We start from the raw sequence: 72,089 nt of genomic DNA on the forward strand, positions 1-72,089 counted from the left end.
AGTAGCAGAACAGATGGGGTCCCAGTAGTCAAAAGTAAGCACGTTATGATTATTGGCAGCTATTAAACTTCTGCTAATAAATGACATTATGAAGTAATATGTTGTGCCTAACATTGTAAAAGTTTGTGATGATAGTTTACAAGGAAAAAATATTGAAAAATCATAACATGAGGAGCAGCAAAAAGGAAAAGAATGATGTAACATTTTGGCCAAAGAAATTCCGAGTCTTTTTTAAAATTAGAAAGTTATCATTTAGTCTTGCTTGAAAAAATACTCAGCATAAGCCAAAGGACACTCTTTTGAATATCTCAGCCATTTTATACTGGAGTGCACCAAGTGCCTTGATAGCTTAAAAACAAACCAGTTATCAAACAGACAAACCCAGGCAGTTTAACTTGACTTTCTGCTTCAATTTACTTCCCCAGTCCTTTGCTTCCTTTATTTAATAGTAACTGCAGGTGTGTGACTCACACAGGTTCAAGCTGACCATGCCAGGTGATTCAGCTCTGCTCCTTTGGCCCAGGCCCTCATACTCAGCCACAGAGCTGATTGGAGATATGCGATTTGTTCAACCTGATCCAAGCTTTATCAAACATTAGAGATTTTTCTTCCTTTCCTGTAGCAGCTTTTTCAAATAAATATTTATGCCTTTTTTTTGCTGAATAGTCAGGGGTCAGTGCTTATGGTTTAGGTGTTTGTACAATATTTTTATTACTATTTAGTTATTGTTTTGGTCTTAATCAAAGACCAAAACCGGTTAGTTTTCACTATGGGTTTTACAGATCCTTTGTGCTGTTCAGAAGAGCCTACACTGGCATGAACAAAACCAACCCAAGACCACACAGAGCATGGAAAACCTATCGCCTCTGCTGGTGCCAGCCCAGCTCTCTGCGTCCCCGTGTCTCCCCATGCCCAGGGTGCCAGGGGCTGGCCTGTGTGTTATCCTCCAGGATCACCTGCGGGCCAGCCTGAGCTCAGCCAGAGCTCCCAGACAGGAATGGGACAGGACATCTCCTATATTACACTATCAAATCCTGTGGGCAGCCTAAAAAGATGCAGCTTGGTGTTGATTTGAAGAGGAACCAGCGCCTTTCCCTGCTCTTGGCCGAACACAGCTGGAGCTGGAGGTACAGAGCACCATTCCTGCAGGCAGCTTTGGGAACACAGGCACCAATCACTGCTGATGCAGGGCCTCAAAATGCTTGGGCCAGGCCCAGCTCAGCTGGGCACGTTCCTTCAGTGGAACGCTGCCCACCAGGGCTCAGCAATGGGCACTGCCAGGGCTCGCCAGCGTGGCACTCGCTAATGACTGCCAGGGTCAAGGGGAGCACAGGCCACGGGCAGGGGACCTGGACTTCATTAAGGCTCCCAGTCAATCTTAAAGAATACTCCAGAGGGTCTTCTGCAGCCTCCTGGAGCCACTGTTCAAACAGGTCACTAAATCAGGCTGTCAGCTGGAGACCCTTTGGAGCAAGCCCTGCTTTTCAAAAGGAATGATACAGCAATTTCTCAATGGCAATTCACTCCTGCTTTTACCTCTGCTGCAAGAAGACAAGCCGTGAACAAAATTAGTTAATTGAAATAATGGAAGGTTGATATAATTTTGCAATATTTCTATCTCTATGGAAAACACCTTGTAAGAAATCATATCCCATATTTTCCTCTTCCTTCCCACTTACCGGTAAGAATGATAAATAATCTGGAAATATAAGAACTCCAAACAGTAGGGTGAGTGATCCCAGACCCAGGTTTCAGAGTTTGGTGTAGTCTAAACCATGCTGCATCAAATATCATCTAGAAAATGTGGAATAAGTCCCAGAAACTCTAGATAATGGTTGAAATTCTGTTTGCAGTAGCACTGGAATATTTTACTCTATGTCGTGAAGTAAACAAGAACACACCAAAAAAATACAAGCAACAAGTCTAGTTTAAATAACAAGTGATTGTTTTTATTCTTGCTTATACAAAGGAAAGTAACACCATACAGACAGACATTTGTCCTTAAATCAAGCATTTTGCTCCTGTGCTATCCATAACCCTGGAGAATGTCACTGTCAGACACACAAGACACTTCAAGGAGAAGACAAGGATGAGGCTGATGAGTCTTAATGATCAATATATTGAAAATGAAGTAAATCCTTCCCATGAAGACAAATGGAATGCAAGGGAACAAATGGAAATATTGTGGTTTAAGACTTGAAATCCAAAAGTGAGCCCAAGTAGCATCAGACAATCTCACAGGAATAAGGAATTAATTCCCACACCCTCTATAGACTGAATCAGGGCCTGATTTACATCTATGCTAAACCCATGGTTTTCTCTAGCATGCTACAGGATTCATTTCAGACTGCATTTCTCCTGGTAAAATACTTCTTGGCATTGTGTGAGCACAGATAACACTCTTTATATGCCCTTAATATATAAAATACCCTTCTCCTCAGTCTACATGCCCACTTATAAATTTGATCTTTTATGTTCCTCGCGAAAGGCTGCCTCTTCCCAGGGCAGCCCAGCTGAGCTGCAGCTTACAAGTGTATTTATTGAAAGGAGTACAGCAATAACAACTGTTCTTTTGTCTCTGTGAGAAAAGGCTGCCTAGAGCCAATTATCGTTTATCACTCCAGATACACATTTTATGATCTTTGTGCTAAACCAGAAAATAGTGTAAGAAGAAGGAGCCAATTTAGTGTCTTCAAGTTCAATCACATCAGAAGGGATCCCTTAACTTGCCTTGTATGTTGTTCAGTGTAATTGTCAGATGTTATTAATTTTGCATGCTAAGCTGGAAACATTAGGCACAGGTTTCTTCTTGGTAGAGCAGCAAAGCTAAAAACAGCACAGGCACCAGAGGAAACTGTGTTTATAATTGCTCTGTTTCCTGGTTGGACTTTGTCAGCTCGACTTGGGTGGCAGCATGACATGGAGAGAAAAAGCTCACTTTGATTTGGAAAAGGTTGTTTGCAGGTGTCAAAACAAAGTCTACCAGGAAACCAAGGGAAAAATTAAATGCTGTGAGCCATTATTGCAGGTGTGCTTCAGTGAAAATTATCATCCTCTTGTTTTTGCCTCAGTAAATACATTGTGCAGTCGAGGCCAAACGTAGCTTGGAAGGAATTTAAAATACTGTAAGCTTACAGTTAAGCTCAAATTAATATTTCTTGGTCCAAATACACAGATTAGAAATTATTCATCCTGTTGGTATTCACTGAAGACAGGAACAAAATGCAGGCTGGTAATGAGCAGGCAGTGAGGACTAGACATGCAAGAAGAGGCATTTCTGCCACTGCAGGGATGTCACACAGCCTGTGTGTCCCCAGGAGGGGACAGCACTGCTGCCACGCTGGGAGGGCACTGCCAGGGCTGCACCTGCCCCACGGCAGCAGCCACCAGGCTCAGCAGGGCTCAGCAGGGCTCAGCAGGGCTCAGCAGGGCTCAGAGCCCCTTGGGGTCACCCAAAGCCAGGGAGCAGCCCCAGCCCCACGGGAGCTCTCTCCAGGGCCACTGAATGTCTGGGCGTGGCTCTGGGACAGAACGACTCTGGCACTGCTTTGGCCCAGGAGCACACTGCCTGGAACATGGCAAACAGCTGCTGCCAGGGATTTCAGGGCATTGCTCCTGCCACCCCACAGCCAGGCTTGGGGCTAGGACAGAGACTGCCTGTCCAGAAGGGCACACTCTTGTGTTTACACTTTTGACAGCAGCACATATTTTACCTGGGGACAAAGAAAGATCTCCAGAAGCTCTTCCAGGTGTGTAATCCAGCCTGAACCAGCAGGCTCTGCAACATCGTGGCTCTGGGATTTGGAGTGTTTCATGCAATCACATTTGTACTAGTACCAACATCACTAAATGGTGAATGATGAAATGCCTTCCCTTCTCCCTCAGAGCCTGACTTTTTGGTAAATGTGCCCATCCAGCAGAGCTTTGGAGTCACCAGAGGAGGGAGGTGAAGTCCTCACAGTTAAGGTGACAACATGAGAAGTTTAAGATAATAAGATAACACCACCAGTCAACTGGATACTGAGTTAAGTAGTTTGGGGCAAACAAAACCAATCCAACAACTACTGGAATTGTCTTTAGAGAAGAATATAACCAGAAATGAGGAGAAACAGTAAAGAAGGATCAAAGGACATGGCATGAGCATCCTTGGTATGACCAAGTATGGGTGTCAATGTTGCTGTAGCAGAGACATCCTGGAACTGGGGCTCTCAGCAGAACAGAGATTCACTACTCTCTTGGTGCTGGAAGCCATTAATTCTCAAGGGAAATCTGGGAGCATCCAGGATTTTAATGGGAAATGACTGGGTCCTCTACAATGTCTTGGCTCTCTGAGGTGCCTGTGGAATCTGGAGGAAAAGATGAATTCTACCAAACAAGGCTGACTGAGAAAATGTCCTTCACACAAGGCAGATTAAAAATCAAAACCACTGAGCCTGTTTACTCTACACTGCTGTAAAGAGAAGGGAACAGGCTGGAAGGAGCTGAATGTGCCAAGGAAATATTGTGAACAAGTTTCCTGTTTCCAGTGTGTGTCTGTAACCCCGAGTCAATCAGGGCAATATGTGTTCTCTCGGAAACAGAAATTACTGCTTCCTCTGGAGTGTTATGCTTTGTTTTTTACACATTTCTAAGAAGTGGTCCAAATGTCATAATATTAAAAACTGTTAATTTAATTCTTTCTCTCGTGGAAGGTTGGCTGTGCCATGGTTAGAACATGTTTTGCCCCAGCAAAGCTCAGGAATCACAAGGATTTTTATGCTGAGTTGGCTTCCATGACATCTGACTGTGGGTTAGAATTAAAACACACACAGAGGCTTCTGTGCATGAAAACCAGGAGAAAGAAATACTGAACACACTGTGCAATCCTTTCCAACAAATATTAAACACAAACACACCTCATGAAATGAAGCAGGAGACCCGAGTATACAGGTTCAGAGCTGAATTAAGTTTTAAGTCAGAATTGTCTCCCTGTGTTTGCTTAGCTCAGGGTATTTAATTCAGCACAGCACACAGTGACTCTCCTGAGGAATTCATAACAGCAAATTACTTGAGTTGTCTGTAATGCTGGAACTGGAGCTGGTGTGTCACAGTGTCCCAAACCCTGTCCATGGATCCCCCAGGACTGGAATCCCACACTCCTGTCTGTGCCACAGCCACTGTGCTGGCCCTGCTCCAGCAAGCCTGGACTGCAGCTTCGACTCACAGAACATTTCGTAACCTTATTTATAGTAAGGAAAGACAATAGTAAAAGCAAAAGAAAACTTCAATTTTGCAACACATCCGTTTCTCAAACCAAAAGAAAATCAGAGCAATCAAAGCACATTAAATGTTCATGCTTTTCTGACCCAGAACACCCAGGTGTGTACATTAACTAAACCCATACAGAACCATACCACAGAATTATAAAGGCACAGGGTAATTTCTGCATATTTTTATTAAAAATTTTACCTGCTTTTGATAGAGCAAAAATCCAGGTATTCTTCATTATAGCCAGAGATATTTACTTCAAAACAACTTCATACTTTTAAATACACTATTTCCTTATTTAGCTGGCAGTTTTACATCTTATTTTCTACATATCTGCTAAAGGTTTCCTGCTTTCCTAACAGAGTGATCATTTATCTGTTGGTGGGTGGTCTTTAATTCCTACCTTAGAAAACCCCTAAAACTGTTAATATTGTAGCTGGAAACTCCTATAATACCACCTCAATGTGGTACTAGGGTGGCCAACATCACCACCACAGTTAATTATTACTCTTATCCTACCAATGATCTCAGATCTGAGATCATTGGTAGGATAAGTGGCAAGTTTAGTCCAGAAACATAACATTTCTGGGGTGGAGTGATACCCCGTCACTCCACTATTAAAACCTTTTGTTTTGTTTTTGTGACACATGGATCAGAAACATCCATTGTACCCCGCTATGGAGAGACCCAGAGGTGCCATTTGCCCAGAAAGGTTTTCCTACTCTGGGAACAGCTTTTTGTCATGCAGCACAGCAGAGAAAATGATCTACAACCATCAAACCCCAGCTACAACAAGTGGACAACCTGTGGCATGTTAAAAAGTGTCAATGAAATAGCTTTAAAATTTATAGCTTAATTATAAAAACACAATTTAAAGCTCACGTGAGGGAAGCAGAGGCAGGCCCTTGGAATGTGCTTTCAGTTCAGCAAAATTTACTGCAATTAAGATTGCAGGAATAAGCTATAAAGAAAGTTCAGTAGTGCTTTGAGGTCTACGTTTATGTCCCCTACCTGTATATATATTTTTAGTCCTGGCACTGCCATGAAGCTGTAACATCTGTCTCAGCCTCATCAGCACTGGGCAGTCACTGCTTCCCAGAGTGGGAGGAAGGTGCCTCCAGCTGGGGTTCACTGGTCCCCAGACACTGGAGCTGTGACTCATGACCCACATTTAGAAGACTCAGAATTAAAAAAAGGTTAACCCTTATGCTTTAGGGTTTTATACCAAAGTCTCCATTAAACACACCAAAAAAAGTAATCATTTTTTGAATATCCATGCAACTGCATGGTGGAAGCACGAGAGCAGCCAACATCACCCCACAAGACCTTTTGCTGTCACCAGAAAACTGTTCTGAAAACAGAACAGGCCTTGAGTTTTGGGCCCTGCACATCCCCATCTTCCTACACTGCTCAGGCACATTAACAGCTGCATAAAACTGGATTTCAAATGGCCTCACCAGCAGAAAACAACAGAAGTGAAATATCAATAACATTTTCTCAAAGCAATTTATGCCTTGGTTTATGAAGTAGAACCTGGTCATTAGTTAGAAAATTCTCTCTTCACTGAGCATGGACTTTATGGGAGTTCAGATGAAATCCAAGATAATCTCAGTTGTTTTGGTCCTGAGGCTTCCTCAGCAGAATTTCAGGACACCAGTTTTGGTGGAACTGCTTAGAACCACCTTGAAAGGGGCTGGGCAGTAAAAATGATGGGGAGATGCAGGAACTGAGGCAGGTGAGTCTGCAGGCAAGGGCTGTACAGAGAGCTAAACTTTGATTGCGGGGAAGAAGAAGAGGGTAAAAAGCTCCTTATTGTGTTATCTGGTTGTTTCTTTTTTGTTAAGGTTTTGTTGTTGTTGTTGCAATTTCAAAAATATAATTAGGAGTCCCCAGGCAAAAGTGAAGAGGTGGAATACTAATGGAAATGTTAATCTTCAGCATAAGAAACCAAAAACATTTGAATAGTCTACATACACATACATCCATTATTTAACACTGGAGACTAATTCAAATGGAATATTTTCTTACCACCCAGAACTCCGTTGCTTTCCACCTCTAAATCTTTTGAGCAATTCCATTTCTGTGCCCACCTGTCCCTGTGAGAGACATTATATTGGTAAGTTCCGTGTTTGGAGAGGTAAGAACAGCAATCTAAAAGCTCTGGGGTTGGTCTGTGATAAGTATTGGGCAAGTGGGATGTTTCTGTCCTCAGTTCATTTATTTAGGTTATGGCCCTTGCAAGCAAAGTAAAACAGGCCTGGGATGCTCACACAGAAGCTCCTGCTCCCTCAGAGTTATTTCACTTGCCCTCTTTCTTTCTTTCTTTCCAAGGACTGCTCCAGGATTACTAAAACACCTCAGTGCTTTCAGGCTGTGGTTGGTCTTGACTGGAACAGATATTTTTCAAAACCACTGCTCAATATTCTGTGATTTGGTGATTCTCTGACCAAACCAGTGACTCAGAGAGAAGGATTAATTCATGCTATTGACTGGACTCCAGTCACAGGTTTGGTTTTGGATGACACCCTGATATTACATAACAGTTCCTAGATAAAAAGAGAGCTCTCCTCTTTAAAAGTCACAGCTTGTGGTGTGATTTGGTCGGAATATACAAACACATACATTTGTATGTTTACTTCATCTATAAGCCAGAGACATTTAAACTGATCATCCAATAGAAAAGTCATCAGTTCCAGCCAGGGTAATTCCCCTTGGAATGCTGAGGAAGTGCACTGACCATTTATCCTTTATTTCAGGTTTAAGAGAAGTGTCAGGGCTGACACTGACACCCATCATAGCAGGGAGGGAAGGAGAGGCAGAGAAGATTAAAAAAGAAAAAAGGAAAGAAAAATGAAATGGGAAAAACGAAGAAGGATAAAAATAGAATAAAGAAAAGAAATGGAAAGTATAACAACTTCACTGCAGGTGTGAATTGCTGTTCCTTGGAGTTACATCTCAGTAAACAGAATAAATGCTTGGTGGTGTGTGACTGCTTTCCAATCAGCCAGAGCAACGTGCTGTGACTGGCAATGGATCATCCCTCAGAGCTCCTTTCCATGGGGAGAACAATGGCAGTGATTCTGGCAGTGCTGGACCGAGCAGGAGGGCTGCTCCTCGTGTGGGTCAGAACCCTCTGCTCTCAGGAGCCAGACCATCCCTGCAGGTTAGGCTGGGTTTCACACGTGCCTTGGTGTGTTTGTACACAACACTCCAGCCATTCATTAACCTCTCTCACCCCCTTCCGAGGGAGAAGCTCTGCCCTCAGCGTTCCCCACAGCCTCACTCTGTTGTCACTGCCACCTTAATCAACTCTTTGAGCAGAGTGTTCCCTGACAAAGGCAGGCTGCAGAGCCACAGCTGCTGGTGTCTGCAGGTGCTCTGTACTCTCCGTACATGATTCTGAAGAAAAACAGATGAAACTTGCACAAGCACTGACATGATCAAAACAGCATAATATGCACTAACAGTATAAACCAGCAGCTGCAGTAACAGAGATATTGCAGAGGGCTGGATTGTGTGGCCCTGTCCACCACAGATGGGTTTTCCTGACACTATTCTTTTATTTCTGGTAGTGGCAAATTTACATTTCCTAGTGGAAGGCCACTTCTTTTACTGTGAAGATCTTCATCATGGCCTACAATGGTTAATGCCAGCTCAGGGTGCCAAAAGGTGACAGGAATTTACAAAAAAATAGAAATCAGTTTGTGTATTTGATTCCTGCAGAATTCAGACATCGTAACAGGGATCAAAGGAGACAGATGTAAGTTTTACCTGAATATTAAACAGTTTATGAGCTGGGACAACCCTCGCCGTGTCTGCCCTGCTCAAAAAGTCCTCACCTCCATTTTTAAACCACTAAAGGCAGCAGTTTAATTTCCTCTCTTACAGAAAGAAATTCCAGTTACTGCAGAGTTGAGTGATATTGAATCAATGTCAAGTGCTCAAGTTCTTTCTCATACATCAGCGTGACAATTGAAAGAAATGGAAATTTCCTTCTTGTGATCTCACCAAATCCTGATCTTGTTTGAGGGCTGCAAGAGCCAATTTTATGATTTTACTGTTGACTTTTAAGTCTTTCCTAGAGACAATACAGCAGAGCCATTGCCCTAATCCTACAGAAAACTTGGCAGTCAGAGATCTGCTGGGGTAGCAGGGTACTCTCACCTGGTGACCAATATTGCCCTGCTCTCCTTTTATGGCTGTTTTGTTTCCCTGTGTCTGTAAGTCAGACCCAGACATGGGAGAGCAAATGCTTTTTTTCTATCATGGCAAGTTACTGCCTCAGGTTGCCACCTTAGAAAGTGAAACTGGATGTAAATAATGTCACTTAATGTACCAAATAACATTTATATGCCATAAAATCCTCCCCTCAGATAGTAACTGCCTACTCTCTTTTATAGGCTAACACTCTGCAATTAAGGCACTGAACATCTGGGCTTCCAATCGCTCAGTAATCATTTAAATCAAAGGGAAGATCCCCTGAAAGCCTCCATGGGTCAAAGTGGGGAAGAGAAGCCCAAAGCAAAATATCTGTGGCACATACAGAAGGGCACACTCTGGAAACAGCTGATGCCTCTTATTCAACATTTACTAAAGCAGGGGAGGAAGCTGAGCATCCTGATGATTCATGTGGATAAATAATCCGGTGTGATGCAAAGGTTTGCACATCTTTATTACAATAAAACAGCACCTGGTGCCCTTTTGTTGCCATCTGCATGTTCAAAATAATTTGGTCAGCGTTATTGGCTTGGAAGAGAGCCAGGGAGTCAAATTATCCTCTGGGTGGGGTTGCAGGCAGAAATTGCAAGCAGGTTTTTGAAATCTGCAAATGAAACTTTCCCACGTGTTGTCCCAGCTGAGAGCTCCCAGGGAAGGTGCGGGAAGGTGCGGGAAGGTGCGGGAAGGTGCGGGAAGGTGCGGGAAGGTGCGGGAAGGGAAGGTGCGGGAAGGGAAGGTGCGGGAAGGGAAGGGAAGGGAAGGGAAGGGAAGGGAAGGGAAGGGAAGGGAAGGGAAGGGAAGGGAAGGGAAGGGAAGGGAAGGGAAGGGAAGGGAAGGGAAGGGAAGGGAAGGGAAGGGAAGGGAAGGGAAGGGAAGGGAAGGGAAGGGAAGGGAAGGGAAGGGAAGGGAAGGGAAGGGAAGGGAAGGCTCCATTTACCTGTGTAGTTTCCTTAAAACTGCTCCCACCTCTCCTACCCAGACTGCCCACAGAAGACAGAGGATGCTGCAGTCATCCTTTGTCCCTTACAGCTCCATCCTCTGGAGTGTGCCACGTCTGCTGGGTGGCAGCACATCCATCCCAAAAACTCTGCATGTCCACCCTTCAGATTCCAAGTCATTTCATGAAGAAATAAATAACATATACTAATTAAAGCAATATTTTTTCTGATATTTTGCTAAACTTCTATCCACAGGCCTTTACCATGAAGAGGTATTTAAAAGGAAGATAAAGAAACAGCAGCAGATTGAGTGGAGGACAAGCACTACTCCAAATGCTCATGGAAAGTTCTCCAACACTTTTATGCTGGGGGCAAGCTGGGTAGAACTGAGGGAATTAAATTTCACACCAAGGAATTGCTCGTACTAAACAATTTTTCCTCAAGAATTGTGAAAGACAAACTTCCTTCTTCTAAATGATTTTCAGTCACTTGTTTTTTCAGGCACTGGTGTTAATCTAATATAGAGGCTCTTTGGCACCTGGAATTCCACCTGTATCGACAGGACATGTGGAATTCAGGCACTTCTGTTCCTCTCCAGCTGTCAGAAGCTGTGAGCATTCAGAGACAGACCTCAGAATGCACCGCCGATGGGTGGTGGGACTGCTCTGCCCCTCTCCTGTGTGATGGCTGTTCCAGGGAATGCACCTTCCAGCAGCTTACAGGATTTTAGTCAAGGGCTAAATGGTGGGAAGAGCCCATGAAATGTTGTTAAAACCAAGATATTTGATTGGATTTACAAATATTTGATCTATTAGATGGAGGAAGAACCAGGAAATGCACAGAGGAGGGGTGTCGTGTCTGGGATCTGGCAGCTGTGGTGTTGGCCCCTTTTCCCTATAAATAAATTAGACAGCTGTGGAGCAACTCTGATCCCTTCCCCTTTCCAGTGCGAGTCAGACATTTATAGACACTACAGTGTCTGTAAAATTGACTTACCTTTTCTTTCCTAAACACTATTTTTCATGAATTACTGCTCCATCTGCTTCAAAATGCATTGACCTGAAACACAGAATACAAGTGAGGAGCCCAGAAGCAATGTTTCATGTTAATGTAAAAAAACAGTTGAGTAAGGCTATTTTGGAATATAGAAAACCAAAAATCATAATTTGGGTTTCCTTCCAGTGCTCTCCTAGCAATCACTTCATAATAAGAGGTGCATTTTTATATTCCAAATCTAGTTCTGTAGTTCAAAACTTGGTGCTGCCTTATCCCCTGAAGTACTTGAACATAAAAGAGATCTAATATGAATATTAGCCTCTGTGAATAAAATATAAACAGCATTAGATTTTTTTTAAAATTGCTGAAAATCCTATTGAAAAGGAAAGAATATTTAAGTAGCTGCCTCTCATAACACAATGTAATTCTAGAAATTCGGGGGAATCAGAAATAAGCTTCTAGTGAATGTTTCCCCTAACTGTGAGCCTTCCTTTATTAATGCAAAAGGTTATTTACAGCAAATGTAAACAGAAACAGAAGAAGACATAACAATGGAATTCTTGGATATCCTGGGGATAGTTTGCTTACACTGAATTATTTTAATGCTCCAACAGGAAGCAAGAAAGGAAGGAAGAAAAAGAGAAATGCTTCTTTATTATGAAAGCATGGGTCCACTGCCCAGATGGAGGATGCAAGTGAGCAAACCCACAGCCAGCATCAGTGTGAGCAGGCTTATTTATTCCAGCTGAGGACTGGGATAATAAATAATGCATGGAAAAGCCTTGGATACTGGTGGACTATTCAAATTCGATTGATTTTTTTTTTTCTTTAGAGTTCTAAAAAATACAGAGTGGAAACAAAAGGCCCACAGTCTTTGTTGCCATCCTGTTCTGCACAGGAAACTTGTCTCTCTTCCAGCAGCTCCACAGGAACTACATGGAAAGATGCTCAGATCTCTGCTCTCCCTTGTGTGTTTCCATGAGCACAGACAATGTTGGGGAAATTTGCCAAAGATGGAGTTAAATTTCCTCTTTTTCTTTTGTTTTTTTTTTCCCTTCTGAAATGAGGGACAGTCTCAGGCAATGCTCCCTGACCAGCCAGGTAAATCCCACTGCCAACCCCACTGTGTGCAAGTCTCCAGGTGCTTGGAAATTAAATTCTCTGATGCAGATTAAGGTAAATTTACAAAGTGGGATTCCCACACCACCAAAGTACATGCTTTAGACAACTCGAGTCTCTAGACAATCACAAACTCTAAGGTGAAATAAGTGCACCAAGGCAACATTCTGGAAGTGAAGCAAGTTCAGAATTGCCAGAGGCACCAGTGAGGTTCAGTGGTTGTACCTTGGCCATTCAGGTGCAGAACACAGCCCAGGCTGGTTCACCTGGGTGGAGTGGAATGTCTGGACTCAAGCTTTAGATTAGCAAAACAAAAAGTGAGATTGACTTTGAAACTGGAAGGATGAATTTATAAATCTGTCTCAAATTTCCCCATTAATTTGTCACATAGCAGGTTTTGTGCCGTAGATATTCTTCAAGGTCTTTTGTTTGTTGGCTATGTACTGTGTTTTTCAAAGTAACCATTGGAAAATCAAAGTGGTTTTATGTTTTCAGATGAACAACAGTGAAATTTGCTGCTATTTTTTTTTCCTGTGGTCTCTGACACCTGAAGGTTAACGTCACCAAATTTTGTCACTCAGTTTATTGACAGGTCTGGCATGACAGAATTAAGAGCTTGGATGATTCACTGATGTTGAACATTATCAGAAGCAGCCCTGTGTAATAGCAGGCAGCACTTTTTATTCCCACAACCATGACCATGACAACTGCCTGTAGGACGAAGCTGAAGGGAGAATATGAATGAAGACTTTCAAATATGGTTGTATATGAAAATGTGTTTGTGTCTTGAAAGCATAAGGCATGTCAAATGACACAGGAAGTGATGTCTAAAGATTTTTATCTTTTTATGTGTTTTTCCTATATTTGTAACTTTGTGGACTGTTAATACATGGTTATAACTCGTAACACTTTTCCTGCCCTCTCCCATAGTTTAACAAACCCTTACTAATACATTCTTGAAATTCTGTTTGGCCTTGCCTTCAGTCTAGCAAGGACACTTTGTTTTGCACCATACATTGTAGAGACAATAAAATAGGTAAGGGGTAAAAGGGGGTAAAAGATCAGGGGTAGGGCTCCAATGGGGCAGAACCCAGGAGGAAATCACCTAAGCAACTGCTCTTCTAACTGGGCAATATTTGAGAGATAACTAATCGAGTAACCTTCTAAAAATTGCAGAAATACTGTGTCACGTGCATATCACCATATTATTCACCATGAAGGCCTTCAGCTAAAAACCTGCTTTTATATTATCATTTGAACAGTGTTTGGAAAGCTTTTGTTCTTTATTCCAGGCAACAGAAGCAGTTCCAAAACCTCACTATACCTAGTGCTGGCTCTAGGAACCAAATTAACATTTCCAGACCACATTGCACTGATTCTCTGAGCAATCAGCAGGGTCTCTGGCTCCAATAAGAATTGGTATGGGGGATTTTGATAGAACAGGCCCAGGGATCAACAGAGAGTGATCTGCTCCTGCAAGTAAGGATAAATATCATCAGCACCCACCACCCACTCCCAAAGAGCAGCACCACCAGGGGCTTTGCCACTTCCAGCTGATAATACAGTTAATAAACACAAGACTTAGATTAGAGAACAATGAATCTCTGCTGTCGTGCTAATTAAAAAGCCAGTATTACATTACTTCCTCAAGGGCTCATTTTATAATTTTTAGGATTATAGTGCATTGATTAATTTATACAAGTTTTTAATCCCCTAGTATTTAATGATGTCTAGGAACTTGAGAAAATGTGCATAATTCAGATTTGTATAATTTTATTACATGGCAGAAAAGTTAAACTGGTCATGTGCTACTTCATGTAGAAAAGTGTCGGAGCTCACCAGTTCAACCATCATCCTATTAACCATTTGCAACAAAAACATTTGAGCTTAAATTAATTCTGGGGTTATTAGATTATTTTTCAGCTTGCTAAGGACTCCAACAAGCATTGCTTGTCTTATGTGCATGTCAACTGCCTTTTAATTAGCTGCTGTGGAACAACTGAGCACAGTGGGGAACTAATATCTGCTTGAGTTATCTTCCACGGCATTTAGAGTGCCTTGGAAACGACGTTGTCATTACCCTGCACAGCCTCAGAATTCCCCATCCCGGGAGTTAAACATGCCTGGCTGTAAGGACAGCTTCAAAAATGCATTGCAAATAAACACCATAGCAAAATTAACTGTTGAGGAGGAAATATCCTGCAAAGATAAAATGCTGAATTGTATTTTAGGCTGGTTTCTGGTTCATTTTCACAGCCTCAAAATGCAGCTCAATCACTTGTTAGACTCACCCACAAATCATAGCCTAAAAACCAAAGGATTTTCTTTTAAGTCTTCACTGTAAATATCTCAAAAGTTACAGTTTCAGGAAATATAATCCTGGGTATAAACTTATACTTCACAGAGGGGGGAACAAAACAAGCAAACCCAAAAGAAAACACAGGCACTGAATTTTGAAGTTGTGTTTAACCAGACCTTATTGCAGGTCAGGGACAGAGCCAACTCTGGGCATTAATCAAAAGAAGCAGAAAAATGTTGGATGCTTAGGGCTTGTTTCCTGGTTGAGTGATGGCTAAAGAGAAACATCCCTGAAGCCCCAGCTCTCTGCAAAGTGTAGATACAAAGGAAGGAGATGGATTATTCAGAGCACTGAAGATTATTACAGAGGTGGGGGCACAGTTCTATTTAACAGCACTTCCAGAGCCTGCAAATATTGCACTTGGGATGCTCCAAGTTGTGAGGCATTTAAAAAACAAGGAAAAAAAAGGAAACTTGCACAGTCCCAAGTACAAGCTGAGCCTGACCAGCGAACCTGCTTAAAGACAAGATTTATGAACAGTCCTTTAATGACATACTGTACAAAACATTTCCTTTGTCATTTGTTGGTTTTACAGACCAACTTTTCAATTTTCTCCTTCTCTTTAATTTTGATTTACCAGATTAAGATGATAATAAGGAGTTAAAAAAAAAAAAAAAAAAAAAAAAAAAAAAAAAAAAAGAAAAAAAAAAAAGATGCATGTTGTTGAAGTAACAGCTAGAACTGACAGTTACATTGGTCTGTACTCTGAGAGTCTGGGATTTGCATTCTGCATCACATCGCTTTTCTTTGGCAGCACTGACCCCTCCCTTCCCAGGGCTGTACCCACCTGAACATGGCATTGCCCAGGTGGGCACAGGCAAAGACATTTGCTGGAGCATTTATGTTTTCCAAACACGGAAAGCAGCAGGATAGAAACCCCTCCTTGCCCCTTGCAGAGCCCCAGTTCCACAGTGCTGTTACTCAGCAGAGAACCTGCAGGGAGAGAGGAACAGCTCCTGTGTTGGTAAGTCTGGTAAGGTGTCACTACTGGGTGATAAAAGCTGCTCCAAAACCGAATAACTAATTGGAGGTAACAGACTATTTAAAGACAATTCTTTTTTTCCTCCATTTTAGAAAGATCTAACACTGACAGCAATACTAAAAATTATACTTTGGTGCTAAAAAATACTCAGCCATAAAATATTTATCACCTCTCCAGAGGAAACACCTCAAGATGATGAAATATCTGGGTTTATTCCAATGCATAGTGCAGTGCTGGGCAGGAGGTGATTACCCAGCAGGTGGAAGCGTCTCTGGGAAGGCTGTGGGAAGAAAAGGCCTTTATTTATTTCAGCTCCCCACAATTATATTCACTTTCTAAATGTTTCTGAAACTTGCACTGGGTTGTCACATTTCCACCTCAGATAGCAGAGGATGATTAGGGGTATGAGCAAGATCCATGTTTTTGGTTGACAGTGAGTCATGTTTTTTATTTGCTCAGTGTAGAGACAATGATAATTTTGAGCTCAATGACTTGAGGAGCCCTAGACACAGCACAGGTAACAAGACTTCCCTAGAACAGCTTTTAATTGCTTTTTGGTCCTTTAAATTCACAATATCTATAGGGTTAAAAGTAAATCCTCTGTAATTTTCTCTCATTCTGCATTTTCCAAATGCAAACTTAAATGAAAATAATTATTTCTCAAAATAATTCTTTGAAAGACAGAATAAACAGCAATGAGGCCTGAGCAATGACCTAAAGCCTTTCAGCACCCACCCACACTCACGGGAAGGAATCTCCTGACAGGAGGGGACAGCTGGGGGGTTTGGGCTCTGCTCCCAGGAACAGGGACAGGAGGAGAGGGAATGGCCTCAGCCCAGGCCAGGGGAGGCTCAGGGTGGAACCAGCAGGAATTTCCTCATGGAAAGGGAGCTCAGGTCTTGGCAGGGGCTGCCCAGGGAGGTTTGGAGTCCCCATCCCTGGAGGTGTCCAAGGAAAGGCTGGAGGTAGCACTGAGTGCTCTGGGCTGGGGACAGGGTGGGGATGGGAACAGCTGGGACTGCCTGGGCTGGGAGGATTTTCCATCCTCAGTCATTCTGTGATTCTGTTTCTAGGGTGCAACTTACCAAATCAAACAAGAGTATCTCCTTGTAGACTGCACAAGCTCTCTCTCATTAGAAGATTATTCAGTATCACTCTTTAGTTTCCCATTAAAAAAAACAAAAACCAGAGATGCTTTTGTAGTGCTGCTTCCGTGGCACCTTGAGCGTCCCCAGAACTTGTGTTGTCACTGATTATCCCCTTTTGCTTCTCCTTGCTGTCCCAGTTCAGCCCAGATGCTGAGCACAGGCTCTCCTCCCTGGGAGGCTGTGCAGGTCCCTCCTGTGGGACCCCATGGGGAGGGGAGCAGCTCCAGCCACCCTGCAGCAGCCAGGGCCCCCTCCCACCCTGACCAGCTGGGCCAGGGGAGTCCTTCCCCGAGCACAGGGACACCACAGCAGCTGCCAGTGCCCTGGCTTTAGCCTTCCCTGGACTAAAACACCATTTCAAGGCAGTGACCCTGGCTCTGATGTGCAGCCAACACTCCCTGCCACAAGACTCTGCCTTGGCTGCTTCTAGGTTTCTCCACTTTAATTGCTCTGAATGACATTTTCCATTTCAGGCTGATGTCTGCCTCAGGCTTCTCTTAAATTTCAGCAAAAAAATATTCAGCTCTTTTTAGAGAACAGTTTATGTGGGAAATACACTGTTCCCACCATGGCAAATTTTGCCATTTTATCGAGGCTGGTACCCTCTGCTTCACAGTAGCAGCCTGATGTTTTACATAAGTTAATTTATGGAGAAGCTGGAAATGTTATCCAAATGTAGACAACTTTGGAGTTTGTGGAGGATCACAGATAAGATGCTTCAAGAAGAGGGAATTGCTAATGCTGCAAATTGAAGCATTCAGAAGTCAGGAGTGGCAGAACTAAGGATAAGCAGCAGCTTTCCCCTGCACATAGACATTGTGATTGCACATCATCCACCCTTGTATTTCATAATTCAGAAGCCCAGGTGTCTGAATTAAGGTTGTATATCTTGCATTTCCCAAGTTCCCAGGCTTTTGTGTTAGTTGTTTTTTGGCAAACTACCTCACTCTTTTAAACACTGGTTGATTTTGTTTTGTAATTTGCAATAAAAATAGAGCAGAATGCCACCTTTACCTACTTCAGAACACAAAACTAGGATTCTCTGCCTAAACTCTGTTGAAAACACATGAAGGTTTCATGCTGAAAAAAACCCTAAAGCAGACTCTTGATCAAACAAGGCATTGTTGGGGTGGATTGCCTGGGAGGGCTTGTACAGCTGAGTTTAGTAACATCAGGGATCCTGTCTGAGAGCTGTGTTCAGCAGGAGGATCTCTAAATGATTTATGAACAGCTGAATCAATAAGCAACCACTGGTGTTGAAAATGTCTTTTGAAGTGAGGTATCCCTCACTTTTTAGTCTGCTTTTATAGTGTCTGCCTGGAGTCCAAAATAAGGAAACAGGTTGAAGATTAACATCTCAAAAGGCTCTGGAGGAGCAGGATTTCCTAAGGAAATCTTTCCTAGTCATTTAACCACTATTGCCCCTCAGAAAAAGGTTCTGTTGCAAGAAAATTGAAGTGTCATGATAAAGCCATGGGATTTTGGTAGCTCTGCAATGCAGGAGTTTCCAGTCTGCAGCTGAGAAGTGCTGGTTATGCTGGCACAAATAAAATAATGGAATCACAGAATGGTTTTGGTTGGAGGGACCTTAAAGCCCATCCCACCCCTGCCATGGTCAGGGACACCTTCCACTCTCCCAGGCTGCCCCAAGCCCCAGCCTGGCCTTGGACACTGCCAGGTATGGAAAACCTGTGCCAGGGCCTCCCCACCCTCACAAGGGAGAATTTCTTCCCAATATCTAACCTAAATTTCCCCTAAATTTCCAGTTGGCACCCAGATGCAAATAGGATTATTGTCAAGAGGAAATGCCAGCATTTTGAAATGCTGAGATTTTACATCATGCATATTTTTTTGCTTGGATTATTGATATAGAATGTCCAACAAAAGCCCCACTAAAAATATTAGGACACCAAGAAAACTTCCTTTGCTGGTTCCCATTTAGAAATGCCACAGATGCTGGCAGGGAACTCCAGGGGCTCTTTGGCTGTCCCTGAGATACAGGAGCAGGCTGAGAACATTGTCCCCAGAGGCAAGGACTCCCCACACACACAGTGGTGCAACAAGTCTGAGTGAACTGGGAGAAGCCCAAGGCTTTGGGCTTGTTGGTGAAGGGAAGAAATCTGATGTTTCCAGCTTCAGTGAGGGGTCCAAGAGTTGCTGAGTTCACTGTCACAAACAAGAAGAAAAGGCTCTTCACCTTGCAAGATTGTTAATGAAAGCTGGAGTCAGACTTCCAGGCTTCCGGGCTACCAACCTGAGGAATAAGAGCCTCTGGCAAATGTTACCACAGTTTTATCCCTTGGCTGTAAGTTCTGAGAAAGGAAACAGCAAGATCTACCAATGCACACCTCTATCCAGAGCAACCAGAGTCAGAAATCTGGAGTCTTGGTGTTCTGCTAAGAACACATAAAAGTTGCTACCAGAAGTTGTATCACTCCACCATCAAGAGTGACAGGAGAGCAGCCTCACAGAACTAGCAAATCTGTCGTGTAGTCATGGGTTTAACCAATAAACTGTGACAGACATCCTCTGAACCATTTTATGAGTGAAAAACTTGTGAGTGAAACAGCCTGACCCCACCATGATAATTCTGTTCAAAGCCACAAGAAGTGCCAGGTATGGGAATGGACTGAACTTCGCTGACTATCAGCTTCACAGATTAAAGATTCCCTGAATTCTTTTTTCGAGAGGGAGATAACACCAGACATCTGGCTGAATTTTAACATTTCTTAGGAGAGGCTTGACGAGACAACAGATTCACAGTTAATGAATTCAAAGCTCCATGAATATAGAACAGCTCCAGCTCTGCAAGGATGAGCGTTACCTCCAGAGAGCTCAGCTACAGAGCAGGGAGGCTTTATTCTGTCAGGAAAGCTACCCAGCTATGTCACCAGAAAGAATCAGGTGATTTCCTTTGGGATCACCAGTGGTTCAGAAAAGCTCTGCCTAGTTAGGATAAAACACACCAAAAACATAAGCAAGCAACATAAGGCTGATTATCTTCCCTTTCAATGAAGTTTCCAATTCCTTGTGACATGTCAGTGATGGATGCAGAGTTTTTAAAAGACCCTGTAGCAAGAATGAAAGCACTCAGAGGATAAGAGAAAAGGAAAAGCTCATCATAGCTTGCAGAGAGAAAAAAGCTGGCACCTAAAGAAGGGTCTTTGACTCGATGTCTGATCAAACAATTCCAAATGGCAGATGGATCCCTGAAAACAGGAGCTCTGTGCTGCCAGCAAAGTGCTTTTGCACTAGGACCTGGAAACAACAGAAAATAAACCAGGAGAACTCAAAATGTCATGGATAATGTAGGCACATGTTATAATTAGGCTGCATGAACGTTACCATAAATATTCCCTCTGGTCTTTAAAGCCATTTGCTCTGGCCACACTGGCTCACCTTGCCATGAGCACTCTGCAGACTAGCAGAAATATTTGAGGGAAGCAATTTAGAGCCACGGAAACAAAACCCCATCTGCCTGGGTGTGTTCCCACATTGTCCCCAGAGTCAGGCATGTAAAGGACCAGTGCAACCATGCCCAGTGTGACACAGGCATCTCCTCCTGGGCCTCTACCACGGGCACAGAGGGCACAGCCCAGCCACTGCCCGTGTCCAGGCAAGCCCCAGAGCCTGCTGGGCATTGCTATCACAAAATATCCCTGGACAACTAACTTGGAACAAGTGCAGAAAATTAATTGATGTGGCAAAGAGGGATTTCAGTGATTTTTTGACAAATATGACAACAGCATTCATAGCATGGCAGAGTTTGGGACACCATCTAGAGCAGCATTCTCCATCCCTCCTTTCAGAACAGGGAAAATGGCAAGGGGAGCACCTGAAAATGTCGTCCCTTCAGCTGTGAAGGCACAGACTTCCACCCTGTCCTGTCTCTTGGACAGCAATGGGTTACACAGGGAGTGAAGGGAGAACCAGGTAGAGCTGTCCTGTCCCCAAAGGTTTCAGCTTCTCTGTGTGCACACATCCTCACAATGAAAAAAAATAAAGCAGGAGCTGTCAACAAGATTATTTTAGAGGAAATCAGATAGCAAAGCATGAGTAATTACTTCAGTAAATCAAGTAATCTCTTTAATCTTGAAAGGAAATTTCAAACCTGCCTTTCAGCAAGCTTTATTTCTGTTTCCATACTCAATTTAGGTGTAAAAAGTGTTGGGTTTTATTTTTAAGAAATGCATAGAAGAACTGAACTCTGAAGACCGTGTCTTGTTGAGTGTGAAGAAATTATTTACGACAAATTATAGTGCTGTCACACTCATACCTCATAGCTTAAAATAAATCTTGTCATCTAATTATACAAGAGCTTGAGTTTGTTTAACAAATTTCTCAGAGGTATTTGTGTGGCACTCCATCTCCCTTCACCTCTGATTATAGCCTATCATTTCAGTCTTTGCCTCCTGCAGCTCTCAGTGTCTCATTGTGGTGTTTAACAGGTTGCATTTATCACATCTCCTCAGCTGGGCTGAAGCAGATAAAACCATGAAGTCTCAGCACAGCCGTTAGCAAATCATAGCTAAAGAATTGTTTAAAAACAAAGGCATCCCAAAATGGGATTTCTGCTCCCACACTAACAACTTTCACAGCAGGAAGCTGGGACTCTGGGAACAGTTTTGATGTCCCACCCACAGGTCTACTGAGAAAACTAAGAGAAAAGGAAAATTCTCTTGTGTTTTAATTCCCATAGTATCAACATGTCATGGCAAACTTGACTAGAATCAGCCAAGTCATGATAATTATTCCAAAAAAATATAGTCTGCAAAAGACTGTCTCTTCCCTTCTTGCTTGTCAATGAAGTCAAATCAATTGTGAATTGTTCAAGAGAGTCCCCACTGAGGCAGAAAGAGGGGCAAGGAATTGTCATCAGATAAAAATGAAGTTAAGCACAGCTCCCTAGGAAGTGCGTAAGCAGCTTATTGCTACAGTGTTGGAGGGACTTCATTGACCAAAGCATTAAAGGCAAATGTAAGTAATACAATACCCAGCCTCCAGAGGGAATGTGAAGCCCTCCAGGAGGCTGGCAAGGCTCTGAGTGACTGGGCCTGACTTTGGGAGATGACATCTCACAGGTGGTTTTTTACTGTAAGCCAAGAACAACATTTCTGACTTAACAACCTGATCACTATAATCTGGTTTCTTAGTGCCTCCTGACTGTGAACATCTGCTCACACACCCAGAGCTGGGAGGCTGCAAAGGCCTCTGAAAACAGGTCCAGGGGTGTTCTCCCATCCAGGCATTGATAATTCAGGTCCTTTCCAGCTCTCTGACCAATCTCCTGACATCCAGCTCTGCCCACTGGTGCTGCAGGAGATGCTGTGCCCTAGCTTGGCTCACGTGCTCACTGACTGGGCACCTTCCCTTTGTGTTAAGCCATGGTTGAGATTAAGAAGCTGCTAAATTCCATTTTGATGCCATTTTGAGGCCTCCACTCAAAACTCAAATGCAAATGTGCCCATTTCATTAACTAGTTAGGAGCATTTTGGCTCATATGGAGGGGACCAGCAAATTTTAAAAGTCTATTATATTTGCCTAAATTTGTTCCTCTGTATTTCTGGCTGCCTCTTTCCCTTCAGTGGAAGAGCTGCAGCTGCTTCATCACTTCCTTCAGACAGCTGTGACACATTCCTATTATTGGACACATTCTGCAGGTATCTCACTCATGATACTTTGCCTGATTGCATTCAAGAATATCACTGTTGAATTCTGTAGTTCATTTCATCAGGAATAAACTGAACTCTAGTTTTAGTTCTTTGCTATTGGGTTTCCAGCACTGAAATTTAACCCAAAACTTGAAAAAGAAGGGGAGCTATCACAGCCCCACCTGTTTAGCTTACAGCTTAATATTTCCAACAATATCAGATTTTGATGCACATATTCATCATTTTTATTATACAATATAATTCAAGATCTTTTAAAACATCCCATTTATTCCAACACTATCCCAGAATAAGAAGTAACTGGGAACTTTATTTATCAAAGTAATTATCAGTTCTTAGCATCAAAAAAGAGTAAATAAAATTCACAAGCAGCAAGCCATTCCATACTATTTCAGGAATTTTGAACAAAAATGATAACTAAAAACAAAACCTGAAGAGAATCTGTGTTTTTTCAAGGATCAATTATTCCTCAGTAAATTTCTTTAGTTTTCAAAGGAGAATTTCGACCAAAGTTCATCTCCATCTTTGGAAGGAGTGAAAGCCCTTTCAGAACAAGAAAGATTGCCCTTTCCCCTCTCTGTTCCCTGCCCCTCCAAGAGACATTCTTGTTGTTGGCAGTGATGAAAGAAGCTATTTGCTTGTGACAAGAACAAGAAAACCTTACTGATGAAAAGCGAAGCAGCTTTTCTGTTTGTTTCTCGATAAAATCAATAAAACCCAAAGTATGTCAGTCTCACTTTCCATTTTGAAGTGCGTTGGACATCCCCTAAGGCAGAGTGTTATTCCCTCATTATTCTCTGTACTAGTCTTCCAATAATGCTGTTTGGGATCAAGGGTCCCCTCAGACATGCTAATATAGCCCAGTCTGTTTCCATAATTGTTCCGTGTGGTCTCAGGTTGAGACAGATTCACGACTCAAGTCACCCATGAGCATGGGACAAAGAGCAAAGGCTTTTTATGGGGTTCAAATTTCAAACTTCCCAGGCTTGGACAACTGATTGGGATTTCTGCACCACCCAGCTCCCTGACCAGCGACATGTCTGCATTCAGGGCTGAATGGGAATGGCTGAGGTCCCCTGTTCAGGTTTGAATCCACCCTATTCTTGTGTCTTGGTTTGGAAAGACAGGTATCTGTCAGGGGAAACTGGAGTTTCCCTTATAATAGAGAATGTAAAAACCCCCTCCCTCCAAATTATTACAATTTTGCAATTAGGAGCTTTCAGGCAAAAATATGGGAATAGGAATAACTAAAAATACAAATGCAGTAGTACAAAAAAACAAACAAACAAACAAACAAGAGTCCTAGAAAATCTTGACGGAGTCAGAGATATGACCTGACACTCTGTTGTCAGGGTGTTGGAACCAGTCCAAATAAGTCCTCCCAGAGTAACAGATGGGGTTCTGTGAAGTACAGATGATCTTGTAGAAAAAAGGGTCCAGCGCTGGCAAGATAGGTCCGGTCTTCCTCTGAGAATTCAGTAGAAAACAGGCTCCCTTGGTGTTTGGGATTGCAGGTTTTATCCTGGTGGAAAGGCTTTGGCTCCTCCCGCTGGGTGGAGCATCTCCCAATGGGATGAGGTGATGTTATCAGTCATGTGAGAGGCCTTAAATGGCCCATTCACAGGTGATGTCCCTCGGAGGAGGATGGGTGGAGGAAGAGATAAGGAGGCACTGCCTTATCTGGTGTTATGAGGTGTCCCATTAACAGAGGGCATCCACCCTCTTTCCACCCCTAGAGTTACAAGAGATAAAGAACAATATCTCCCAATCAACTTCAACAGATGAAAATAGAATACACATTTTTGGTTACATTTTTCAAACCAAGACACCTTGCCTTATCCAGGGACTTGTTTTACTTCTAGACTGGTCAAGTTTGGTGTCTGATAGGGCCAAATTTATCTTAGCAGCTACAGACCAGCTGAGCTATGACACATAATAACGTAAGTAGTAATATATGTAATATATAGTAATATAGTGCACTAAGTAGCATGCTGCTACTTAGTGCACTATAAATGGCTGTATAAATAAATTACAGATTCTTACAGTGGATGTGTGCATTGCAATTTGTCTTTACAGAGTTACTACTGCCAGATCAAGTTTTTATCTAGTCTTAATTTAAAGTATTTAATTACATTAGTATTCACAATATAAAACATACAAAGAGGTCTCAATTATCAATGCCCTTCATGAAATGAATTAATTTAAGTCATAAACCCACTCTCCTGTAGAAAAGAACATTCGAGAAATCACTGTTTAGCTCATGGACTGTCAGGTGTTTTCTTCCTGTCTAAATGAAATATCCTCACCGTAACCTGACTGGAGTGCACAAAATGCCCATTTATCATTGTGCTTCTCATCAACTTTTGAGTCAGAGGAGTGACTCTTCATCTACTACTTCATTTAAATGTCACTGAAGCTTTTGGGGGAGGATTCTGCCCCATCAGAAATGGTACACATCCTGAAAATGAAACCTGTAAGAGCAACTCTGGCCTTCATGTCTTATGGAATTACCCTTTAAAAATCACCTTTTCTCAAATTATTATCCTCTGTGTTTCAGCACATTTCACTTCCAGAAGCTGTACTCATAATGGGAAAAAACCCAAAGGAACCTCATTCTGCATCAGCCCAGCAGATGCTGAATTTTCTAAGGGGGTTGATGAATTATGTCTAAATTGAGGAGGGGATAAAAAGAAACTTCCTTGCCTCGTGCAAGAAAGGAGAACAGAGATGAGTTTCTAATGGTCAGACGGAAAGCTGTGCAAGACCAAGCAGAACTGAATGGGTGCAGGAGGGGATCAGGGAGTGCAAAGGCCAGAACCTGGAGCTGAGGCTCACACACCGGCAGGGAAGCCAAGAAACAACACTGGCAGTGAGAGACTGAGGAAGGGAAGAGGATAGAAAATGATTAATAATTCAAAGCTGGCTTGCAGTGGCTTAGTTTCCATGCTCCACACACGGATAGGAGCAGTGAACAGGGGTGGCTGAAATGCCATCGCTGTGCCAGGCACAGAGAGCACCTGTCATGGACCACAGGCTGAGGTGATTCCCTCTGCCTTGGGCAGCTCAGGGAGAGGATTATCCAGGGAACAGAAACATTTGGTCACCAGCAGAGTCTGCACCACAGACACCCAGCTCATCCTCCTCCAGGGAGAGCACAACTGTCCCCACCCAGCTCAGAATCCCCTTTGGATGGTGCTGCACAGTGAGAGGCTCAGGCAGGGCAGCCCCACAGGAGATGTGTGGCAGCTTTTCTCCTTGGCAGGAGCGAGAAAATAATGTTAAGCCAACTCTCTGCTCACTGTACCTGAGATGTTTTCTCTTAGTACCACGGGGTTAACCCAGGTTACTCCACATGAAATGTATCTCAGGGAAGCTTCCACTGCTGTCCGCACAGAGAACACCCCATTTTAAAGCACACCCATCCCACTTCTTAGAAAAGCCCTCGAGGCAGCTGTTTGGCCTCTGCCTGACTGAGCTTGCCTGACGTTGAGCTGAAGTTACACCTATCTTACATAGTCCATAAAGAGAGAATGATGTGAGCCTGATTTGTATTCTGTATTTGTATTCAGAGCCAAATTCACATTCTGCTGGCCAAAGGATTCACTCTCTGTCTGGTGACTACTGGGGATGCATAACAAAACAAGACTCCTGCAAGTGTCCCAGGTGATAACAATCTCCAACCTCAGCACCAAAATCACTTGGAAGTTTCAGAGGTAGTTGCTGAATTGCTACAGAAGTCATTATAATCACAGCTTTGCTGTTAGCCTTCCAGAATTTCCAACTTTAGCAAACAAGAAATTCAAAGAAAAATAGCAAAACAAGCTCACAAATAAAGCAGCTGAGAAGTATGTCTCAAATTATCTAATTTTTTAACTGTGCTATGTCATTTCCTCATTTCCCATTGTTCACATGCCCTAGCCAGCCATAAGAATGACATAAAAAAAGAATCTTCTAGCTATAAACTCCTTCCACAGTTAAGTTCTGAAAAGAAAATATGTATACTAATTATCTCATCATTAAGTTACTAATTATATTGAAAAAGAACTGCAACACATTGATTTCCTTTTTTTTCCTTTGCCCTTGGGTAAAAAGTTTGTATATAATTATCAGTTTCCCTAACTCTTTGCTTGCCCTTTTGTTTTCGTAATGAAAGAAACTCTTTCATCTGTCTGCAGAATTGTATGGCAATGATGCAGGCTGGAGGAAATCTGAAACCCAGTGATGGCTCAGGGCTCTGGAGAAAACAAGCAATATCCATCCCTAACCTCCTCCTGACCTATCCCTGGCCTTAGACAAACAAGTTAAACATTCAATTAGCAGAAAAGAAATGAATGTGCTGTTTATTAATTTGGAGGAGGCAATGCAATGCTCTGCATATTAATTGACCTAATGTGCCATGAAGCATCTGAACTCCTCCTGGATAATTCCCATCCCAGACACTCCGTCCTAAGAGGCACCATGATGGCAAAATGTCTTGCACACAGGTCTGTGCACATTTGCATTGCATGGAGGAAATGTGGAATTAATGATTTCTCCATTTCAGTATGCCCTGAACCCTGTTTATTGATCATAGATTGAAGCTCTCCAACTCCTGGATATCCATTCCTTGTAGCTTGTTTTCCATGCTGCCTTCCCATTCTCCCTCACTCCCTGCTCTTTGCTTTGGTCTTTGACTTCCATTTCCCTTCTGATTTGCACCTGTATTTACAACCCCTCTGCTCCAGCCTCATCCCAGCAGTGCCTCCCGAGCCCCCTGCCCCAGAGCTGCCCCTCAGTGTCCACCAGGACAGGGCTGCTGGGGACAAACACCCCCAGGGCTGCCCCTGTCCCTGCTCCCTTGGGCAGGCTGGTGTCCCCAGGGTGTGGCACAGACAGGTGGAACTCAGTGGCTGGGACACCCGGGTCAGAGCAGTGAGGCACAGCTGGCACGTCAGCCCTGGAATTCCTGTCTGCTCCTGATTCCCTGGTCTGATCCTGTTGAGCATCGTCCCCTAGAGTGTGGGGCAGAGCACAGCCAGCACCAGCCTGGGGCAGAGGTGGTGGGGACAGGGCTGCTGGGCTGAGGGACTTCAGCAAGGGCGCTGGGAAAGACCTTGGGGAGTTCAACATTGGCCCTCTTCTCTCCACTGCAACACTGGAAATACAATCCTAGTGCATTCTGTTAAAAATAAATAAATAAATAAAATTACATTTAAAAAACCCAACCACAAAAGCACAAAAATTTTCACTCCAAAGAACAGAACAAACTAAAACTTTGGTAACTGCCATGTAAGCACCTTGGCATTCTAGCAGCAGTGTTCCGGGACTGCTCAATAAAATATGGATATTCCTGATTTGTTATTCCAATGCCTGACCTTGAGAACATGTGATCACCACCCCTCCCCACAGTCTGCACAGAAATCCTCTTCCAATCTGTTGTGCACTGTTGAAGCTAAGAAGTTGAAGCTTGGACTGGTTAATTAGATGGATGAAAGGAAGGGACACAGAAATCTAAACTCAATAGAATTCATTTCTGGAGACAAAGAGGTCAAGTGTGTATTAAAATCAAGAGCTTACACAGCTTTCGTGGGTATTTGTTCAGAACTGAGGCTTCAGTGGGCAGGCAGCAACATCCCATTTCAGTGATATCCTAGGAAATGCAGGTACTTCTGGAATTCCACCACAATTTACATTGGACAAGACAGTTTTAACACAAACAGCTCCATCACATGGTTGGAATTCCAAGTATCTGTCAGCATGAAAGAGAAACCAAATGAACAATATACATTCCTTCCTTTGGCCTGCAATTAGAATTGAAAACTAATCTTGTCCATTTGGTAACTGGCATTTGAACCAACCACTTGTTTTCACACAGACAAGATGTACTACAAGCAGACTGGGCTTGGAGGCCCATTTCATTGCTTCTTCTCAGTTTTAGATTCAAAAAGAGCCCAGGAGCTCTATCTAAAAAAGTGAGAATTCTGTTAGGTTTTGGAAGAAACCCATTTCCCCATTTCTTCAGGAAAGTGAGGAAGAACACAAATCTGACTCCAAGAAGTTAAATACATTCATGTATTGACATGAATAGCTTTCACAGCAAACACGGGATCTTCTTACTGTGACAGACAAATAATAAAATTGTGTGTGTTCTTTGCTGCTGTCCCTAGGTGTTCTCTGTGTGTTCTCAGGCCAGGTTTCACTGCATCACCTGCTAGGAACACTGGGCTCTTTTGGCAGAGATGTTCCTGCTCCTCTGAGCCATATATTGTTGTAACACCCAAGCTTTTTTCTGATGTTTCAGCTGCAGAACAGCATCATTCCAGACCCCCAGCTGCATGTTTCCCTGCAATGCTGTGTGATTTGCAGCCATTGATTTCACTGCTTTGTCTCTAATTCACATTTCCCTTGGAAGGAAGGCCTGAGGACTTTTTTTTTTTTTTGAGAACAGATTGTATTAGCTAAATTTGTGTTTCTCTCCAGAAGACAAAAAAAGGACTGTGGGTGGTTTTGTGTAACTGGTTCATGTTAAGACCATTTTTCTTGTGAAGTTCTACTGTTGGGGACGAGTGGAGTGGCCTTGCCTCCAGTTTCGAGACAGTGATGGTATAGCCAGAACTGTAACAGCACAAAAGGGTTGGTGGGGAGCTTCACAGAGTGTTTGTAACACAGAGCAGGAACACAGAGCTCCAGGACATCCAAATCTGGAACATTTTGAGCTGACATTTCATTTGTTTGCATAAATCACTGTGGAGGAGTGTTGTGCACTCAAGGTAAAGCAACACGTAGATTGCCACATTCTGCAGTCCTGAGTAAGAGTAATCAAATTGTCTAAACAATGTGAAGCAGTCTTATTTGTTGCTCTCCTGCAGCAATTACAGTGCCTGGTTGGTAATTTTCTCAATGTAGAAACCTCAAAAGCAACAGAAATCTTTTGTGGGTTTTTTATAATAAAAACAGATGTGGAAATATGACAATAGGTATTTTTTAAAAAAACCTTATTTGCAGGAATATTTATATGCTGTCTGTATCAACACCTCTTATTTTTCAGAATATCACAGAGCCAAGTACTAAAACACAAGGGTGTGATTATTGTCAGAGCGTTTTATTGCTACCTTTTTTCTTGAACAAAGTTACAGTTTGGGAAAATAAGATGGGACGAGGTAGGAAAGATGGAACTACTTTTGCCTCGTGGCAAAATTGACTTTAATGGAAATGCATTTTTGTCTATGTGATATCAAAAAAAAAAAAGGAATAAATAGAAAGTTGAGGTTTTCACAGCTTGGCTACAGATGAAACACATCTTGTACAGCCACAAAACTACACTGGAGTAAGTGCCAGTGGGAAAATTAATAACAGGAACAAGTGATAGCATGAGCACTGGAACCAGTGAACCCTGGTTTTCATGGATTTAAATCATGTGCTTGGATTCTCTGGTGTTTAATAAAGCAGAAGCTTGGCTTGCTGGTCTGGAGCCCTGTCTGCCTCAGCCTTTTCCTCCATGGTGCCATCAAACAGCCTTGGCTGCTCCCAGTCTGCACCCGAGACATCTCTGGAACCTGCTATTTTTCAGAATCTTATTATTTTCTTAAATTTAGCTGGAGTTAGCCAAGTGGATACCCAACCTTCCCTAGCCCCGTCCCACGCTCAGGGTGAGGCACTGATCCCTAAGAACCGAGACTGAAAATTGCCTGCAGGGCTGACCCCCGGCTGAGAGGAGCCTCCATCACCCCCGCCCAGGGATGCATCAGCCCCTCAAGAGCTGCTCTCGCACCTTCTTGGCTGCACAGCTGACAAAGCCATGACAGTGATCAGTTTGCTGGGGTCCTGAGCCTGCTGCTTATCTCACAGACCCAAAGTGCCTCATTTTTTCTTCAGTTTTCACTTTGTCTGTCTGTCTGTCCACTGCCTCATCTGGGCTGGATTCGGACTGCAAACCCTTTGACAGAGAGATCACCCTTTTGCTTCGTTTGTTTTTTCAGCAAGCACATAATCCTCCTGTCTGTGACCAGGATACTGAACACTGCATTTGTTCAATTAACTGATAATTATTATATTAATAAAATGACAGCTGAGCAGGATAGTTGTTAGACTCGTAGAGTGCTCATCCCTGACCTGCTGTCATTGATAAGAGACTGTCAGTTGTTCCAACACAATAAATGAGGTATTATTCATGTGACAAACAAATCTGTCAAACCTCTTTACCAGCCTGCCCGAATTCTCAGAGTGTTTATCCAAAGCAAACCACTGCTCAAAGTTGGCAGACTCATGATTTTTCATCTTAATACGTGTACCAACTTGAGGGTTACCAGTAAAGCCTTGCAGGCCTCCCTCTGCAGATGGAGTGGGGATTGCACTGTGATTTATGGCTCATCACCAGCACATTATTCAAAAGGCCCCCATAACTCATTTATATCCGTCAGCAGGCACATTTGACTTGACAGAATCATTATCCACATTATCACCAGAACTCACACATGGACCTCTGCCTTTGGAATGGGTATTGGATTGGAAATCCCTGGGCACCACTCAGCCCATTCCCGTGCACTGCAGTCACACAGCATCCAATGCCCACCACATTCCCTTTCACACATCCAATATTGGAACACTGATTTTTGATGGCTGTTCTACACCATCTGATACTGGAGATGTTACATCTGTTTGAAATGTCCAATGGTAGAAGAAAAAGCCTTGACATTATGAAGCTCAGCCATACTATTATCTGTAGTGAATTTAACATTCTATTCCACCTTTGAGGCAAATTTTATTTTTGGCTTATTTTATGCATACCGCTGCATTAAAAAATAAACAAGGACAAAGTTTTCTGTAACTTATTTTTCACCACCTGAACAAAGTGCTTGTGTATTTTCATACCTTCAATTCAACACTGCTCTCTGTGGTGGATCAGGCCCATTAATCCCCCATTTCCATATGTACAAGGCAAATTCTGGCCGTGATTATTCATAAATATGCCTTTGTTTTATAACATAATATGGTGCTGTAATATCAGACATTGCTTTGCTGCTGAGTCAAACTCTCCAAAATAAGAACAAAAGCATCATATCTGAAAACCAAGCTTCCTATGAAGCAGAAGAACTCAAGATTTTGTCTAGCCTGGGAGACTTCAACTTCCACTCTCATAAACACTTCAAACATTTAAATATTGAAATGGAGAAAGAGCCAAGGATGAAGGTTGTCCCTCTTCTGCTGTTCAACAGATTCCCTTATTGCTTTAGACCACAGGAGAGGACCAGGTATTAAAAATAAGAGCTCATAAGGATATAAATTTCATGCTAACACATTTTTTCAGACAGCCTAGTAAAGGTAATGTTATCTTTGAGCAGCAAGAAATAACCAGACAGACTAAATTCCCCTTAAGGCATTACTCACATTCTGTTACCAAATTATTCAGTGCCTAAAGAGAAATACAGTCAGCAAAGATTTGAGAGATCACGTGAGAAATTACCTTCAGCTGAACGACTCACTCTGGTTCTAATTTGCCTCAATGGTCACTTTTCTGCTGCTTTGGACCTTCCTCCTGCTGCCTCTTCCAGCAACAGAAAAAAAAAAAAAGAGAGGTGAAAAAGAGCCAAGTTCATTATTTGTAGCTCTGAATGTCACAAGATCTTTTCCAAAATGCAGATTATCACATCATCACTTCAGCTTCTAGAAACTCATTTATTTCTGACCTGTTTTGCATTTCTGACCTGCTTTGCTATTTATGTAAAAAGATTAATACTGTTGCTTTAGCTGCCACCACTCCTGTGTATCTGTGCCTAATATATATTCCAGTTCCAATTTATTATCATGAACCCTCAGATTATAAAGATTTTGTTTCACATGAGAAGTTTTATGCCTGTATCTTTTTATTTATTGTGCAAGTTAAACTATACAGGGACTCAACTCACTGTGCACGTATTTTCCTGGAATAACCATGGCAACTGAACATACCCCACATTGCACAGACCCAGCTCTTGAACACCATCTCCCACTAGATCTTCTTTAACTAATTCACACATCACGAGGACACTTTCAGGGTGTAAATAAACCATGCATCATGCTAGGACACACTCTGATATGGTACCACTGAGTGCCAGGAGAGTCCACCTAAGCCATGAAATTCAAAGATATCTCCAGCACAGGGCACTCAAACAGCACCTGAATTAACCATGCAAAATAAGACCTCTGCTCATTTTTGGAAAATTGTAATAATGGGAACTAACTCTCCATTTTCTGTTAATGTCTATGTAAACAATTCTGACTGTGACTGACTAGAGTAACTCTTTCTGCTTTTAATTTTTTGTGACATTTAAGAGAGGCTCAAGAGAAAAACCCTCCTGGTAACAACAAAAATTGCAATGCTGCCTTCATGTGAACCTGTTTTTTACAAGACTGAAAAGGTTTTTCTCCTGCTCAAGGTTATCCCCTTACATCTGGCAAAGCCAAAAGAGAATTGCTGAGCAGGTTGAGCCATTAGGATGAAAATCCCATCTTTTGAATTATGCTGGTGCCTCATCTTTATCACTCTGTTGATTGAGCAGGCTGTGTGATTTACCCGTGTTGGGTTTAGGCCTGGCAGAATAAAACCATGCCAATCAAACAGCATTTCTGCAGAAAAATAGCCATTTGAAATTAAAAACTACAATACAATAATTTGGTTGTCTAGAGAAGCCTGGAATAGTTTTAGGAACTAGCAGGAAATGAAATGCCAGGATTGCCGAGTCAGAAGCCTTTCCTAGTGCCCAGCTCAGGACAAGGAGCCCCAGTTCCTGTGTCAGGGTGAGCTGCTTCAGGGCCAGGATGGGTGACAACAGGGGACTGGGAAAATTGTCCTTTGGCACTGGTGGCTCAGCCCAAAGCCTCCCTGCTATCTTAACACCGTGTCAGTCCCGGCCAGAGAGCCAGCCTGGCTGCCTCCCTAATCAGCTGAAAAGACAAAGGCAGGAGGTCAATTAGCCCGGGAGGCAAAGGCTAATTGCACCTTGTCTCTGGGAGCCCAGCTGGGAGAAGCTGCCGCCAGTGGCCGGAGAGAAGTGCCCTGCCAAAGCTGGACAGGGGATTTAGCACAAGGAGGGGGAGGAAGAAAGGAGTGGGAGCTATTGCTGGGTTTCTTTTTTCCTACTTGAGGAGTTCAGTTACACTGGGAGTTGAATTAAGCCTGACTCATCTTGGAGGATTATTTTCCAATGAGATAGATTCATAACTCAAACCAGTTTAATGACAATTCCTCTCTCTGCCTGAGGAGGCTGAATGCTGAATGCCTGAGCAGAGCTTCCACCTTCACAAAAGTGTTCTAATCATCTTTTTTGCTACTTCAAGGGATTATAATCTTTCCATTTTTTCTAATGCAATCAAACATTTACTGGAGGAGAAACTATAATTTGAGTATTCCATTCTTATTAAATACTTGCAAGATTTATTCTCAGGATCCAGACTAACCCAAGTGGTCTGGGCAAGATAGACCAGACTGGACTTGAAGAACAATTAGCAAAATCCCATAGGGGTGAAAACGGGTCCCAGAACTCTGATTGTTCATTTAGAGTGAAATTGATACAGTGAAACCATTTCAACAGAAGGGTTTCAGAGCACTGAAACCAATATCCTGTGAGTCTGACGGGTTAAGCAATAAATGTTGGAGTGCCCTAAATGCTGACTTGTTGCATTTTTCCCTTGATCTTGGCCTCAATATCTTTTCCCAGCTGAATTTATTTGGCAGCAGTCTCAAGCAGTCTCAAGCTGAACAATACTTCATTTTTCCAGGAATTTGCTATCCAATGCAGTTAAACATATTTTGCCCCACTGTATTCTATATACATCTCTTCTGGAGTCTGTAAATGTTTACTTTGCCTGGCAGACTATCTTGGGATACTCTGGGAAAAGGGCATTTTCATATTTCTGCTGGGATTTCTGGCTGATTTGTTATGTGGGGTTTTTGGGGTAAGACTTCACCTGCATGGTTTTACATCAGAACTGGGTGTCTCTGCTGGCACAATTCCTTTGCCTGTTAAAGAAGCAAAGGACCTCACTGGGAGTCCTGGTCCCTGTGCTGTGTAAAGGACAGATTACACATTGTAGTTTAGAATCAAGGAGCTTCCATGTCTTCAGTTCTGCCTTCTGAGAGGTTTCATCAGTTCAGCATTAAGGGCCAAGGTTGGAAGGGACCTCTGGAGTTACCAGCAAGGAAGAAATGTTCTGTAAGACCTCCCAGGTTTCTCCTTCCCGTGTTTCTCTGTATGATTAGCAAAGTTCAGCGCCTCCAGACTGGCATGAAGGTGTTTAATGTCAGAGCTTAATAATACAGCATACATTAAAAGTATAAATACAACATTTTTGCAGCTTAGAGAAAATATTTGCCCAAGACGAGATAAAACTATGTAGCCATATGATCTCCTGTTTTGCTGGATATAAAATGACCCTGTAAAGCCTTCTGACATTCTCCTTGAAGCTGAGGATTGAGGCTATGACCTTTGCAAAGCCTTCCAAAGAGCTTCACAGGCAGCCAACTCTCACAGAGGAAGTTTCATTAGATGCCAAAGACTTTTCTGATAAACGTGATGGCACAGTAGCCCTCTCTCATGAAAAATGGGCAAAATCAGTTGATGTTATTCGAAAGAAAACCAGCTGTTGGAGTTGAATGACTTCATAAGACTTGTTTTATAATTTGAATCCAACCTTCAACACAGGAAGTTTTAAATAACTGCAAGAAGGGGGAAATTACCATGAGGGACTCATAGAGGCTGTGGAGTGTCCGTGGAGTCATTAAAGTTAAAATTAATTAAAAGTAATTAAAGTTATTAAAACATGACTGGAGAAGCCCCAAGCAACTTTTCTGGTTGGACCCACTTTTAGTAAGTTTGGGTGACCTCTAGAGTCCCCTGCCAAACTAAATTATGCCACCCGCTGAAGCTGTCACCCTTCTTCCTCTGCATTTCCAGTGCCAGGAAGGGAAGCTCTACCTGCAGCTGTTGAAGTTGCCAAGGATGGCTGAACTGCAGCAAAGGAATCTGTCAAAAGTAGGACAGGACAGGGTGGGACAGGTCTGAAACCCAAAACTTGACACTACAGATGGCAACTGTCAAAAGGGGAGGGGTTTCCACCCAGCTGGAAGTAGCTGTAGTACAGGCATTGTAGAGATCAGCCTCCAGAGCAGCTTTGACTTCATGCTGTCACTGCCAAGGTACAATCCTGTTTTGCCAGTACTTACATACCTTTTTTTTTTTTTTAATTGCTCTTTGCATAAATCCCAGAAAGAGTTGTTACCACACTGGAAGCAAAAGGGAGCAAACTGAGTCCAAATCTCTGAATGCTGGGTTTGTGGCAGAGGGATTTGCATCTGCTGCTCAGGTGCATCCTAAAGGCACAAACTCATCTGTGCCAAACACACACCACCACATCTCTGGTGGGGCTGCATCCTGTGGTTACTGAAGAAGGAAAGGAAGTTACCACATGCTGCCAGTTAAACGAATAAAAGCCATTCTGCTGCATATTGGGACTTAAACCTCCTCCCTGTGTTTGTCATTAGGACTGGATAAAGCATTGCCTGAAAGCAGAGCCCTGCAATGAGCAGAAGGGGAATCAGCCCATTCTAAACAAACACTGCTGAAGGCCTCAAGCACTGTCTGCAAAGTAACTTGAATGCTTGAGAAGGCATTCCTGTGGGCTGCTTGCTTAAATAGCAAAAGAAATCAATTCTCAAGAAGAAATGAAACAATTTATTTGGTAAAAGACAGCATTCAGTAAATAAACTTATGCAATAGCACAGCAAATAATCAGGAAGATAATAATGTAAATATCAGTTCTCTTTCTGTTTACTTTTTCTCGCTTTCTGAGATCTCTTTTCCTCTCCTGAAGCCTTTTTTCCATTCTTTAGTATGCACCAGAAAAAGCCTTAGATCCCTAGGCTTTGGAAGAGAAGCCACAATCTCATTTTTCTGTTAAGAGCATAATTTTTGGCTCTGTCAGCGCTTTGGTCCTGAACATGCCAGCCCAGAGCCATCCATTTCTGCAAAGACCTTTTGGATTTTGCAGGTCCTTTTTGGTGGCCCCAGGCAGCCCCCAGGGAGTGCTTCCATGTTGATGTCCTTGTGGAATTCCTTGCTCCCTGCTCAGTCCATTCCATCCATATGGCACTGAGACCCAACCAGCCTGGCTTGTGGGAAGCTGGCCAGCAGCCAGCCCAGTGCTACTGCTGCTCCCACACCCTGGAGAGGCTTCTCCCCCTGCCCTCACCGAGGCTGCCACCTCAGCTTCTTTCTCATCGTGCAGGACATGTAACTAAAGGCTTTTCCCTTGCTGTGTTTTTAGGAGAAATGTGCTTTTATCAATAAGACACTGTCATTAGCAATACCATCCATCTGCATCCAAGTGTAATTTCCCCTGGTAGGAACCATTTTCCAGCTGGGGATTGCTGGAATGTGGTTCCTTAGAGCTGCTTCTTCCACACCCAGAGGTCCCTGTGTTGGTGGTGGAACGAGATTACAACAGTGCTGCTCCCACTGACAGTCACAGTACAGAGCAAGGATAACACAGTCACTGCTTCTATTGGCAATGCTAATTGTGAAAGAAAGATGATTAAGGAGCAGTTTTGCTCCTTCTGTTAGTTCAACCCCAATAAATCCAGTACCAATTCACACACATTGGAATAATTTCATAAGCATTATCTTCTAGAAGGAAGAATCACAGCTGCTCAGGGGAGAAACAGTCATGGCCATTTTTGCTCAGTGAAATGCTTGTGGAAAATTCAGCTGCATATTTGCCCTCTGTGACTGCCCATAGTGGTGTTCAGGACAGCCCTGCCCACCACAAGGGCAGGCAGGGCACTGAGCCCTCAGCTCTGCTCACAACGAGCTCTAAAGGCTGACCAGAAACACACCTGCCACGTGCACATCTGCAAGGTCTAGGCAAAGAAAATAATTGCAAAAGAAACATAATATGAAAACATTTCTGTGAGGAAGGAATTTAAACACAGGGAGGGCTTCTGTGTTATTACCAGGCCTTGTTTTACCTCCCTGTTTAAATAAATCTCCTTCACGTGTCTCAACAATATTCTTTAAAGATTGTAAAATGGGGCTGCTCTCACAGAGCAAATGCCCAGACCTAGTGGGCTCAAGTCTGCAGAGGAGGCAGAAGGGGCTCCATCAGAGGGCAAACCTGGTGCTCAGGAGCACTGGGAAGCCTGAGTGCAAAAGTGCATAACTGCCCTCAAGCACAACCAGTGCCTCCTGTGACTCACAGAGGCAAAAAAAGAGTAGATTCAGCTTCTGGGAAGGTTGTTTGATGCTCTTAATCCCAGGTCCCAGGTTCAGGATCCATGGGGACCAACAGTGCTGGCCCAGCTGGTGACAGGGAGGTTACCAAGGCTGGGGTATTTCATGGCATTTCAGTCCTTGCTGGAAAACCAACCATGAAATGACAAATATTTGATGGCTTCTTTTCTCACTTCAGCACAGAACCTAGCAGCATTCCAGCTTTTTCCATTTTGCTTTGCCATCTGTTAAGAACAGGGAGGTTCCCAGGAGTTTTGCAGCAATGGATAGGATGCTCTCACACTAGTGCAAAGGCAGGACTGGGAAGTTTAAAACATTCCCTGAGGTCTTTAAGACAGGTCTGGTCCTGGAAGGCCGAGCCTTGGGATCTGCTCAACTCTCCTTCTTTGTCCATATGATCATTAGAACCAGATTTAACTGGAGGAGGAAAAAGTGAAGAGGAACTTTTCAACAGTTTTGGAACTGTCATGGGTTCATTTTTTGTTTTGTTTGTTTGTATTTTTCACCTCAGAGTTTAGTAGCACAAGAAGGAAATCCTGTAAACCAGAGCAATGTGGCAGATTTGGGTAAAAAAAAAAATCTTTTTTGGGTCTGACCTTACGAAAGTTGTATAAAAATGGACAGTGGTGCTTAAGTCTCTGAGCTACTGTCTGGCACTGAAGCCTGAGACATGGATCCTGAAATCCAAACTCTCAGACTGCTAGAGGGATCAGAAATGTCCTGATGTGGAGACTGGCACAGAGGGACAGAACCGGAGCTTCCAGCACTCCAAACCAGCTCCTTCCCAGATGCACACACATCTCTGAATTGCACTTTAAACATGCCTGAAAGACAAACTCAGTGTCTTTGATTTACCTTTCCCTCCATAACTGAGTCACAGCCATCCTTACACAGCACATCCACTCACTCAAACAAACAGATGAAGGAATGAAAAACTGTGACTCAATCTTTTGCAGCAGCCCTTAGTTAGAGGGTAGAAATGAGCCAAGGCACAGACTTCTTGTTTATCACAGCATGAAAAGAGTTCTGGTTTATTCCTCTTTACATCTCAGCCATCCTGACTCCAACTATACACTGATTCTGGCTGCAGCAAGCTCCTGCTCTAGGTCTCCCTTGCAGCATCTGCTGGCTGGTTATTTCCAGCTAAACTGTGACTGCAGGGATTGGTGTGCAGGCTGTGACTGCAGGCTTTTACCCAGATAGACTGTGACTGCAGGTTCCAACAACAGGCTCTAATTGAAGACCCAGGCTGACCTCACAGTAGTGATTCTCTCTCCCCAGGATCCTTCTTCACAGTCTCTCCCTCACCAGCTCCCCCACTCCCTTTCATCACACTTACCTCTGTTGGATACAGATGAGATTCATGAGGGTAAGGCTGTATTGAGTAATTAACACAGCTGTTACTTATCACAGGGGCAAGGTCACTCATATTCCCTTCTCCTACACCAATCAAGCTATTTCCCTGAAGACTCTGAAAGAAGAAAGAGAAACTGTAAAGGATATTTCTGTTTGGGGGGCAGCTGGCTATTATCAAGATGAGGCCATGCAAACATATAAATATCTGAGATGAGAAGGAAGAAGATGAATTAAATGGATAGAAACAATTTTGTTGTCAGTAAGATGAAAGAATAAAGTCCTGGGTGCAACAGCAATGATTCTTTAAATTAAACCCATATCCTCAGCATCATATTTAATATCCTCTCCACCAACCTGCCCAGGACTTGAACTTCATTTCCCATGTGATGGCACTGCCCACTTGAACACTGATACAGATATTTGCTGCCTAATAAATGGTTCTGTACATTTTAATTAAAGGTCTGTGGTTTCAAGTTGTATTTATAAAAACTGCATTATTTTCTATTCTATATATGACCAATTTAATTGCAGAATGAAGTTCCAGGCAGTTACTGCATTTAGCACAACAGAATTCTGATTATTTAACTCAGACATATCTGCTGTATTAATATTCTCCAAAGGGTTATTTTCTGCCCCACTATATTTTTAAACTACAGGTACCCAATAAATGTTTAAAATACACAATCAGGAGACTGCAATTATCTTTCTAGTAAAGCATTTCCTGAAGAACAGTAATAATTACAAACTATTCCCAAGAAGGAAGAGAGAGGAGAGGAGAGGAGAGGAGAGGAGAGGAGAGGAGAGGAGAGGAGAGGAGAGGAGAGGAGAGGAGAGGAGAGGAGAGGAGAGGAGAGGAGAGGAGAGGAGAGGAGAGGAGAGGAGAGGAGAGGAGAGGAGAGGAGAGGAGAGGAGAGGAGAGGAGAGGAGAGGAGAGGAGAGGAGAGGAGAGGAGAGGAGAGAAGAGAAGAAGAAGAGTCCCTTGGAATTTTTACCAGACTGCAAAGTTCATAAAATATCTCTTTTAAAAACGTTCCCTAAAATCTCTAGGATATTTGTAAGCAACAGTGGTGGGAAATATGCAATTTATGGCATATGGCATCTGCTTTGGAGTTGGAAGAAACCCTTTTTTGACCAAGGCAATTACAGACTTTTCTAGCAACAGAAACAGACAGTTCCTCTGAAAGGCAGCTTTCATTTTGTAGGTAGGTACAAGACAGCCATTCAGAACTGGCATCCAGATGGGTTCTAAATTCAAGTGAGCTTCTGAAGGAGCCAATATTGTAAGTCCACAGCCCCCAGCCCAGTGTCTGAGGCAGAAATACATTTACAAGTGTTGGGCTCAATGTCTGTCTGCAGAAACAAAGGAGGGATTTGGAACTTATCACAATTTATAACTAGACTCTCAAATATTTAGTCTAAAATTGTTTTAGTTACTTGTTTGTTGTTAAACAAACAAGAGCTGAATTGCACCAATGGTTCCATTAGTTTTGTCCTGGTTTTACTGGACTACAGAAGACACCAAAGGTCAGGGTGCTCTGCATCTGAAGGTTTGGAAATTTGATTATGGAAAGAAGACAAAATGTTAACAATCATGAGGTAAGTGCAAAGAAGATAAGGCTCACTTATCTCTTTACTGTGCATTCCTCCTTTTATCTCCTCATGGTCCTTTCCCTCTCAGATCTGCAGAGGTGATCTCTTCACCCTGCTAAATCATCCTTATCAAGCCTCCTGAATGCAATAACCTCTTTGGCACATTACCTATCTTGTAGGATTTGTATTTAATATATTGTGTTCTTCTTTCTTTTTTCTCTTCCTAGGAGGTTACTCCAGAGCTCAGGATTGTTGGATTACTGATTGATTTCACAATTATTTTGTGCTGTGGGTTGTTTTCATCTGTGTGGCCAGCTGATGCAAAAAGAAAAAAGGGAGAAAATATCCCTTTTTCTTTCCTCCCTCTCTCTCACACACATAGAGATTATTTAATTATGCACACACTATTTCAATTTGGAAAAACCTCAGCTTTCCTGATATATTTATAAAACAGAAGAGAATTCTGCACATAGCAGATTCACCATCAGACAGATGACCTTAATCCCCTCTCTCCATGTTGTTGCAGTGTTTTAGGATAAGTTTGTATGCTACCTGTGGAATTAAGATTGTCTCCCAAGCACCAGCACTCAGGTGTGCTTTTGAGAAGCACAAAAATCATGCTAAAAACCACAGTGTTGGTTGATGACCTCCCTGAAAAGGGAACTCTTCCATGCTGTGGTTTGTAAGTAAAGGCACATCCAAAATTAGTGCTCAATCCACGTTAAAAGTGTTTTCTCCTCTTGATTTAGGGCAGATTTATACAAAAGTCTCACATCAGTGTGGGACTGGCAGCAGCACTCCAGGGATTGGGTTGTGCCCAGTGCCCCATGACTCTGTCCCTGCAGTTCATTATAAACAGGGCCAGGCAGGGATGCTGGGGATTGGAGAGAGAAGGTCAGGATGACTTCCCCTGATGGAGACAGGGATCAATACCTGGCTGGGCCAGACAAAAAAACTAGTTCTCTGCAGAGAAACCAGGAGTTCACACTGCAACTAGTTACTGAAAATTGATATTGCATGTTCCCAGCAGGAATATTTTCTTGTTAAATGCTTAAATGGGAGTTGTAACATCAGAAACAACAAAGTGGATTTTATTTAGATTCTTACACAGGTCAAAAATAAGCACTGATTTTTAATTAAAAGAATCCTTTTCACCAGAAACTTGATTGTATTTTCAGACTATTAGCATGGAACAGCTAAAAGAAGCAATGCAGACACAGCTGAGCAATACATCTGGCTCCACTTTCTTACATGTTTATCTTTCACTACTGAAGCACGCCCAGGCAGTTGTGTCTGAAGGCACCTTTGTCCCTCAGACTCCTGTGGCCGTGCTCAGTTCTGGGGGCAGTGAGGCCCCTGGCTCTTTGTGTGCTCTGGGAGATGTTCACAGGTGACACAGGCAGGGAAGGGAGGCATCTCCTCTGCAGCTCCGACACTTCCAGAGTGCCACAGGAGCAGAAGTGTCCTGATGTGGAGACTGGCACAGAGGGACAGAACCGGAGTTTCCAGCACTCCAAACCAGCTCCTTCCCAGATGCACACACATCTCTGAATTGCACTTTAAATGTGCCCTAAAGACAAACTCGATGTCTTTGATTTACCTTTCCCTCCATAACTGAGTCACAGCCATCCTTACACAGCACATCCACTCACTCAAACAAACAAATGAAGGAATGAAAAACTGTAAATTGATCAAGCTATTTCCCTGAAGACTCCGAAAGAAGAAAGCAAGAAAAGTGCTTCCTTTCCTCTTCCTCCTGTAAATTCTGTGACTCTGCTTGCTCAGCCCAGGCTGAGCTTGACCCCTCACAGCCCCTCATTTCTGCAGCCCCATCACTATCAGCCCTCTTTAACTTCGCTGCTGCTCTGTGTAATCCTTACCTGCTATGTGATGAGACAATCCCTGCCCTTCCCTCCTTCACAGCACTGATTTTGTACTATAATATCATTTTAAAGACATGATTGTCAGCTGAGCAGCTGTCTGTGCAAGAGCACTATATCCCAGCAGAGTAATTTGTTTCCATTTTCAAAAGACACTTTGTAATAATGCACTGCACAGTCCCCCAGTCCAAACTGACTGGCAGAGGCGCTGAGTGAGTGAATCAAAGCTGTTCTGCACAGAGCAGGGACTCCCCACAGCCCCAGGTACGGAACCTCCCCGGGAGGAGCCAGTTCTGTGCTTAGGACACTCAGTCCATTCCTTCAGACCACTTTTATTCCAATTGTTAATGACTCCTACAAAGAAACACGCAGCCAATTAACTGTAGAGGATCAAGGATCCTATTAACACCCGCTCCATTGTAGATGGTACAAATAAAGAGTTAACTGAAAAATCGGCTGCCATAAAACATTTTTGTTGCTGTCTGCAGTGCCCAGATTTAAGACATTGAAAACAAAACCAAATAAATAGAACCAACATAAAACCTGAGGAATGTTTATTAAAAAAAACCAGAACTTCAGGAAAAAAAAGTCACATATTTGGGTGGGAGAATTAGTCCTTCCACATACTAGAGGGATTTTGCCCCCAGTCATAACAGCACCAGAATAAATGTGATATCTGAGATCTGGGGCCCACCTTCCCCCAGGGATGGAACACAAAATCAGGAGAGGCCAAAACTCACAGCCTTGCACCATCTGGACAGACACCAACAAACACACACTCTGAAAAGAAATACCAAGAATTGCCTCAATAGGGGGAATTTCCATGCAATATGTTGGGATTTTCTGTACTTCAGAGACACAAAAGCACTTTGGATTTCCTTGGTATTTATGATAATATAAACAAAAGCTCAACAGCTCACCAGAAGAAATGAATTCTAGGTCTTCACATCCACAATGCCATAACTGGTGCTTCTTTAATTCATAGACAGCCTTCCTATGTGATTCATTAACAGCATTAAGAAATAGAATTTTTGTATTTTCACCATTTTTGTGTCATGTTCCACAGTGAGCTGTAGGATGGTAATACAAGAATAATTTAGAGATATATTAGCATAATAATTAGAAGCCTAGAAGTCTTTATAGTGTTTTTAATATTTATGCTTGATAAATATTGCTCTATTTGTCAGTTTATGTAGTATAAAGTGAACCTTAATGTAAGAAGGTTATTAGCATAAAATTAACATAATGAATAAAAAACAAAACACAAAGGTAATCAAAAATAACAGAGTTTGTTTTCTCTTGCTTCTCTCAAAGGACATACATTACACCCAAAAATCTGTGTTATGGAAAACAAATTCCATTTAAATTAATTATGAGGTTCTATTATAGTTGTGAAAAATGGATATCTTTTAACAGTTCTTCCAGAAACTGCTTTTTTTGTCTCTCTCAAGCTTTCACACAGCCCAGCCTCTTAAAGAATGAGATCATTGTGGTCTCATGGCTTAGGAAAAATGAATTTTAGAAAAGGACATTTGTCCAATGTAGCAAGAACCTTTTGCTCTGAGCTGAGGAAGAGAGGAAAATGTCACAAAACCAAAAGGACAGACCACAGGTTCATGCCTGCAGACACCAACAAAAACCAGCAAACAGCAAGAGGAAATGACAGAATTATCTGTACTAAGAGATCTGTCAGGCAAAGAGTTACTTTTGAACATGTGAAGTTTTAGGGGAAGACAACATTTGAAGCCAAATTCCACACTCCAAAGCTCATGGAGACTGAGCTGGAAACCAGAAGCCTGGCACTCACCTTTGCTGCCTTGTACAGCTCCTGCTGATGCTCAAATCTCTCTTTTCCACCTTTTTCAGCTCCAGTTCCCAGTTCCTCCACTTTGTCCTGCACCAGTGAAGCTGTGGCTCCATCACCCCTCTTTGGGATGTGGGGAATTGGCCCAGCAGGGCTGGGAGCTGAGAGGGCTGGAGGGAATGAAAAGGCTCCAAACCACTCCTTAAGCTCCTCAGAGATGACCACATCAGGTTTTTGAGGGAAACATTGTGAAACTGGTTAAACCTAGCTGAAAGGGCTCCAAACCACTTCAGCCATTTTTCCTTGCGAATAAATGCAAGAGGCAGTTAAGGTTCCTTCTGCTGACAGAGGCTGAAACAGCAGCAAACCTCTGTGCAGGATAATTCACCACTCAGAATTACGGCCTGAGGACAGGAGAGCAGCCCCTGGAGAGGCTTTGGGAAGAGCTGTGAGAGGCAAAGGGGAGAGGCTGTGCACAGAGACAGCCCCAGGCCTCCCCTTTCCCTCCCTGAGGGGTGAGGATTGCCTGGGCTCAGAGCAGTGCCTCCCCACAGCTCCTGCTCCTCAGCCCTGCCTGCCAAGCGGGAGTCAGGGCGCAGCCCATGGGTATCACTCCAGCAGCTCTGCAGGGTCTGGGCATTTCCCAGAGCATCCCAGCCATGTCCCCACCTTTTTAATGCCTTAAGGAAGAGCGGATATTCACATTTGTGTAAAGGTCACTCTGGGGATGTGCCCACTTGCTGCTCCCCAGGGGCACGGGGGAAAGCCAGGAGGTGCAATCCCAGGCAGTGGGACACTCGTGTGGACACTCAGTGACTCCACCCCAAGTCACTCTCCACAACGCAACCCTCCCTGTTGCTCAAAAAGGGTTCCTGGATCAAGCCCCCACCCTCAGATGCCTTCTCTGACCCCTCCTCAATCTCCAGGATGAAAATACAGGTGGAACAACCTATACTGAATTTTTTTCTAGCCAAAAAAAAATTATCACATTCTTGACATTTCTGCTGTAGTTGGTACGAGGAGTCCAGGTCCTAAAGTCACTCACAGAGCTGGATCTCCTTGGCAACACAAACAGTAAAACACAGCTTGGAATTATTGCTTTTTTCTAATATTATTAATATATTTATGGTACCCCCTATAGTATGAGTCATCAGAAGGAAATTGATGGTTCAGGCTGAAAATTTCTGATCCTTTTCATAGCACCAGTATTTGCAAGATACCCTAATTACCAATGGAAGGATTTGTGGAAAGGATCTGGAAATAATAGAAATAAGCCATTTAACAGGCACAGTAATTATGCAGACACAACAGATGCTAATAACAATTTCATTTCTGTGGAAAAATGATTAAGGTTTAAAAGTACAATAACAGAGAGGCGTAAGAAGAGTACAAGGAGGTGGAGATGACACAGACAATGTATGTGTGATCACAATTACTAATTTTAAAAGAACTTTCACACTACAATCATCCCAAAACCATCTTCTCACAGCAATCTGTTTGTCTTTCATGCTGTTCTCCTGCTGCCTGTTGCCCTGGTTCAGCTATTTACCACTTCTGTTTCCTGTCATAGGCAAAACAACAGATCAGGTGTTGAGCCAGAGTCTTTAATATCTGATTGTTAATAATTCTCCCAGAACTATTCTGAATACTTTAAATATTTGTTTCCTCCTGGTAAACTTCAGTCGCTGCATATCATTTTTTTAGCAGTTTCCTCAGGGTCAGGAGCTGTTTGTCACAGGGTCCTGGACCTCTCTGCAGGTGTGGGGCGTTCCAGAGCAGAAGCGGTTCTGTGTCAGCAGTGCCTCAGTGGACTCCTCTGAAAAACACACACAGAGCAAGGGAGAAGGCTTTAAATTGCCACCAAGCTCAGGGTTTAATGGAATGAGTGGTGGAATTAAAGTTCATGGCTCCACTTGTGTTAGTGCTAGACTTTCTGTTAAGTTCAAAAATTGTTCATTAAGATAATTAAAGTTCTGGGCCATCTCACCCATCAATCAGTCTTCCTCCTGAGCACTTTACAGTTAATGCTGAATAGACTCTGAAATAACCCATTAACTCAGCACAGGTTTGCCAGAAATTATAGGTGCTTTGAGATGGCTGGGAATGAAAGGTGGCCCATAAATCAAAGGCATTGCCATCATCTGATGCTCCCAAAGCCTGCTCTGGAGTTACCTCGATCATTAAGGGCTGCTATCACAGCCATTTGCATTGGAAGATGGGACTTCAATTCATTTCCAAGATCAAAAAGGGAGGTGATGAATCTGCCACTCCTGCAGAGATCCTGGTGAGGGATCCCACAGCCAGGAGTATTTATGGAGCTGTCCTTCAGAGCACAGCAGGGAGTCATAAACCTGCTAAAGACATTTTCAGATCAAACCATTTCCTCCCCAAATGCCCACACAAAAAAACAGCTCAGCAAATTCTAGAGCACTGTGGAAGAAAGGTTCAGCCCTGTGCACACAATATTTTTGGGAATACTGCACACCTCTTCACGCTGCCAGCCACAGAAGCAGCTGAGAGGAAAATTACCCAGAGCACGCTGTATTGAAGCCTTCTAGGGGTTCTCTCTGTTATTTAATGACACAGGGGGTACACCAGAGTCAGCTTTAGAACAGACACTGCCAGCACTGTGCCTGTGATACTTTTGAATTTAGCATGAACTCGCTCCTTGATTTTTTTTCCCGTTTCTTCACTGAAATTGGCCACTGAAGGGGATTCCTTCTATGCCAGCTGTCCTGGTAACATGGACAAGGTTCTCCAGCACAAAGCTGATTTGGATAGAGATGTACAAGCATGCCACAATCGAGATACCACCTCACAGGGAAATTTCACAACGATTTAAAGAGTGCTGTGTTCACTCCTGCTTGCTGTGAGTTAACCCTGGGAGGGCAGATCAGGTCCCTGAGTCCTCTCACATTGCAACTTTCCCACCATCTAGTGGCTGAAGAGTTACAGATAAAAACTCTTCAACAACCTGCACCTCATGGAAAGGTTTTTAATTTTTTTTTGTCTTTTAATAAGGAAAGCACTAAGCAAGGCTACTTTACAGCTGGCATTTTCTGCTTCAGCCCCTGCATTTTCATGTTAAAAAGAGCCTCTTACTCCTAATTCACAGGAGACAGGAGCCCTGAATAAACCCTTGAGTGGTATTTGCCAGCAGAGGAAAATGAGCTTATTCTCAGGGGGTATCAGCCTCACCAACTTGTGATATCCTAAAATAAGGAATTGGTACCGAAGGCACTGCTGGAAAGAGAGAATGAACACCACAGCAAGCAGGTCATGTCAGAAAGATCCTATTTGACAAGACCGGGAGCTGTTAGGGAAGATTTGGGAGGGTGTCCCTGTCTGCTGGGCCTCCCCTGCTCTCACCCAAACCCTGGCACTGCACTCGGACATGCAGTGGGGCTGTGGGTTTGTGCAGCGCTTCATTTCAGCACATCCAGACATGTTCAAGGAATTAAAAGTTCAGTGACTGCTCAGTACTTTGAGAAATATGTTCCAGAGATGTCAAAAAGGATGCTTTTAACTTATGGCAAGTGCTGGCTTTATATACATCCTTCAAAGGAGTGTCCTAAATCTGTTCTGTGAGCACACACAAAGAGTAGATATTAGCATTTCTGGTATTTCTTGAGATTAATTCGGTGGGTGTTTACAGAGAGCCAGGAAAAATAAGACACAGATTTGGCTTTCTGTTGTTCCCTGGCAAACTTAGCAGGAGCAGCACATGAAATGCTCAGTCATGATCTATTCTGTGACAGATCTTTGCAGGAGTTAAAAAGTACAAAAATATAATGTTTTTCCAAGATGTCTCAGTAATTTGTGATGAAAGCAAGAGCCAGTGTGAGTAAACAGCCACTTTCTTTTGTGTTTCTAAATAAACAGTGACACCCAGGAGCTCTCAGCTGCATCCTTGTGGTGGAAGAAGCAATGTGAGGAAGATTTTCCATGGGCCATTCCACCAGGGAAGGGTGATGGTGCCCAAGAGCTCACCCCGAATAGATACAGCATGGCCCTGCAGCACTGCAATAGACAGCAAATACAACACTGGTGGGGGGGGAACCCTTTAAATTGGTTTAAAGTTCTCTAATTCAACCCTTCATATAGAATAAAAACATTAAACCATCTTAAAGTAAAAAAGCAAAGGCTTTGCTAACCATACTGGATGCACCTGCATCCCCCCTCAGGTCAAACTGCACAGTTCAAACACATCCCACCAGTTTTGGGGAAAATTTGGGTAACTACATTTTAAGTAGATGCCTCTGCAATATTTATGAACTCTGCCCATCATTTTCTAGTTCAAAAGTAACACAAGATCCCTCTTTTCTCCTTGAATGTAGAAAATTATTTAAGGGTACAGCCAAAAGCAGCTCTTGGGAGTTGAGCTGCTGTTGAGCTGCTCCCTCAGTAGAAGTCACAAGACTAATTCACGTGGTCAAAAGTAATATTGAAAAATTACAATTAAATATCCTTACATCCCTTTCTGCTGCAGGTTTTTCCAAGTCTGTGACAAAACTTATCTGCTTTGCCAATGAAATCACTTGTACTCTCAATTTTCTACTTTAGAATTCTCAAAACTTCAGCATCTACCCTTACACTGAACTGAACATACACAGATTTCCAGCTCCTCCTGTCCTCCTTCCCAGCTATGATACTTCCAGCTACTTTAATCTGTATTTTATTTCATTACAATGCTCTATGCTAGCATTTTTTAGCAGTGGTTTAGATGAAAACTCCACTCTAAAAGTGAGACCTGGGCAAGCAAACACATTCACTTTCTTACAGAGACAAGGGAAGAAAAGAGCAGCCAAAAGGGTCCTGGGTTTGGAATGATGAGGGCCATGCTTAGTATTATTTTGATTTATTTTCAATAAAAGATTATAAACATTCTCCTCTGTTAGCTCTGGGCATGTGAGGAAAAGGAATATCAGAAAATATGGCAAATTAAACATTGTGGATAACAGACAAAAGGTGATCTACCAACAATCTTGGTACCTTACATGTTGTGTATCATCCTGTGATGTACACATCTTCCTCCTATGGCAAAAATAACCCAAGATAACAAACCCTTCTGCATAACTGACACAGACAGACAGCTGAAATACTCCCACAAAGCCACCAAATAGTGATTGAAAGAGCAGACCAGCTTGGTAACACTTGAGAAACAGCCTATGGAAATACTATATTTTTGACCACTCGGTGATGTGTATTTTTCTTTTCAGAGTTTTGGCAATCCACAGCAGGGCACTGGGAGCCTTGGAGATTTTCTGATAATGTTTCTGGGTGAGGAATGCAGCAGCTGGAGCGAGCAGGACCTTAGCACTGCAACCCCCCAGCAGCTGCCAAACCTGCCCCAGGACCGAGGCTGCGCCTCTCACATCCCCGCTCTGCCTGTCCCACAGAGAGGGTTCCTCTCCACGAGCCAAAAATCCACTCAGGAAGTGACCATCTTTCGGGAAATACATGGAAAATTGTCTCAAGGCTTTAAGCTCTGGGCTGTTTGCTTTGCCTTGCCCACCCCAAGGCAGACCCAGAACCGACGGCGCGTTCTGGGACAGCCCCACTGTGTTCTCCCTGCAGTCCTGGTGCTTTTGTCCCCGGGGAGGAGCAGAATCTGATTTAAACCATCCAACACCAGCAGCTCCCAGCGCAGCCAGGGCAGTGCTCCCACCAAGGAAAGCTGTCATCTGTGAAGCTGCCACGGGCCTCAGCACCCCCTCTCCGCTGCCTCGGCAGGACTCTGAAACAGCAAATTGTGCTTGTGAACAGCTTTTGGAACTTGTGTTCTTGTCAGCAGATGAGGAATTAATCAGCAGCATTTCCTGATTTAAATAATGAATAAAGCACCCAGCAAGTTGTCGCAGAGAGCTCACCAACAAAAAAGTGGCAGAGCTCATTTAATAAATTATTCATTCTGAATTCTTTTGCTAAATCTAATATACAGTCCGTATACATAGGGGAGGAGAGGGGGAACATTAGCAGGTTTTAGAAATGTTTTAGAAATGTTCATATCAATTGTATATAATTTTCAAGGTTAATGGCTTTTTGATACATAATAATGGAACTCCCATTTATTGTACATATCCTAGTTGCAAAACCTGTTTCATTTGCATAATCATAAATTGCAGTCAAGCAATCCTCAGCATGTAGTTATTCATTTGATGAAAATGTAAATTTCAATTTTATTTTTGTTCAATTGCACACACACTGCATTTACTGAATATGAGAAAAAGCATTTTAATTTAACCAATGAATTCAGCTCATTACAACCTCTTAAGAACATTGAGTAGCCCAGAATTTTTTGACAAGATGCATTTTTACCAATTATTTACTATTAACTGATATTTTATGTTTTAACACCTAAAAAATGTTACTGTGTTTATTTTTATGCAAATAAATTCCTTTTAGGATGTGAAATTGCTCTGCTATTTTACATACAAAAATGGTGTACTAGCATCAAAAAGAAAGGGACTCAATTTAAAAAAATAAAGGCAGATATTTAAAGCTAACATTGAATGAAATCCATGGGAAAAATTAGGCTGTTGTGCTTGGGACCTAAAAGAGATTCTGATGTAAAAATGAATACTCAGATCAACTGATCTGCTTACACAACTGAGAATTTTGGCCTGGTTGAAAGAGTAGTTAAAAAAGAGTTCCTAAAAAGCTAAAAAGAGTAGCTAAAAAGCTGAAATCTTTTCTACTTGCAAACTGAACATATTACAGAGGTATCCCTGAGAGCAACAGTGCAGCTCCCTGGGAGAGGCCTTGCATACAAACCTACTTCCAGAGCTTCAAGCCCCTCTTTAAAGTCAAGAGGCTTTGCAGAGGCTGGAAACGTGCTGGGAATTAACCTGGGGCGCTGTTCCTCCGTGAGGTCGCAGTCCCCGCGCCCATCCCAGGCTGCTCCTGCCGTGGATCCACGAAATCTTATTCCCAGTTAATGAGAGCTCGCTCAGTCCAGAGCCAGGATTTCCCAGCTACAGGTGGGGATTGGCATCCTCAAAGGGCCCCTTTGGTTGACTGAAATTAATTTGCTCTGACACTATAACTACTCCCTCTAATTAAGCTGAGTTCATGATCTTTATTGAAGAGAAGTAAAGCTTAGAAAGATGAACAAGCCCAAACATTTTGAGATCATATAAGTAAAAATTTCTACTCACACAACTTTAGATTTAATTAAAAATGTGTCTGATAATCACAGTAATAGGCCTTATTTTAATAAATAATTTCTATTGCATATCTTATGAAGATTAACCTGGATTCCTTTTCTCTTCTGAGGTATCACAAGTATAATTAATTAAACTTTACGAATTGATAAAATCTAGCATTAGAATTCCATGCTTGCTTTGCTTCCTCCAGCCATTCCCTCTCCCCTCCAACAAACAAACATTTTCCTCTGCCCTGTTTAGCTGCAGTCATCCCTTCTCCTGGCTTTAGGATAGATTATCTCCTGGAATAACACCATCACAGCCACAGATGGGTGGGCATACTGCCCCTTTCCACCCAGAAATCCTGACCGGATGGGAAAAGACAATTTGGGACATGTGTTCATAATCTTCTCATGTCCCACACCTCAGCCGGGTGAATAACTGGAACATCTATAATCACAGGAACATTTTGTGTCCTCTCACAGATCCCTTGATGGGGATAAAGACTGGTACAGAAAACCTGATCTACTCACGCACAGCCCATGCCCAGACCCTCCTGGGATGTGCTGGGTGTGCTCCTTCTGGGAGCCACCGGTGTGTCCAGCACACCAGGGCAATGGGGCATTTCCTCTGCGTGCTTTGCAAACCACAGGTCACCCCAAAGCTACAGCCCCAGGAGGCAAGAGCAGCCTTGGTGGTGTCTGCTCTGATAACAGCTCAGGAGGGAGCCAGGGCCTTTGGATCACGGCGTGGGTGACCAGCCAGCACTCCTAACGGGGCCCTGTAGCCCTGCCACACCCTGGGAAAGCTGCTCTGGACAAAGGAAAAGCACTCAAAACAGGAGAGGGAAATATGGACCTTGTTATGCCTCTGCTCCAGAGCTGAGGAGACACACACGTAAAACCTGCTGGTAGACTGTGGTTTCCTTTGGGCAACTCATTGCTGAATTTCATTTCCCTGACAGATCTCATTAAATTCTGAGGTGTATTTCTGGCAACACCCATAGATTTTGATGATTGCTGTACAACACAAATATTGATTATATATATTTCCTTGGTAGAAAATGTATTTTCTTTTTTTCTTATAACTGGTAGTGCTAAGCAGAATGCAATGAATTTGGAAAGTCAAAATTGTAGCGGAACTTGTCTGAAGTATCTCTTTATATTTTAAGTATTTAACCACAGATTTCAAAATTTCAACCAGCTGTGTAGTATTTTCCCATCACCTACAGTAAACCGGGAAGAGGTTTAGGTATATACTGGGAAATATCTAGAAAGAGGGACCTCTCCAAGAACAGAGAGAGAGAGGAGCAGCAGGACAGCTGGCATTTCTCTGGAATGCTCTGGCACAGCACCACTCCAGCTCGCTTCCAGGGCCCGTTTGAAGGTTTTGTTGGGCATTTTCCCTGCTGGGCTGAGCCTCCCAGTGCCCTGCAGGGCTCCCCTCTGTGCCAGTGCCTGGCCCCAAAGCCAGGGCACGCTTTGGGACACAGCCTCACTTCGGGACTGCAGCCATGCCTTGGCAAGGAGTGAACAGCTCCACACCAGCTGGCTAGAGCTCCATGGGAATCAGGTAAACCGAGTGGCACCTCAAAACAAAATGATTTTCCATATGCTTCACACTGCATTATCCTGTGGAGAGCTGGATCGCTGAATTTCACAGAAAACAGTCTGGGGAGACAAAAATAATAGTTCATAAACTTACTAACCTATTCACTTGGGAGCACAGCTTCATTTTGCAGACCACATTACGAGCTCCACGTTCAGCTCATGTTTTAACTCTAAGCAATTCCTTGTTCAATTAAGACAACTCAATTAATTTGGGGTTTTTTTCCAGTTTCTCCTATGTATGAAAAGACTCTCTTATTCTGGGAAAACATCGCACAACATAAAAATATGGATTAAAGAGAAAATGAGAACTCCAGAAAAATAATGTAACATGTTTGATATCAATGCCAAAACTGAAACAAACAAGAATATTCCCTTGGTTGGTAAATTAGCAGCTTCAACCCTCACTGGAGGATTAAACAGCATAGTGGAGAATAATTCAAGCAGTGGCTCAATAATTTAATTGAGCAAACATGGTTAATGCTTAAGTTTCTCCATCCCATAAAACAAAGAGGGATGTCCAAGGCAGCAAAGCCTCCCACATGCCCCACAGAGAGGTGGTGTGTGTCACAGGTTGGAGCCACCCTGTTTGCCTGCATGGCACTTCTGCCACGAAATCTGGGTTTGGATGTACAGGATAATGACATACCAAAAAACCCCCAAAAGCAGCCCCCTGACCATTAATTGCTAAATTCCTGACAAACTTGAGCAGCAATTGCAGTGTGTGCAGCAATAGCTGCAAACTCAGAGCTGCCTGATGGAACAAAATGTAATTTCTAGAGAGAAAATGGAAGCAGCATTCTCATATAAGACCACCATGAAGTGCTTCAGCATTTAAGTACATAATACACCCACAGTGAAGTTTTGTCTTAGTGCTCTCAAATAACCAGGGATTTAATTATGTACATAAATAATGGATAGCATTCCTTTCTTTCTACTCCATTATTGCTATTTCTTTGCTTATTTATAAATTATTTGCCAGGTTAATTCTGGAAAGAGAAAGGATGTTGTCTTCTCCAGGAAGTTTAGAAACTAGGCAAAACAGAAATAGAAAAGGGAGGGAAACTCTGTGCCAGTTTTACTGATTTGTGTCCAAATAGAAAAAAGAGGACCAGGACATAAAATTTGTTCCAAATTGAAAGGCAGAACCCCAGATGGTACAAAATGCAGCTATGCCAACTGACCAGATCCAAGTGATGATATAGCCCTGGACTTTCATCCATCCTATCAAATGCTGTCAGCAAACTCATTTCATTGAAGGAAAAAACCAACAAACCAAAAACAAACTAGCAACAAAACCAAACCAAAACAAGGAGACATACGTAGTAAATTATCAATGAAATAAAGTAGAATACTAAACCCCCTATCATCTGTATATTTTTGGTTTGAGTGCAAAGTCAGTTCTGCCATTAACACAGTTCTGGCTTGTTCCCTGCAAAGCTCTGGATATGTTCTAGGCTGTAGAGCTCTTGGTGACTGGCCTGGACTGTCACAGATACAAATGTCACTGTTTCTTTCTGCTACACTCAGGAATAAATTGAAAAGCTCATTTAAAATAAGAGATTAAGTCAGTAAAACAAGCCTATTTTTAAGATGGAATAAGGAGTATTCCATTCCTCATTCCAGTGGTTATTACTTCAAGGGGTTTTCATGCCCCAAGGCTACAATGGTAGCACAATCACAATTCAGCTTTAGGTACAGAGCAAGCTGGACAATTATTCAAAGGTGACCTCCAGGTTTTCAATTTTGGATTCTGCCTGTTTTGAAACAGGAATAAATTTTTTTTTAAAATTTAAAGGAATGCACTCGTTAGGACCATGAAGACAAACACATTCCCTACAGCAGCTCATGTTTCTTGCTGTAACAGCATATAAAATACAGACAACCTTTATCAGAAAAACTAAAATGTTTGGACAACCTAGGCTTCTTTAATATCCATTATCTTTCATCCCTGAAGGAGGATAATACCCTAGATATGGTTATGTAGCCCAGAAACCTAAAAAAAAGAAAAATAAAGAAAAAGGTAATAGAAGATGCAACTGGGAGAATAATTTTAATGAAGTTGTGTCACCTTTAACCTGATGCAAAAATGTGAGGCTCTTGAATAACTATCTGTATTTCCATCCTGTGAGTCAAAATACAATTACATGACCTGTGCACAGCTTCAGCATCTCATCGATTGCAACACTCTGGTGAATCACACCCTTCAAACCTCCTCATCTCAAGAGCAAAGCAGCTTCACCTGGCAGCACAGACAATGGAGGCTACAAAGTAAATTCATGTTTGTGTTGGGCCTGCAGGAGGATCTCTCACAGTCTGACTCAGTCCAAAATCTCCATGATTAAGGCACTTCAACTCAGTCAGCATTTTAACAATGGAACAGAAGTGGCACTTGTATTTCTTAGAGCCTTACCCACACAAAAGGATTCCAAGGCACCTCCCCATAAAACTCCACATTTGTTACTCATCGGTTGTAAGCAACAGAACATTTTTAAGAGACTTGGACCTTCTCAGGACAGAGTATAAGAAGCAACAACCCTCATATTTGAGAAATGCAAAATCCAAAGAGTCACATGCAAGAATATCTGGGATTTCTCAGCTATTGGGAACAGTAACAGTTCAAGACATTCTGAGTTAAATCAGAATCGGATATTAACAATCTCTGAGAATAAAAGGCCAAATCAATGCATTTATAACAGCTTTTTGTACAGGCTCATCTCAGTGATGTGATTTCAGATTTATTGTGCCCCAAAAACCAGAGGACAAGTAAAGCTTCCAGCCAAAGAAATCAGACTGCAAAGAACTTTACTTAAAGATCATTTGTCAGGTATTAAAATAACTTTATTTCATAAGACTTGCCACAAGCAGCAACGTTAGAGATTTCCAGAGCTCAGAAGCAGGCTCCTGGCCCCAGCTTCTATCCCCTTGATCGGGAAGAGACAAGAACAGAGACTCCCAGGCTTTTGCAGGTATTTTTGTCTCTAAATTCTGAACCTGTGAAAGGTTTCTGACTCATGATGGAGACTCCTTCTCTGGCTGCTCATACTTGGCCATGAAATGCACATTCTTATGGAAGTTGTGAGCAAAACTAAAATTATCTATGAAGCTACAGAACCTCCTGGGGTTTTGGTAGACATTTGAAACTCTCTGAAATATTCCCTTGGCTTCTGACACATAAATTGTATGGGTGGCAGTGCCTCAACCTGGCATCCTGCTCTTGGGCCCCAAAGACTGATGTGCAATCCCAGCACGGACATGCACAGACCATAAATCTCTACAGGAAGCTCTGAAACTTTAAGTATTCCTAATTTCATCTGAACTAGTCCATATTCAAACAAAGCTGCCCCTGTCAAGGACAGCCAGGAGTGCCTGAGTAACAATGAGGATTTGGATGTTGCTGGTGTGTTGTTAGAGAGAAGGAAAGACACAGAGCAGACTAAAGAAACCTTAAGTTTCTAATTAGAGAGGCTGTGAGGCCACAGCAAGAAAACAACTGAATGCAGGGTCTGTAAAATAGCACTGTGTTCTTTCCAGCACTTTATATTCTCAATGGGCCAGATCCAATCCTTATTCAGAAAACATTTCACAGACTTCAGGCACGTTGCTATGCAGTGATCTGTGATCTGTTTCATTAATCCGGAAAAATTCTAACTAGGAACACAACCCCCTTTGATAATCCCCAAGCACAGCAACAAAGAGGAATATTTACTACTATCTAGTGAGCCATACATAATATAGCTCATCATCAGACTTCCTTCCTGCACAGCACTAACACAAATCTGCAACATCCCTTGCACCTTCCACAAATATCAGAGTTCTAAGAATAAAAAGAACAGAGCCAAATTAGATGCTGTGCCACTAAAATAACTGTACCCAGCAAGGGTTACAAAGTGAAGCAACCAGAAAGCTCGTGTGTAATTTTACACTGAGAAATAACAATTTTGAGTCCAAGGAACTGCTCTTTGGCTGCTGCAAGAAGGTGGCCCTGGCTCCTCTCACAGGAGAACTGGACGTGTAAAACAAACATCACCATGTCTGCAGAGAGCAGAGTGTCAGTGCTCCCCTGCACAAATCCAACCTGCATCACATCCCCAGGGTACAGAACACCTGTCTGGAACAGGGAATCCTCCCCTGGGCACAGGTGAGGATTGTAATGAATACAGTCTACTTTCCTACAGAACTTTCATTATTTTAATATAAAGACTGTTTCTGCTCTACAGCAGAAGCAAAACATTTAAAGTACAGACTAATTATGACTGGCAGGCTGATTTAAATAAGAACTGGTTACAGTTAATTATAATCAAAATAGAATGTTGCATTTTGTATATATAGCACTGCACCATCTCCCTTTGCAATTGTACCTTCAGAGTGCTTTAGCTGAACTATCTTTGAAAATCCTCTGATGTTTAATTGTTTTATACCATCCTCCCTCAGACTTCAGTGTATTTTAGGATCTGAACAAACCTGTCTTACTGACTGCAGCAAACCCTTCCCTGTAGTGCAACCCTTTCCTTTCTCATTTTCTTCATCTGCATAAAGGTAACTTCCAAATCTGTCTCGATTAAAAGGAAGGTTCACAAACAGGCAGCACAGACAAAGGCAGGTGTGGAGTCAGCAGGGCAGGGGAGCTCCCAAAGCAGAAAACACTGCTGGTGTCCAGCATGGCCTGTGCCATGGACTGCGGGCACTGAGGACACCAAACACTGGAATGGTTCCCTGCAAACCAGCAGAGTCTGAATTTGTAACCTGTGAGCTCTGCAAACACTGCAGGGCCAGAGCTGAGCCACCAGCGTGTCACATCAGCACTGTGACATCCGTCAGCTCAGGGCAGTGGCAGGGGGAGGAGGACACAGGTTTGGTAGAGGTGAGCAGCACACATCAGCTGAGCCTCCTGCCTCTCACTGCTCGCAGCCCAAACAGCAAATCATGGAGGAAAAGGGGGGAAGAGAGTCTGGTGATATTTCTTTGAAGTTGAATTGCATTTAGGCAGTCTGTGCTCACCTCTCTTGCATTTACATCTCATGAATGCTCTAAGAAACAAATCTGCCAACGAAATGTTTACAGAAACTGCAAATTTTGATTAAATACTGGAGCACTTGCAAAAAAAGAAAGAATTCATAATTCAGAAACACCAGATATTAATGATGGAACTTAGAAGTTTTATGGTCCTAGAACACCAACCAGACGACTTCATAAGTTCAATCAAAAGACCAAGTGCAATTCAATTTAGGCAAAGCAAGCACTTGTAATTGACTTCTCCTGCCTTTAATTTGCAGATGCAGATTAAGATTTGTTAGTTCACATGATTCAAAGAAAAATAAAAAGTATGTATTTGTTGCTGACAATTTATAAGGAGAAAAAGTGCTGAAAGAGAATAACATAAAACAGTCACTTTGAATTACAGATTTTCTCTAGAGCATCTCCTGGGAGGCATTTCTGGGTAGACAGAAAGTATGGTTTTGTTTAATAAAATGGAATGTGCTAGAATATAAACCCTGTACTCACAAACCCTACCCTTCTCACGATGTTGAGGTGGCTGGACACATCTCCTAACTCACAGGCTATAACCAGCAGAAAGTACACATTTTTAAAGTTACTTCTGGCTCTGGTATTTTTCAAATGTGCACAATGCAAATATTTCTGCAGGAGCCAGTTCTGATTAAATCAGGCATTTCCACTGCTGACAAGTACTGGGAAGATTCAATAAAACAGAATCACTTCAGGCTCACCCATCTCCTGTAATCTCTAGGGAGAAAAAAAAAAAAACCAATGTGTTTTTCCTATTAATGCTAAAATACTTTCTTTCTGGAGTGAAAAATAAAGTATGTGTTATTTAAAAGGATATGAGATATCAAAATATATATACGTGTGTGTGTGTATCTGTGTATCTGTGCAAGAAACATCAATTGCTGTTCATTAACTCTTCACTAGAAGTGTTTGTTTCCTGATCCCTCAAAGAGCACATCCATTAATGGTGAAAAACAGACAATGGTGACACACAAGCTCAGCTCATGAATCTCAGGGAAGGTCTGGAGTGAGCAAGGTAAGGGATGGGGACTGGAAAAGTGTGGATTTAATTCTAACCTGAGCTGCTGCATGACCAAAGGGAAATCACTTCCCTCCTGTGCCCCCTGCCCTGCCCTTTGGGGTGGAAATCTGCAGGAGGGGAGTGACTGCTGGAAATTCCCACTCTTGGAAGGATCCTCCAGGTTCCAGAACTGCAGGGACCCCACCCAGGTGAGAAACACAGGGGAAGCAAAACCATTTCCACCACTAAAGCAGAGCTCCAGCAGGGGAACACAGTGACACAGCACACATCAGGAATTTCTGTGCTGGACAGAAATGGAGTTTGGTCTCATGTGCACATGGAGTGCTTTGCATCCAAAACCTCCAGGACAAAGCCAGGAGGGGATCAGGAATGCCTTTCCCAGGGAGGGACACATAGTGGAGTTTCTGAACTCCAAGAGAACAATTTCCAAGCTCAAGCCTGGGAGAGCTGCCAGGTGGCTGCTGAAGTTATCAGCAGGACTTCCTGAGTGCAGTGAAATACTCTGAGCTGCTTTTGGTGTGTATCCTGCTTAAGTGACCAGAGAGAGTTTTATCAAAATGCTAAAACTCTCCTAGCTCTCCCATATGAGTGGGCTCCAGACCTCTGCAGGGTTGGTTAATCCAGGGACTGTAACTGAATCCACTGCCCCCTGTGCTCTCAAAAATAGAGATTTTGGTGTGAAATGGAAAGCATGCTCCATGCAATGCCACGCTGCCCAGAGGGAGCTTTCTGTAAATCCTGAACCAAAGCTGCTGTTACAAGTTCCTCCTGAGCAGAGGTTTTGGAAAACATTCCAGTCAAAGGCTGCACATGTGCTTATGAATTGGGCACCTCCCTGCTATTTCCTTTCTCATTAATGACAACTACTTTAGTGAAGGCTGAATAGGGGAAAGAGGTGTCCCTTTTATTCATTGTGCCTCATCTGAAACTTTAATTACAGCTTCACAACTCCACAATTACTATGAGGTAGTGATGACTGCAAACCCAGAGGAGGAGTAGCAGAAGGGATCACTGCACTCAAATATTCTGTAACTCTGCAGTATCCAAAATATTTTTGATTTAACAAGCACAGACAGGGAAAAGTACATATGTCAAATAATCTGAATTTATCAAGTTTTCCATGAAATGCAAATGCCCTTAGAGGTGAAAGGGTTTTGATTAGGAGATGTAGAGCACTGCAAAGATGCTGCATATGCAATATTTCTTAGACTAGACTCAGAAAGTACCCTGCAAACTATTTTCTTGTTAGAAATTCTCAGAAACTCTGACAAACTGCACTGCAGGCATGGCACACTGTAAAGTCACAAACACTGTAATTAGCTGCTTTATAACCCAGTGTGACTACAGTGCTCAGCTGTGAGATAATGAAATAAAACATTCCTAATATTACTCTCACAAATATTAATATGAAAAGTGGATATATTAGCTTTCAAGAGAACAGAGAATTAGCCTGGCATGGAAGCACTGGGGAAAAAAATGGAAAAATAATTTTTTTTTTGGCAGCAATGAAAAGAGGTCACAGCATGAGAAGGTAAAACATACCTGAGGAATACAAATTATTGGACACAATTTGATGATCATATCTTGCAACAGTAGAACGTCCTTCTCTGCCCTAGTGCCCACAGCCCTCCTCCTCCAGAGCTGCTGAGAAGCCCCAGCCAGACCAGGCAGTGCCCACAGAGCCCAGCCAGGCTGGGCAGTGCCCACAAAGCCCCAGCAAGGGCTCAGCTGGGACCATGGAGAGGCTGCATGCTGAGTGCAGGCCTGCACTGATGACTGTCCCTGTCCCTGTCCCTGTCCCTGTGTCTGTGTCTGTGTCTGTCCCTGTCCCTGTCCCTGTGTCTGTGTCTGTGTCTGTGTCTGTGTCTGTGTCTGTGTCTGTGTCTGTGTCTGTGTCTGTCTGTGTCTGTGTCTGCCTGTGTCTGTCTGTGTCTGTCTGTCCTCGTCCCTGTCCCTGTCCCTGTGTCTGTGTCTGTGTCTGTGTCTGTGTCTGTGTCTGTGTCTGTGTCTGTGTCTGTATCTGTGTCTGTCTGTCTGTCTGTCCCCGTCTCTGTCCCTGTCCCTGTCCCTGTCCCTGTCCCTGTCCCTGTCCTTGTCCCTGTCCCCAGCACAGCTCCCCCAGCTCCAGCTGCTCCCCACTGGCCACTGGACAGCAGTGCAGGCCCAGGGCAGGGGGCTCCTCCTGGGGCTGAGGCAGCAGACAGGACCCAAGGCATGGCAAGGGAGGGTCCCCAGTCTGCCCTGGGCTTTCTGCTCCACCCTGGGATTCTGAGGCTCTCTCACACTTGCACGTGGACAACTGCAGCTGCCAAGGAGGAGTTCTTTGCACCCGAGACAGGGCACAGAGTGGAGTTTCTGAACTCCAAGAGAACCATTTCCAGCCTCATGCCTGTGAGAGCTGCCTGGTGGCTCCTGGAGTTATCAGCAGGGGATTGCTCCTCTCCCCCGGGACAGGCTCTGCAGCCCCTGCAGTGCCTCAGCCCCGGGAGGACACGCTCCCACATCCCTGGTGCGGTGTCTCCCAGCCTTGTCCCATCTTCTGCAGCAGCAGCAGCAGCAGCAGCAGCACATCCTCCAGGATCTGCTCCAACACCCCTGGCACATCCCTGAGCCCGGGGTGAGCGTGAGTGAGAGCTGCACACCAGCGAGGCTGGAAAGGAACAGGGGAGCAGAGACAAACTCTGCCAGCAGCTGATAATGCTGCAGGGGAACAGGAGGAATAAAACACTGCAGAAGAGTTGTCAGCTTCCCTCTCTTCTTCTGTCGTGAGATTAGCAGAAAAGGTTAGACTGTACATTATCCAAAAGTCACTCTAATGATGTATCACTCTGAGGTTTTCATAAAATTAATCTCTCAATAATAAGACATAATACAGGTTTCATGCATACTAGGTAATTAAAGAGCTTGATGAATAGATGAAAGAGTGAATGTTCTGGATCCTTAAACAAATCACAGCTTTAAATTTCATTAATTTTAAATTTACTCCAAGACCTAATTTAAAATTGGCAAAGCTTCTCTTCCACTGAAACCAGAAATCATTAAATAAAACTGAATTGTATTATTTATTGTTGTGTCTGGCCAATAAAATACATCAATTTACAATGTCAGGATGGCAAAAATATGACAGAACTGTACAATATTAAAAATAGTTTGAAAAATTTACTGTAGCGCTTGGTTGAAAATTTAAACAAGAAAATCTATTCACAGATAGTTTCTTGGCCTTTTCATTTGCTGTCCTGTGCCTTGGGCTACCACACAGAAAGGTTTGCAATAATTTAACAATCATCAGCTAGAGCTTCGAGAAAGGAGAAGGCAAAGAAAGAGAGCACTGATTCTATTCGGTTTTTAGGCAAGGAAAATGGCACAAGATGTTTGCTAAAGTCAGCAGAGGATATCTGAATGTCTGAAGCACTCAAAAATACCATGGCCTGGGTAAAGCAGACACTGCTTAAAGCACTTCTGCAAGGTTCAAATTGTAATCAGAGTAAGAACCGTAAGATGCAAATAGGGAAAGCCACGAGAGAAAAACAGTGAGTCACCACTGGGAAAATAGTGAGTTAAAATAACACTTTTACAAGGAAATCAGGAAAAAACCCACAAGTGATTGCAAAGTAGTCCAAGAACTGAGTGTGGCAATGGCCTGTGTGGGGCAGACCTCGTGGCCTGGGTCCTTGGGTGTTGTGTTGGTGTCACAGCCCAGCAGCCCCAGATGTGCCCTCCAGCTCTCCTGGGCACTATTCCGGCCTTGCTCCAGCCCTGCCAGCAGCAGGGTCTCACTAAGCCAACAGGGAATTCTTCTTTTGCCAAATTCTCTTCCTGGGGTACCTGGAGCAGCAGGAGGGCAGCGGCTGCTGCCCTGCCCCGCTGCCCTGCCCATCCTGCAGACACGGACACAACCCCACGGACACAACCCCACGGGCAGGTGCAGTCCCTCCTCTCTCTGGGACACATTGAGCAATTCAGATCCACCCCCAAAGCAATTTAGTGCACTCCTGTTTATTAAAAATACAGGAGTGATTAAACTTTGCCCTGGTGCTCCTTGCAATTCAAGTTTAATAATGTTTGTTAAGTCTGCTCCTTTTGGGATTGGTTGCTGATGTTTGTCCCACAGATGCCTGAAGATAAACACTCCACAGACCTGTGCATTAATACAGGGTGGCACAACATAAACTGCCCCTGTGTGGTCAATGCCTTTCCAGCTTCTGTGCCCTTCATTTTAGGTCTATTTCCTTTATTTGTTTTATTATTCTCAGATATTAACTTTTCATATTTTTGCTTTTCTTCAGTACAACACCTACAGAACGGAACAATTTTCTCAGTCTTTTCCTTTTTTCTTATGTAAACCCATATAAAAATATTATCTCCAAGTGTTGACATAACTCTCTCCCTCATTTCAATGCAGCAGATGAAGGGAGAAAAGCAGAGTTTACAGAAGAGGCCCCTGCTGGCAAATATCCAGCTTATAGACTTCCTATTGTTTTACTAACAATTAGAAACTTGAATTATCAGTTTGCTAGAACTGCATTTAAAGAAACCCTTCTGGGTTTCATCACTGGTAGTCTTTTTTATTTGATAACAATTCTCATTCCAATTTAACAATTTCCTTAAACTAGAGGACCAGTGGAGCAAGGAAAGTTTAGTGCATCCCTGTGCTTTGGTGAACTCCTGTCTGAATACAGCTCCCAGTCCAGCAGCTACCAGCCTTGAAGGGGTCTGGACCAGAGCACTTTTATGTCCTAGAACTGGAATAAAGCAGATTGACTCCCTAATGCTATGAATAATTCCAAACAAACATTTGGACAGCCAAAAGGATCAAGAGACACTGAAAACACATTGATAAACAAACACAGTGAGAATCTGTGATGCTCATGAGATGCATAAGTGGCTTCTTGCTGAAACAGGAGAAGCTGTGGGTCATCTAAAAGTACTTGTAAAATAAATGTGGGAGTTGTGACAATAACAAGAAAAAGATAAGCAAAGATGGATTGAAATAAATGGTCTGTGGTTCTTCAGTTTAAATGTTGAAATCAGAATTCTTTTCTGATTTTCATACCTGAAGCACTTTAATAGTTAATTTGAACGAGACCCCTAAAGACCCCTGCTATCAGCACACTAAAATCCAGGTATAAAATACAATTCTGCTTAGCAGCCATGCCCAAATCTGGATAAAGGAGAATCAGTGTGTGCTCCAATCTTTTCCTGTTGCCAAAAAACAAGTGTTGCTTGGACCACTACTGTAGTGCCTCTCACATGTTCACACCTGACACAGAATTACAGGGTGAGGGAAATCTGAGTCAAGGATACCCAAAAGTGACAGAAGGGAGCATCCATTACTCCTATGATACCATGAAATATTACTGCTGCAGGTATCACTTGTCCTGTGCTGAAATAGATGGAGCCACTCAGTTGTGTTTTCACTAGGGCCATTAAAAGGAATTAAATTCTGAAAACCTCACATTTTTAACTGGCTGAAATTGCATGTACACAGTAGCATCAGATCCAGACTGTACAGAGCTTACTGCCAGTTGTCTTGTACTAAATCCAGACAACACCATGGTATTAATGGCAGATTGAAACAAGCAGCTGGGAAGATTTTATCTGCCTTTTGATGGAGGACTACAACTTCTTGCCTTTCCTCAGCCCAGAGGCTCTATTAGATCCTCACAGCTGTCCCTCAGTGCTGCAGGAGCAGTCCTGCTGAAGATTGATTTTTATCCATCTGAGTTTGAGGAGAAAGGAAAGACCTTTGCTTTCCAATAATGAGACCTGTATCATGCTTTTTACTTCCACAGACAGACTGCTTTTTAAAAGTTTTAGCTCTGGATTACCACTTAAACAGGCAAGCACCAATGCTGCAGTTTGAGCTCGTAGTCTAGGAGTTTCTAAGTTCCATTTAAAGAGTTATATTGATTTTAGAGGTCTCAGGCTGGCTGAGATGGCACCTATCTTGCTATGTAATCAGTTGGCAGTTATAGACAAGAGAGGCACGTAATATAGTTAATCTCCTTTTTCAAGTACTGGTTAAACTGTTAGCCAGCATGCAGCATTACATGTGGATCCTTATTATTCTCCCAACAAACACTGTATTTCATTCTAGTTTGCTTGGTATGAACAGCATATTCTTTGTCCCTTAATTTCCTGTGTACATTGTGAGCACTTCCAAAAGCTCAGCAGGGTGCATTAGGGAAACCTACAGAAGGAGCACAGAACATTAATCAAATTACTATATTAGATACTATTAGATGTCTTCAAGTTGGAACTTGTATACACTGATTTTTACAGCTTTCTTTTTATCACTTCAGAAGAGATCAAAATAACTCATTAAGTCAATTCATCCTTTTTGTTGTGTTTGCTGATCATGCAGGGAAATGCAGCCTATGAGAGGGAACGTGGAAAGGGGCTGTGCCCAGGCCTCCTCAGGAAGGGAAGGGAAGGGAAGGGAAGGGAAGGGAAGGGAAGGGAAGGGAAGGGAAGGGAAGGGAAGGGAAGGGAAGGGAAGGGAAGGGAAGGGAAGGGAAGGGAAGGGAAGGGAAGGGAAGGGAAGGGAAGGGAAGGGAAGGGAAGGGAAGGGAAGGGAAGGGAAGGGAAGGGAAGGGAAGGGAAGGGAAGGGAAGGGAAGGGAAGGGAAGGGAAGGGAAGGGAAGGGAAGGGAAGGGAAGGGAAGGGAAGGGAAGGGAAGGGAAGGGAAGGGAAGGGAAGGGAAGGGAAGGGAAGGGAAGGGAAGGGAAGGGAAGGGAAGGGAAGGGAAGGGAAGGGAAGGGAAGGGAAGGGAAGGGAAGGGAAGGGAAGGGAAGGGAAGGGAAGGGAAGGGAAGGGAAGGGAAGGGAAGGGAAGGGAAGGGAAGGGAAGGGAAGGGAAGGGAAGGGAAGGGAAGGGAAGGGAAGGGAAGGGAAGGGAAGGGAAGGGAAGGGAAGGGAAGGGAAGGGAAGGGAAGGGAAGGGAAGGGAAGGGAAGGGAAGGGAAGGGAAGGGAAGGGAAGCCCTGCTGGGGCTCCCACTCTGCATCCTCCCTCCTCTCACCCCTGGGGACTGGGATTCCCCCGTGCTCCCCTAGGAACGGGATGTGGCAGCACCAATGTGACACACTCCCCCTACACACCATTTCTGCTGGGTGACATCTGTGCCAGGGCTCCAAACCTGTCCCAGGGCTCCAAACCTGCCCTGCAGCTCCAAACCTGCCCCAGGGCTCCAAACCTGTCCCAGAGATCCAAATGTGCCCCAGGACTTCAAACTTGTTCCGTCTGTCCCTCTTTGCTTCTTCCATCATCCTTTTGTGTTTCTGTAAGAAGAAGAGATTAGCAAGTGCATTTGGGGTGTTTTTTTCAGGCACACCAACATGAGCAAAGCACTTCCAGTTTCCCAGCCTTTCCTTCTCTTTCTCAGCTAGAAAACAGGGACTGTGCTGGAGGAAATAGATCAAAAGTCCCTCCTACTCCACCAAAATAACAAAACTCTATATGAAAACTCCTCTGTTGGGAAAAAATATTTACTAGACTTTATATCTTTTGACAAATGAATTATGCAGTTTCAAAGTTTACAATTAAATTAGGATTGTGCCAGTTATTTTCCATTCACAGCCTGGTTTAATTTCTTCACTTCAGGATGTCTTGAAAAGTTTTATATTCTCTGAAACTATTCAATGCTCTTCTGCAACCAAAGCTTTGGTTTGCTTTCCCTTTTGCATTTTTTGTACCAGTGGTTCTGCAAAAACAGCAAGAAATTCCCAAAATTAAGATGAAGAAAAACAGTGTCAGTGCTTAGATGTGCACATAGAAAAGGGAGAAATTTGACATAAGTCTTAGAGTATTGCAAATGCAAATTTTGTGTAAATGGATGTTTGCTTGCACAGCTGTTTCCTAGAGTTCAGCACTGCGTTTGTCTACTGATTACGATGACTTAAGGTAGGAAGTGAACAAAATTTACTGGTAATTACAAAATGGTTTAGAGAAAACATTTGGGCCACAGTTTATCTCCATGTCCAGCTGATATATAACCAATCAGAATTTATCTGACAACCTATAATGCTTGTTGGAAGCATGGGACAAACAGAACAGTAGAAAAAGTTGAAGATTCTGCTTAGGACAGAGAATATTAGCAAATGAGAGAAGAAAGACAATTAGAAAAGAAGAGATAACAGCAGCAGATCAGAAAGAGACATGCTACATTTCAAAGGCAGCAGAGGACAAGGTAAGGCTAAAGGGCTTAGTCTGAGCACATGCCTTGAAAATGCCCTGATTTTCAGGAGCAATAAATACCTATTGACATGTTCACATCCTGACATCACCTCCGTGCTCCCAGCTGAAAGTCATCACTCTCATCAAGGAGAATAAAACAAAGGCTTTTAGGGATGTTACATTTTAAAATCTTGGCCTAAAACCCAATGAAAGAGATGTATAATCAGCGCGTAACCTGTGGCTCGGGAGGTCAGAGTCTGCGTGCGTGACTCCTCATATTTCATGGCAGTGAATATTCTGCACAAGTCTGGCAGGCACTCCTGCCTTGCTCTTGGAGGGAAGAGGGTTCTGCATGGGCTGACCTTTATCTCCAGCTTTCCCTCCTGCAGCCCTCCTCAGCTCCTCTGTACAGGATTGTGGGGAGCCATAGGGGGAATTGTTCTCTTGCACTGACAGGGTTTGCATTGCTTTACCTCAGCAAAAGGGGCAAGGAACATTATCAGCAAGTAACTAATTATATCAATTATTTAAATCACAGGGAAGAATGTCTGAACACCAACTGGAGTAGGAGAGTTTATCCAAAAACCATCACTGAGGAATCTGTAAGTTTGAAGTCAGTCACTGAAAGAATTGGCAATGAGTAATGTGAGCTGACAAGGAGAGCGCTTTCTGTCCACAAATGATTTGTAAACAGGCTATAAATTTCATTAATTTGTTCATTAATTGTGAGCCTTGAAGAATTGTGTTGTGTGAGTAAGTTTCAACTTACAATTAGGTGCTAAGAATGCCTTTTGTTTATTACATGTTATTGAAGTGATGTGTCTGGCTTTCTAATCAGCCTGAATTTTGGAAGATCAATTGCCCCAAATTCAGCTTTCCAATTTTTTTTTTTTTCTTTGACTGCAGAGTTATTTATAGACCCAAATGCGTATGAATGAGCCACTAAAACATTTTTCTCAGTAATAGATTGTTGTTTTATAATTCCTCTTTTTAAAAATAACAGTTTTCTGAATTTACTCAGTATGTAAAATGTCCTAGGTGAGACTTCTTTGGGATTTATCACTTTCCAAAGCAGCAAGAACTTGCAGCTTTGAAGGAATAGGCTCATTCTTCTCAAAAACCGTGACTCTTATTTATGTTTTTTCTATTTCTCCCTAAGATAGGAAACCATATTTCTTGTTTTAATAATAAAGCATCGTAAAACCAAATTCTAGAAAATTACTTCCACAATTTTTATGGGTTTACATCTATAATCTCAATAGGGAGGAACAAAAAAACCAATTCCTGAATTCAGATCTGATGCCTGACAAAGTATTTTATTGTTCATGATGCTGAGTTAAATTAGCCATGGTCACTGATGCTCAAAATCAACCCCTCAGCCCCAGTCTTTATGCAGCCTAAAAGGACTGTGCTATTATCAGACAGATGTTTTTCTGCCCTAAAAGAGAGCAGGAGCCATGATCATCACACTGCAGTACAAGTTCATCCCAATAATCCCACAGCAGCTCCTCCCTCCACTGCTGTAGAGGTCTCATACTTTGCACCATCAGAAAATTCTCACTGAGTTTCCTCTCAGACTGCTTAAAACAAGAAAAAGTGCATGCACTCTACTCTTCTCCACTTCAAAAGTTCCAACTACTTCAGAGCACTCCTGGGCAGAATTAGTGCCAAAACCCACAAATAATCGTCATATTATCAACAAATATCTGCAGCTCTAGGTGGGCTGGAAACTGCTACGAGGATTCAAACAAAGTTTAATAAAATTTCACCTAAAACAAGCTTAAAATAGAGGAGACCCTCTGCTATAGGAATGGCAGGTCAGAAAAGGCAAAGCAAGGTCTGGCATCTGTAGCCCTGTAAGACTCTGGTATTATTTACACCCTTTTTGACGCAAGGAATCTTTTGACTTTATCAAACCCAGTCTTCCAAATAGGGCCAACTTCAAGCAGAATGAGAAGTCTTTGGTGCTCTGAGCTTTCTGCATTTCCTGACGGGGGCAAACACAGGCTGAGCAAAGACTGTCAAGGACCAGGGCTGTGTTCTGTTCTCTTGTTTCTGCAGTGGTTTCTCTGCACATCATTCACCAGTTCAGAGCTCCTTTTCTCTGTGTGCTGTCAGTAACAGGAAGAACAAACAGCAAACCAGCTTATAGTCAAAAACACCTCACCATCTGTGTAGATGATTGACCCTGCCCAGGTAATCAGGGGATCTCTCTGACAGGTGCCTGCAGAGATGAAGAGTCGAGTAAGTACAGCTCTTTCAGGGCACACAGTTTAAAAATCTGCTCTCTCTGCATTTGAAACAAACTTCAGGGTCCACTCCTCTGCCATTTTCTGTGACGTGTGCCTACTCTCCCAATGCTGAAATCTGCATTTCACCTGGCAATTGGAGTTTCCCCACTGCAACCACCCCCAGAGGCTGTCACATCATTTTGCACAGATGCAATTTGCAGATTCTCTCTTTCCCTTTCACAAGTGGGGTGGAGGCGAGTCAGGACTTGCTGGTTTCCAGGCCATGCACGCTCCAGCTCATGATCTGGGCCTCGTAAATGCCCTATAACAGTGACAAATTCCAAATGCTCCTCATTGGCACAGTATTTTGAAGGTGTGCTATTTACTTTTTGTAGGTTCCTTGCCACATGATGGACAAAAAGTTGATTTCTCTGCTCAAAATCTTGCAGAGATCCTTCATGGCTGTATAACAAAGCTAGACATGAGAGCTCACTGCAGTGATCATTACAAGTGAAAGGTGATTGTTCCTTCTGCTTTCACACAGATATTTACAACAGCAAACCTTTCCACATCAATGTTTTACAAAAAAACCAACAAAATCCAGGTTGGATTTTGTGGTGGACCTGAAGGGAATTACACATCCAGACTGTGCTGAAGTTGGCAGAGGCCCTTTCCCATGCTCACTGGAAATACACGTGGCTCTCTCAGCCATGTCTACATAGAGAGATGTCCAGACACACGGAGAAGAAAAATGAGAGAAGCAGTAAAAGGAACCCCTCAGGAAATGAAACCCAACCAAATCTGAGCAGGTACAGTGAAGGAACTCAGGTATTTGTGGAAGGTGGAAGGCAGGTTGCTGCAGCTTTAGGTGAAGGCCCAACAGAGGGGAAGGCAGGGTTTGGGGATTTGCTTGTTTTTAGTTGTTGCATAAAAATATGATAGTTTCAATTTCACTGAAGTCTTTTTAAAAGAAATAATATGGGTACACACCCTGATTATCTACCAGAACATCTTGTAGCAGTCAGAAAGAAAATGACCTCCTGGCCTTGGCCCGGCTGTAATGATCCCAGATCCCAAAAAATGCACTTCCAGTTTCTCAGAATGGGAGAGAGGGGGAAAACCTCAACCAAACAAACACCAAAGACAGATAAAAGCAACCAAGCTCTTAATTTTAAGCACAAATTATGAACTTTGAAAGGCTGCAATGATTCTTTTGGACTGCTGTACTATAAAAACCTGAGAGTTTTGCTCACAGTTTATGATGACACAGTCAAGCCATTGGGTAGTTATGTCTATTCAGCACATAAAATGCCTCCTTTAAACATATCCCAAAACAAATCTCTTAACAGAGCACTTCTAAAATAAATATTCTGCTGCTCTGAATGTGGAGCTTTCATTTCTGTAGTCTCATTGGCACATAATGGACACAGAGTTTATTATCCTCGACTCCAGTGCCCTCAGGGAATGCACCTTCCACACTGTTCTTAATCTGTTCCAAAAGAAATACAATTGCACTTGTAAAATACAGCATGATGTGACAGCACCGAATGAAACCATAATTCTGTTTACTGGATATTATTTATGCTGTGGAAACAAGAGGATTGTGATTTCTAGAGGTACTACAAGGATCACAAACCAGGCATTTAACAGGGCATTTTTATTACATTTTCTTTTATTAGTCTTTACCAAATCAAAGTTGCAGATAAGGAAACAAAATAATGTTTTTATGACTTCTCTCAATACCAAATTTTATTATTAGATATTATACTACGAGACATGTTGATACACACTTGGCCAATATATACGGTCAGAGCCACAGAAAATATGCTGTTAACCTCTGAACAGTATTACTAAAATGACCCTGGGTTTGGGGGGTTTTTTGGTTTGATTTTTTTTTTAACATACAGAGAATGTGAACAATCCAGTTTTGCCATTAAAGTGACGCTCACAACCTTTCTCTTTTTTTAATTTTTTATTTCAAGAACACTGCTGTCTGATGCTCTGGGGCAGAAAAATTATATTGGGCAGAAAACTCTGAAAGTGAGGAAAATGGCTTTCACCTGTTATATTTGACAAAATTATAGGATTTTCCTGGCTATGGCTTAGATCTTGGATGGGTCCAGAATAGTGATAGGAGCACAGAGTGCTGGGGATCAAGCCTTTTAAGCCTCAGTGGAGTATGGAATGAAAGGAGGTTGTCAGTAGGGTGAAGCCAAGGCTTCAGCTCCAGCTGGAGGGGTGGATGGACTGCCATGGACTGGATAACAGGGAGTTCATTCCCTTGGGAGACAGAGAGGAGCAGAGCTGGACCTGTGTCCCCTCTGAATGCCCACTTA

The 72,089-nt window shown here is 42.9% G+C and overlaps 1 long non-coding RNA gene across 1 annotated transcript; it reads right to left on the bottom strand.

The window, feature by feature from the left end:
- Window positions 1-22,879: 22,879 nt before the first annotated feature.
- LOC134557566 (uncharacterized) lies at window positions 22,880-45,114 on the bottom strand. Its single transcript, XR_010082067.1, has 6 exons — window positions 44,552-45,114; window positions 43,665-43,814; window positions 39,258-39,389; window positions 32,119-32,199; window positions 28,233-28,404; window positions 22,880-24,408 (listed from the first exon to the last, which is right to left on the bottom strand). It is a non-coding gene; the product is annotated as an uncharacterized LOC134557566 (long non-coding RNA).
- Window positions 45,115-72,089: the final 26,975 nt, after the last annotated feature.

The sequence above is a fragment of the Prinia subflava genome, chromosome 13 (assembly GCF_021018805.1).
Source record: "Prinia subflava isolate CZ2003 ecotype Zambia chromosome 13, Cam_Psub_1.2, whole genome shotgun sequence".
In the NCBI taxonomy this organism is placed as follows: Eukaryota; Metazoa; Chordata; class Aves; order Passeriformes; family Cisticolidae; genus Prinia; species Prinia subflava.